The following is a 72089-nucleotide window of genomic DNA, read 5'->3' on the forward strand; positions in this document are numbered from 1 at the left end:
CTCTAGCACAAATATAGCAATCGATGCTTTCCTCTTTGAAGGACCATTCTTTTACCTTTTATGTTGAGTCAGTTCACCTATTTCTCTCCATCTCAAGAAGCAGACACTTGTGTGAACTGTGCATTGATTCCTACATACTTGCATATTGCACTTGTTATATTACTTTACATTGACACTATCCATGAGATATACATGTTATAAGTTGAAAGCAACCGCTGAAACTTAATCTTCCTTTGTGTTGCTTCAATACCTTTACTTTGATTTATTGCTTTATGAGTTAACTCTTATGCAAGACTTATTGATGCTTGTCTTGAAGTACTATTCATGAAAAGTCTTTGCTTTATGATTCATTTGTTTACTCATGACATTACCATTGTTTTGATCGCTGCATTCATTACATATGCTTACAATATTATGATCAAGGTTATGATGGCATGTCACTCCAGAAATTATCTTTGTTATCATTTACCTGCTCGGGACGAGCAGGAACTAAGCTTGGGGATGCTGATATGTCTCCGACGTATCGATAATTTCTTATGTTCCATGCCACATTATTGATGATATCTACATGTTTTATGCATACTTTATGTCGTATTTATGCATTTTCTGGCACTAACCTATTAACGAGATGCCGAAGAGCCAGTTGTTGTTTTCTGCTGTTTTTGGTTTCAGAAATCCTACAAAGGAAATATTCTCGGAATTGGACGAAATCAACGCCCAGGGGCCTATTATTACACGAAGCTACCAGAACACCGGAGGGGAGACGAAGTGGGGCCACGGGGCGCCGCCACACTAGGGCGGCGCGGCCCAAGGGGGGCCCGCGCGGCCCTAGCGTGTGGGGCCCCCGTGACTCTCCCGACTCCGCCCTTCCGCCTACTTAAAGCCTTCGTCGCGAAACCCCCAGTACCGAGAGCCACGATACGGAAAACCTTACTAAGACGCCGCCGCCGCCAATCCCATCTCGGGGGATTCAGGAGATCGCCTCCGGCACCCTGCCGGAGAGAGGGGAATCATCTCCCGAAGGACTCTTCACCGCCACCATGGATAATGGACTCCTCTTTTATGCATAAGCATGTAGCAACAATTAATTTTCTCATATGAGATTGAGGATATATGTCCAAAACTGAAACTTCCACCATGGATCATGGCTTTAGTTAGCGGCCCAATGTTCTTCTCTAACAATATGCATGCTCCAACCATAAGGTGGTAGATCACTCTTACTTCAGACAAGATGAACATGCATAGCAACTCACATGATATTCAACAAAGAGTAGTTGATGGCGTCCCCAGTGAACATGGTTATCGCACAACGAGCAACTTAATAAGAGATAAAGTGCATAAGTACATATTCAATACCACAATAGTTTTTAGGCTATTTGTCCCATGAGCTATATATTGCAAAGGTAGAGGATAGAAATTTAAAGGTAGCACTCAAGCAATTTACTTTGGAATGGCGGAGAAATACCATATAGTAGGTAGGTATGGTGGACACAAATGGCATAGTGGTTGGCTCAAGTATTTTGGATGCATGAGAAGTAATCCCTCTCGATACAAGGTTTAGGCTAGCAAGGCTATTTGAAACAAACACAAGGATGAAGCGGTGCAGCAAAACTCACATAAAATACATATTGAAAACATTATAAGACTCTACACCGTCTTCCTTGTTGTTCAAACTCAATACTAGAAATTATCTAGACTTTAGAGAGACCAAATATGCAAACCAAATTTTAGCATGCTCTATGTATTTCTTCATTAATAGGTGCAAAGTATATGATGCAAGAGCTTAAACATGAGCACAACAATTGCCAAGTATCACATTATCCAAGACATCATACCAATTACTACATGTAGCATTTCCCGTTTCCAACCATATAACAATTAACGAAGCAGTTTCAACCTTCGCCATGAACATTAAAAGCTAAGAACACATGTGTTCATATGAACCAGCGGAGCGTGTCTCTCTCCCACACAAGCATTTATTCAAAAAAAAACAAAAACAAAAACAAACAGACGCTCCAAGTAAAGTACATAAGATGTGATGGAATAAAAATATAGTTTCAGGGGAGGAACCTGATAATGTTGTCGATGAAGAAGGGGATGCCTTGGGCATCCCCAAGCTTAGACGCTTGAGTCTTCTTGATATATGCAGGGGTGAACCACCGGGGCATCCCCAAGCTTAGACTTTTCACTCTTCTTGATCGTAGTATATCATCCTCCTCTCTTGACCCTTGAAAACTTCCTCCACACCAAACTCGAAACAAACTCATTAGAGGGTTAGTGCATAATCAAAAACTCACATGTTCAGAGGTGACACAATCATTCTTAACACTTCTGGACATTGCTCAAAGCTACTGGAAGTCAATGAAACAAAGAAATCCATCCCACATAGCAAAAGAAGCAATGCGAAACAAAAGGCAGAATCTGTCAAAACAGAACAGTCCGTAAAGACGAATTTTATTGAGGCACCAGACTTGCTCAAATGAAAATGCTCAAATTGAATGAAAGTTGCGTACATATCTGAGGATCACTCACGTAAATTGGCATAATTTTCTGAGTTACCTACAGAGAATTTTGCCCAGATTCGTGACAGCAAAGAAATCTGTTTCTGCGCAGTAATCCAAATCTAGTATCAACCTTGCTATCAAAGACTTTACTTGGCACAACAAAACACAAAACTAAGATAAGGAGAGGTTGCTACAGTAGTAAACAACTTCCAAGACACAAATATAAAACAAAGTACTGTAGCAAAATAACACATGGGTTATCTCCCAAGAAGTTCTTTCTTTATAGCCATTAAGATGGGCTCAGCAGTTTTGATGATGCACTCGCAAGAAATAGTATTTGAAGCAAAAGAGAGCATCAAGAGGCAAATTAAAAACAAATTTAAGCCTAACATGCTTCCTATGAAAAGGAATCTTGTACACAAACAAGTTCAAGAAGCATAATGCAACAAGCATAGAAAGATAAAACAAGTGTAGCTTCAAAAATTTCAGCACATAGAGAGGTGTTTTAGTAACATGAAAATTTCTACAACCATATTTTCCTCTCTCATAATAACTTTCAGTAGCAACATGAGCAAATTCAACAATATAACTATCACATAAAACATTCTTATCATGAGTCTCATGCATAAAATTATTACTCCCAACATAAGCATAGTTATTCTTATTAATTGTAGTAGGAGCAAATTCAACAAAGTAGCTATCATCAAATATAGGAGGCATATTGTAATCATAATCAAATTTATCCTCCATAACAGGTGGCAACAAAAGACTACTATCATTATAATCATCATAAATAGGAGGCAAAGTATCATCAAAGTAAATTTTCTCCTCAATGCTTGGGGGACTAAAAAGATCATGCTCATCAAAACCAGCTTCCCCAAGCTTAGAATTTTCCATAGCATTAGCAACAATAGTGTTCAAAGCATTCATATTAATAACATTCCCATTAGCATGCATATAAAGTTCCATGGGTTTTTTAATTCTCTCTTCAAACACATCATGTCCTAATTCAAGATAAAGTTCATAAAGATCTCTCATATTTTTGTTGTTTTCCATTATGCCTAACTAGTGTAAATAAGAAACAAAAAGATGCAATTGCAGGATCTAAAGGAAATAGCTTCGAGCACAAACACAATGGCGCCAGAAAAGTACTTTACCTGGAACCGAAGTATGAGTGCCTTTTACCTTTCCTCCCCGGCAACGGCGCCAGAAAATAGCTTGATGTCTACGCCCTCCTTTTCCTCAGACAGTGTTGGGCCTCCAAGAGCAGAGGTTTGTAGAACAGCAGCAAGTTTTCCCTTAAGTGGATCACCCAAGGTTTATCGAACTCAGGGAGGAAGAGGTCAAAGATATCCCTCTCATGCAACCCTGCAACCACAAAGCAAGAAGTCTCTTGTGTCCCCAACACACCTAATAGGTGCACTAGTTCGGCGAAGAGATAGTGAAATACAGGTGGTATGAATAAATAGTAGCAACGGCACCAGAAAAGTGCTTTGCCCAGGACAGTAAACAAGCAGTAGTAACGCAGCAGTAGTAACGCAAAGAAACAAGAAACAAGCAGCGATAGCAGTATTTAGGAACAAGGCCTAGGGATCATACTTTCACTAGTGGACACTCTCAACATTGATCACATAACAGAATAGATAAATGCATACTCTACACTCTTGTTGGATGATGAACACCATTGCGTAGGATTACACGAACCCTCAATGCCGGAGTTAACAAGCTCCACAATTCAATGTTCATATTTAAATAACCTTAGAGTGCAAGATAGATCAACACAACCAAACCAAGTACTAACATAGCATGCACACCGTAACCTTCACACTATGAAAGGAGGAATAGATCGCATCAATACCATCATAGTAATAGTTAACTTCATAATCTACAAGAGATCACAATCATAGCATAAACCAAGTAATTCATGATGCACACACTGCCAACATTACATCATGGAGGAGGAATAGACTACTTTAATAACATCACTAGAGTAGCACATAGATGAATTGTGATACAAAACTCATATGAATCTCAATCATGTAAGGCAGCTCATGAGATCATTGTATTGAACTACATAGGAGAGAGATTAACCACATAGCTACCGGTACAGCCCCGAGCCTCGATGGAGAACTACTCCCTCCTCATGGGAGACAGCAGCGTTGATGAAGATGGCGGTGGTGTCGATGGAGAAGCCTTCCGGGGGCACTTCCCCGTCCCGGCGGCGTGCCGGAACAGAGACTCCTGTCCCCCAGATCTTGGCTTCGCGATGGCGGCGGCTCTGGATGGTTTCTCGTACCGTGGCTTTTTCGTATCGAGGTTTTAGGTCCAGGGGCTTTATATAGGCGAAGAGGCGGCGTCAGAAGGTCAACGGGGCGACGACACTATAGGGGGGCGCGGGCCCCCCCTTGGCCGCGCCGGCCTAGGGTTTGGTGGGCCTGTGCCCCCTCTCTGGCGGTTCTCGTGTGTTCTGGATGCTTCCGGGCAAAATAGGAACCTGGGCGTTGATTTCGTCCAATTTCGAGAATATTTCTTTACTAGGATTTCTGAAACCAAAAACAGCAGAAAACAAAGAATCGGCACTTCGGCATCTTGTTAATAGGTTAGTTCCAGAAAATGCACGAATATGACATAAAGTGTGCATAAAACATGTAGATATCATCAATAATGTGGCATGGAACATAAGAAATTATCGATACGTCGGAGACGTATCAGCAGTTCACCCCTGGACTATGGGTCCATAGCAGTAGCTAGATGGTCGTCTTCTCCTTATGTGCTTCATTGTCGGATCTTGTGAGCTGCCTAACATGATCAAGATCATCTATCTGTAATGCTATATGTTGTGTTTGTCGGGATCCGATGGATAGAGAATACTATGTTATGTTGATTATCAATCTATTACCTATGTGTTGTTTATGATCTTGCATGCTCTCAATTATTAGTGGAGGCTCTGGCCAAGTTTTTACTCTTAACTCCAAGAGGGAGTATTTATGCTCGATAGTGGGTTCATGCCTCCATTAAATCTGGGAGAGTGACAGAAAGTTCTAAGGTTGTGGATGTGCTGTTGCCACTAGGGATAAAACATTGATGCTATGTTCGAGGATGTAGTTATTGATTACATTACGCACCATACTTAATGCAATTGTCTGTTGTTTGCAACTTAATACTGGAAGGGGTTCGGATGATAACCTGAAGGTGGACTTTTTAGGCATAGATGCATGCTGGATAGCGGTCTATGTACTTTGTCGTAATGCCCAATTAAATCTCACTATACTTATCATATCATGTATGTGCATTGTCATGCTCTCTCTATTTGTCAATTGCCCGACTGTAATTTGTTCACCCAACATGCTATTTATCTTATGGGAGAGACACCTCTAGTGAACTGTGGACCCCGGTCCATTCTTTTACATTAAATACAATCTACTGCAATACTTGTTCTATCAAGTTTTCGCAAACAATCATCATCCACACTATACATCTAATCCTTTGTTACAGCAAGCCGGTGAGATTGACAACCTCACTGTTTCGTTGGGGCAAAGTACTTTGGTTGTGTTGTGCAGGTTCCACGTTGGCGCCGGAATCCCTGGTGTTGCGCCGCACTATACTTCGCCGCCATCAACCTTCAACGTGCTTCTTGGCTCCTCCTGGTTCGATAAACCTTGGTTTCTTTCTGAGGGAAAACTTGCTACTGTCTGCATCACACCTTCCTCTTGGGGTTCCCAACGGACGTGTGTTAATTGCATGCATCACACCCTAGACGTTGGCACGAGGTATTGTCAGAGGCTTTGTGGGCTTATCGCATGTCATGTCATGGATCGATAAAAACCTCGCCATACCATCTGGTCTATGGACAAGAAGCCGTATTGCCCTGGGAAATCACGGCTGAGTCGAGACGTATTACGTTTCAGAATGATTTAACAACTGAAGAATATGCAGTCCTGATGAGTGATAGCATTGAGGGTTTAACGGAGCTTAGACTGTGGTCGCTTGAGAAAATTAAAGAGAACAAAGCCAAGGTAGCTCGCGCATATAATAAGAAGGTGAGACCAAAAGAGTTCCACGTTGGTGATCTGGTATGGGAAGCTGTATTGCCATTGGGGACTAAGGATCCAACGTATGGTAAATGGTCTCCAAATTGGCACGGGCCGTACAGGGTCGACTAAGTCTTAAAGGGTAATGCATACATGCTCGAGGAGCTGAGCGGTGTGAAGTTCCCAGTGGCTGTCAATGGCCAGCATCTCAAGAAATATTTCCCAAGTATGTGGGATGATGGACAGTGAAATATGGGGGCCGATGCATGAAATCGGCCAGTAAAAAAAAATTCACAAGTATGTGGGATGATGGATAGTGAAATATGGGGGCCGATGCATGAAATCGGCCAGTAAAAATATATATATATATACAAAGCACAGCCGATGCACAGACATCGACTTTAGACTAAAAAGCCGATGCGCAGCCATCGACTCTAGAGGTACAAACTGTTACATGGATAGGCTCTATTGAAGGAATGCCTCGCAGGCACGGAGGGCGTCAGCACGAACACGATCCACCTCGGCGATCTCGGCCTTGTCACCTTCGTCCTCGCCCGTCACTAGCCGTTTGTTCAGGGCACAACCAACATCTCGATCGGGGAGGAAAGCAAGGCTTTGAGACACTGGAATTGACATAGGACAGCGCTGGGTCGTGGTTCATCGCATGCCGAGGAGTTTGGGGGGCAACAGGTTCAGGAACTGGCCTTTTCCTGGAAGCCGATTTTGGTGAAATCGGCTGGCTCTGCATCACGACCTTGTTAAAGGGTGGCGAGTTTTTGCAGAAGAGGACCACAGGAGCCGGTGGGGTGAATTCCGGTGGCGTGTTACGGTAAAGACTGATGCGTTGCTATCGGCTCTTTGTGCGTTGACCTACTTTGACAATCAGAAAAATCAAACATGGAAGCCTTCTTCATTGATTAAAAGGGGGTTTTTACAATAAGAGCCGATTGCTCACAAAAGGAGGATCTGCTGCCTAATGCACTACTACTAGCCCTATTCTAGTAGTCCCTAATCTAGGGGCCGTCGCTGCCCTCGTCGTCGCTGTCCTCGCCGCTATCGCCGGTGATGTCTTCGTCGCTGCTGCTGGAGCCGTCGGCAGGGGATTCTTCTTCGTCGTCGTCGTCGTCGTCGTCTTCCGACCCGGTGCGGAAGCGCTTCGCCGGCGGGTAGTCATCGGAGGAGGTGTCGTCCTCCGCTTCATCCTCTCCATCGGAGGAGAGGTCCTCGCCCCAGGAGAAGGCGTCGTCGTCGCTCTCTTCCTCCAACTCCTCATCCACGAGGAACTGGAGGTTATCCTCCCCGTCGGTCAAGGATTCGTCATCCTCTGACCCGACGGCGAAGTTTCAATCCACCTCGTCCCACCACAGTGGGGCGCGGGCCTCATACGCCGCTATCGGGTCGTACTCCGGCGTCGGCTCGCTGGAGGAGGAGGATTGGAAGGAGAGACCCGAAGAGGCAGAGGAGGAGTCCATGGTTGCAGAGGAGGGTTTTTTCGAATGCTAATGCAGAGCAAGAGGATGAAGAGGCAAACTGCTCGGATGCGTTTAAATAAAGGGGATACAGTGGAAGATGATTCAATGCTGTGGCAGTTTCGAGGATGTGGTGCCAAAATTGTCAAATCGTGCAATACGGAGAAGTTGAGGAGGCAAGGCATCATGATGGAAGGGCACTGTAGCGGTTCTGCTCTGCAACGCGTGACCCGATGAAGGAAAACAGAGTGGTTTTGGAATTATTATTGCCAAAACCAGGGGGCATGTGTTATCACCAGATTTTAGCCAAATCAGAAGATGGGCCGTGATTGAGATGGGCTTGGAGGATATGCACATAAAGTGTTTCTGAATCGGCCTCGTGCGAGAATTTGGGCTAGATTGCCCGTATATTTGTACATTATGGTAGATCGCATTTTAGTTTAGAATTAAGAGATAGAGTTTGGCTCGTACACAGTTAGGTTTATTCCAAAGATAGAAAGTCCACGGACTATAAATATGTACCTAGGGTTATTGAGAAAGGAGGACGATCACGTTCACAACAAACACAATCTAGGCGCATCGCCACCCCTTGTTTCGAGGGTTTCTTCCGGGTAAGCGTCATGCTACCTAGATCGCATCTTGCGATCTAGGCAGTATCAGTTTATTCGTTGTTTTGTGTTGCTCGTACTGAAGCCTTGTTGATGGCGAGCAATACCGTTATCATAGATGTTTTTGGGCTAGCATCGATACTTTTCTGGTATGTTTGCTTAGTTATGCGGCCCCTAAATATCTAGCTGCCTTTGCACCTATATTGGGTGTAAGGGCAGCATCTTGCTTGGACTTTATTTAGTAGATCTGATCTGTTATGGTTGTTCCTTGTTCTCCAAGGATTAGTTTGATATCCGCATGGTCAGGCCTTGCAAACGGGTTGAACGATCCAGTAGTGCGTAAGGTATGGTTTGCCGATCCGAGAGGGGTTGTTCCGGGAATCGACTTTGTGTTGGTTTTTAGGCCTCTTCTAGGGTTAGTTTTCTGTTATCGTTCGTATCTGTCAGGCTCAACTACATGTAAGACGTTCCAATTATGTGGTGAAAGCCCTAGACTGTCGTAGATTGATTTAACTTGGTATTGATCAAGCAGGATCCCCATGTTATCGTAGATCCAATACGAACCATGGATGAATCAGCTCTTTGAGCTGATTCACAGGGTAACCTGAGAGCCGATCGAGACTCGGATTTAATGTTTACGTGTCTGCCATGCAGGAAATTAATTGAAGCAATCCATCACCTTCCTGACCAGGTATAGGTCAGGTGGCACGCCCTCGCAACAGCCAGGACGTGTGCCGGAGTTTTGCGGGCCGTCGCCCGAGGGACCAGGACCCACCAGCAGTTCTGGGAGCCTCCCGGCTCTTCGTGTTGCTCGTCGCTGCTCGCCGGTGGGTTTTGGCAGGCAACACATACAACAAGGGATAAGATATGAGTTATCTAGTTTGTGTCTTTACTTAATACTAGTTGCGGAACCAACAACCCCCAAGAATATTTTAGTCTTATCGCAGTCCAAACACAATCTTTAGTCACATTTACATTCTTTAGTTTCTGTTATTTACTCTACAAAAATACCTTGCAAAATCTTTTTATTTAAATCCTTCGCTTGAATTTTGAGACAAATTTAAGTAATTTTAGATAAATAGTAACAAGGGTTATTAAGGTCACTACTAGTAGCTCATCGTGGTTCGATACTCTTATTTTGAAATTAGCTACAACTGATCTGTGTTCTTGCAGTTATCAGTTGTCTTTTAATTGACTCTGATTTAGTGCAAGTTGTACTAAATCAAGGTCAATTAAAATAGAACATAGGTAGTATTATCATCTTAGTCCATTAAAACTGGTTGGAGATCATCAAGTAGGTTGTACTAAATCAGAGTCAATTAAAACGGAATAGATGATAATAGAATTGGTTGGAGATCATCAAGTAGATCTTGTGAATGCCAAAGTGTCCCATCAAGCTATCGTCATGAGATTATTGCACAAGCAACAAACGCACAAACGAATCGGGAATACTGAACTTGTTAGCACTAAAAGTAAAACCCTCCTGAATTTAGTATGTCTCCTAAACTTTTCCATCTTTACATTTTGACACAGGAATAGCAAAAAAAAAACGGATCTAAAGCAGTAAAATCTTTCACACTCTCAAGTCTCAAGAAAATCCACATATAAAAACGGGGCCAAAAGCTTTACCTAATTTAATTAATTACGAAAATGTTTAGACAAGGTAATAGAAACCCGTAGGATCAATCAAAAGGTAAATATACAAAGGCGATTACCCCCGCGGCATAACTTAGCTCAAATTTTGCTCCGGCTGTGCACCACTCAGACAGCCTTGCCAGCCTCCCTTAATGTTGGCGAAATTTGTCGCCGCCATCTTCAAGGTGTTTCGGAAAACTCTGATGTTTCCTTCACCTCAAATCTCCCAAGATAGTAGCTTGATGAACCGAAGCAGTAGATTTTTTACGGGCGCCACTTAGGTTGGTCAAATCAGCCCACCAAGCCTTGACGGAGTTATGAACATCCCAAGATGTTATGCTCTCGAGGTAAGACCTAACCACCTTTGGGGGAGCGCCTAATCCCCGCTTTAAGCGGGAGCGATGGTCCCTCCAGCATGAAGCATGTGTCCATGGGCCGCAACGACGCGGCCCAACAAAAGGTACTGCTTTTTTAGTTTTCTATTTTCTGTTTTCTCCTTTAGAAAAATATTTTCAAAATCTGAAATTTAAACAAATCGTTCGAAAATTGAACATTTTAAATTTAAACATTTTTTGAATTCAAACATTTTTAAAAGGGATTTCTATTTTCGTGCCCTCGGGTCCTTAGTTGTACTCAGTTTTCCCCAGCCCCTTAGTTTTTCCTCAGTTTTACCCTAGCCTTTGTCTGAAGACCCGCAGAAGGAGCTCAGACGGAAGAAATCCGTTTATTTGGACGTTCTGTGCTGACGTGTTGCGCCGCGTCGTCTGTGGGGCCGCGTCGTGTGGGGCTGGTAGAAAGGGACCGCGTGGGACAGTACGAGAAGCGTTTGGTTGCACGTGATCAGGAGCTGGGTTTTGTCTCTCTCGGCCCAAATTGGCATTTTTAAGAGCACATTTTCCCCTCTTTCTCTCTCTGTCTTTTTCACCAAATTAGTATCAAATCTAGAGAAGCTTCTATTTCTGTCTTTCTTCAATATGGCAGCAAATCTAGTAGCAAATCTCTGGGGTTATTTATGCCTTTTGGCCCTCGTTTTTTGCCCAATATGGCAGCAAATCTAGAAGCTAGTATATGATAAATTCACAACAGCATAATCAGAAAACTAAGTATAATACATAAACTGCATACAGCAACCAAAAGCAGCCAATAACGTTGTTAATGTTCACGACAAACTAAGCTGAAAAATATACAAGACGCACGCAATGTATGGACAACAAGAAGATTAGGATACCCCAGGATGAATGAATTTGTTCTTCATTCCTCCTCATATATTTCTCCGTCGCTCCAGCCGTGCATTACCCCAAGGAAATATTCATTGAACTCCTTCCGTCTGCGCATGAGGCCAATACATCCTCCAAACGGTATGGCCTGTGTTCATTTCTCATACCGTAGTTTCCTATTCTATCCACACGTAGTGGCCACTCATCCTGTGCCTTTGTATCATGAGAGTACTCTCCGATATAACCCAAATCCGTGTAGTAGATGCAGCCAGGTCGAAGTGTCGGGTACACTCTGGTGTCGACGGAGATACACCGGTATAATTCACGAAGAAGGCATTATCGCCAATGTTACCGACCGGATGGAGAGAGCGGCTCGAGTGTCCACACGGTACACCAATGGTTTGCCCGCCAATGCCACGCTGACCAACAACACAAGCAGCAGATCACCATCCGACTTCACAAGGTAGAACTTCGATGTCCAAGTTCTGAAAATGAAATTAGTGTCTCCATCTTGACAAGGTTTCGCGCCGCTGCAAATGTACATTGGTGCACACTATTCTTCCGGACTCAAAATTGTCCGCAGCCATCGCATACGCTTCACCATTGAACGGGGTAATACAACGCAGACAATGGTTCTTGATCGAAAATCTTCCTTCTCCCCAATCTTCATATATATCCTTAGTTGGAGTGCTCTCATCGACCCAACCAATTTCTGGCGGGTAATGTGCGGCAACGAAGATCATAGTCGGGGATTTGATTACAATGATCGAATTCAGAAAAACAGATGGCATCTGCGCCTCAAACATAGTGTTCGATTTCTTTGTGAGTGGGTTCGAAGCCGTATCTTGTGCGGCGGGTTCTTCTGCAAGCACGATGACGCCACGGCAAAAGCCGACGAAGTAGTATCTAAAATATATTGATAAAGATAACATTCAGCACTAAGATGTTTAAGATTGAAAATAAAAAGGTAGATATGGAGGAATTTGAACCTTGTATGAACTTCCGATAGATCTATGGTGACGTAGCGTGATGTGCCGAGTTGGAAGAAGGTGAACTCAGCGACGCGTGGAAGGGCGTGGTCTAGCATGATCCATTCGTCCCGTATGCACGTCGGGCTCGTGCAAACCCTGAGCGCCAATTTCTACAGACTTGCCTCATAGCAGTAGTAGGTGTCGGCGTACTCCTCGTTCGCCGCAAGCATTCGCCGATCTTGTGAAGTGGTCCATCAGCCGAGAGAGAGGCCCGGTTCACGGAGGCGCCGCGCTTGGATGCGCCGCCCTCGGCGGCGACGCGCTCGGCGGCGACGGGCTCGGAGGCGACGGGCTCGGAGGCGACGGCCGCCGGCGCATTCTTCTTCTCCATCGCCGGCAGGGTAGCGTGCGTACGGCGATTGGGGTTTTTTCGATTTGGAGAAGTTGATGGGACGTGAGAGGGGTGGTTTCGTGCGTGAGCGAGAATGAGACGACTGTGTGCAGAGGGAGGGAGGGGCTTACGCGTCCTAAATGCGACCGGCATCCTACGCGTCCACTATTTGCATGTCTGCACCGCGACACGCGTCAACAAAGGCACGTCTACCACTTCTGCACCGCAACACGCGTCCTCGGGTCTAACCCTGGAAATTTAGATATACTCAGGTATACCCCCGAGTCATATACTAGCATTTTTCATGTGCTCAGTTTTCGCCTTGAGTGCTAATACTGGCTAGTGTAATATACTCAGTTTTACCCTCAAGTGGCTGGTCAACAGAGAGTCAACAAATGGGATTAACTAGTTAAATGAGTTATTTAATGTGCAAAAAATTCCGAAAAAGAGTGGCACTTACTCATGGAGTCTTTACCACAAATTGCCACTTCTCAAATCATAGATAAATCCTAGATAAATCAAGTTTCACCACAAATTGCCACTTCTCAAATCACCTAGTAGCTATGAAGGTGCATGGTTTTCCATAATAAGCCCTACCCAAAACAGCTTTCCCCAAAACATACTTTGTCTGAATGAGGCCATAATTTTCACACTCGTGTAGATTTGTATTGCAAATAGTTTGAGGTAGGCCAAGATGGGTTTCATTGTACAAAACACGCATTTTTCATTTTTTAAATCTCATATTTGAATCCCTTAGTCTGTTTACTACTCACTTGCCCTTGGTTTCTTGATACTACTCAGTTTTGCCCTCTCCCTTCACAAACTCTCACAGACGCCCAACATTGCCCTGATTGGTCTAGCCCATGTCACGCGGATCGTGCCCGCCGATCGTTGATCGTATGATCTAACGGGCAGGATAACCCCTATCTCTCTCTCTGGTCGGGCCACCACCCTCTCTCTCTCTGTCGTCGGTTAGCTTCACGCAAAGTTTGGTTTTCTGCATTATTTTTCACGAGCTAAATTATAAACTCTTTTTAGGCATTACTTTTCACGCAAAAAATGATAAACCATCACCGATTTGTTGTAGCCATTACTTTTCATGCAAAAAAATGATACACCATCACCCATTTCGTGTACCCATTACTTTTCACGCAAAAAACGATAAACCATCACCGATTTTGTTGTAGCCATTACTTTTCACGCAAAAAATGATACACCATCACCCATTTCTTGTAGCCATTACTTTTCACGCAAAAAACGATAAACCATCACCGATTTTGTTGTAGCCATTACTTTTCACGCAAAAATGATACACCATCACCCATTTCTTGTAGCCATTACTTTTCACGCAAAAAACGATAAACCATCACCGATTTTGTTGTAGCCATTACTTTTCACGCAAAAAAAATGATACACCATCACCCATTTCGTGTACCCATTACTTTTCACGCAAAAAACGATAAACCATCACCGATTTTGTTGTAGCCATTACTTTTCACGCAAAAAATGATACACCATCACCCATTTCTTGTAGCCATTACTTTTCACGCAAAAAACGATAAACCATCACCGATTTTGTTGTAGCCATTACTTTTCACGCAAAAATGATACACCATCACCCATTTCTTGTAGCCATTACTTTTCACGCAAAAAATGATAAACCATCAACGATTTGTTGTAGCCATTACGGTAAATGATAAACTATCACGAATTACCATTTCTTTTAGGCATTACTTTTCACGGTAAAATGATAAACTATATCACGAAGTTCCATTTCCGTCAAGATAGTCCGCATTACTTTTTTGTTGAGATATATACCCCCACAACGGTCATCTCCTCCTTAAATTATTGTGTAAACCCCCACAACGGTCACCTCCTCCTTAATTTATTGTGTAAACCCCTACAACGGTCATCTCTCCCTTATAAACACCCACAACGGCCATCCCTTGTGTCAATAGGTTCTGCCTCTCTCTTCTTCGTTCACATACACTTGATCATCCATTGCCATGGCTTCCACGTCTCGGACGCGGAACGGAAGGGGAAGGGGAAGGGGAAGGGGCGGCCGGGGTAGTGGATCATCATCATTGCCACCACCACCGTCGTCAACACTGCCATTGATCATAGAGGAGTTCTTCATCGTCATCTATGAAGACCCTTTGGTCAAGAAGGTACGTATGCGTTCCCACATATATGATGCATGTGATTAATTATGGGCATGTTCTAAAAAACCTTTAATTTCAAACGATCGGCGCTCGATCTCTTTGCAGGCACTCCCAAAAAAGTTTGCGGACTATCTTGACGGCCAGGAGCCAGCTAAGGTGTATCTGCGAGCAGCTGACTACGGTCCTCGTCTCTGGACCGTGGAGGTCCTATTTGACGGACAAGGCCGGATGTATCTCGACAAGGGCTGGGAGAATTTCGCCATCGCGCACGGTGTGGATTTCGGCTGCTACGTACACTTCAAATATGAAGGCGATGATGTGCTCACAGTGAAGGTGTTCGACGGAACAATGTGCAGGAAGTACTACTACTCAGACGACGAAGATACTGACGATAAAAGTGACGACGACGTGAAGCCATGCATCCATCCCCTTTAGAGATCTAGCTATTTTCTATATATTTAGAGATCTAGCTATTTTCTATATATTATGCACAATGTTTAGCATAAGAGTCACTTTAAATTAAGCTACGAAAATAGTCACCTGCCATGGGCTGAGGCGGCCCCACAGAGCTGCTCTATATTATATTCTCTAAATAAATAGACAACCCCAGCGGTCATTGGCTGCGGAGGCCCCACAGAGCGGCAATATATGATTTTCTATAAATAAATAGACGACCTCACTGGTCATTGGCCGCGGCAGCCCCACAGAGCGGCAAATATATGTCTTTTCCTGAAAAATAGACGACCCCACTGGTCATTGGCTGCGGCAGCCCCTCAGAGCGGCAATATATGACTTTTCCTGAAAAATAGATGACCCCACTGGTCATTGGCTGCGGCAGCCCAATAGAGCGGCCCCATTTGTCAGCACGAGACGGGTCAAAGAGGAACCGCCCTCTGTGCAGCCCCACCCGTCAGATTAACGGTAACGGTAAGGCCTCTGACCTGACGGCAACCCTCCCGTCCGAGCGTCTGCGAGGGGTTTCAAACTAGAGGGAGGGGAAAACTGAGGAAAAACTAACGAGCTGGGGAAAACTGAGCACAACTAAGGACCTGAGGGCACGAAAATAGAAATCCCTTTTTAAAAATGAACATTTTAAAAGTAAACATTTTTAAAGTTTGAAATTTTTTAAAATTCGAACTTTTTTAAAATTTGAATATTTTTAAATTTGAACATTTTTAAATGTCGATCATTTCAAAATTTCAAACATTTTAAATTTCAAACATCTTAAAATTTGTACATTTTTTGAATTTAGAACATTTTAAAATTTGAAAAAAAAAATCAATTTCGAAAATGTACAAAAAAAAAGAAAACAGAAATTACCAGAAAAGCAGAAAAGAAAAATAAAAACAAGTAAAACCCGAAAAACCTGAAGAAACCACTAAGTTAGGAAAACCGGGTTAGAAGCTTCTAGAAACATCCCAAAACCGACAGAATCAACAAGAAAACCAGCTGGCAACCATCTACTGTTGCTGTGGCTAATGGGCTGGCCCACCCGCCGATCGCTTCAGGCGGAGCGAATCGCTCCCGCAATGAGCCTTGAATAGGTTTTGCCCACCTTTGAAGTTTGGACCATACCCCCCATAAGCCAAAGAGAGAAGCGAGCAAGCGGCACCAAAAGAGAACTTGACGGCTGTTTCCGGCTCCCTCTTGCAAATATTGATGCTTTCATACATCGAAATATTGTTTCCCATTGATGATTGTTTTTACGCAAACATACGAGATTGCAGAAATAGTGTATGAGCAACACTTAAGATAACTCCTCTCACAGCTACACTGTCAGCAAACTGAAACGCACGGGTGCAGGCAGCAGCTTCAGCATGTAGAGGATTAGCAAGGTGAACAAGGCTTCCAGCACAGTGGTCCACAACCCTTTCTGTCATCTCGAACGCAAAACGCACCCATCCGCCGTCGCCCGAGGCTTATAAGAAAAGCTCCATATAGGTTGATCTTCAGGAAGTCAGCATCCGGTGGCTCTGGGATGGTTTGCTTCGTCAAGTACTCAGAGAACTCCAGGGCAGATCTTGCAATCTTCTCAGTTAAAGATGCCCGGATCCGGTGATGGAGGGGTAAGGACATCGGAGCGCCTTCGGCTCGCGTCAGTGTTTGTAGTCGTCGCTAGGTGGTCGAAAGACCTACTTGTAATTTTTATTACTTTTCGGTCAGTTTGTACTGCTATTGATGATTATTAATAGATCGGTGGAATTTTCGCAAAAAAAAATGCTGGCTCCTCTGGAGTTGAGTAGATGGAAATGACCAAAACACAGTAATTAAGTTCTATATATAATATATTTAGAAACTAATCAGGTAGCACCAGTGGTCTAGTGGTAGAATAGTACCCTGCCACGGTACAGACCCGGGTTCGATTCCCGGCTGGTGCAAACATTTTTGGACATTGTCAAATTCAGAACGTTGTTTCTGCTTTATGGGAGCTGATGAACCGTCCATCGTCGTCAGTTTCCACCCAGCATCGTGCACTTTTTCTTTTGACATCCCATTATCCAAAATCTAATTAGATCGGTATTTGCAAACGGTGTTTAAGCTCATAATGTAGAATGAGTTGAGGAATTTAGACGAATGTCAATGGCAAACATTGTATCTTTGGCAGCAGGACACTCGACTATCGTATAACGGCAATAGCACATTTGCAGCTTTTGCAAAATTTGAGTACAGTAGTACACCAGAAAAACATGCCGCATATTTCGAACTTGTCAAATTTTTCAATCGTATTACAATGGCACAATGGAATTTCATCAGATAGAAAACACCATGTCAGCCTTGCGGAAACAAGGTAGAGCTAGAGACTTTTAACCCAGAATAACTTTTGCAAAATTTGAGTACAGTAGTACACCAGAAAAACATGCCGCATATTTCAAACTAGTCAATTTTTTCAATGGTATAACAATGGCACATGGAATTTCATCAGAAAGAAAACACAAATGTCAGCCTTGCGGAAACAAGGCAGGTCCAGAGACTTGTAACACAGAATAAGAACATTTTCTTCTCGAAAGCAGAATAAGAATATTTGAGAGGTAGGCATCAGCAACATTTCATGTATGACTCGGCAATTATATAAATATAAATCTAAAAGACTACATGAGAATTAAATTATCAGTGACAAGGAAAAGGAATCAAGTTAACACACACAGAGCACGCAATCTAAGATGGTAAATCATCACTGATATTCTTTCCCCTACCAAACGACCAGCACACAATAGAACAGCATGCCATATAAGACTAAACTGAGCAAAACTATTCCAGACGATCACAACATAATGGTCGACATGTTAACAACGAAGCACGAGTTCTGCAAACACTTTTCTCTTGCACTGTACACCTCGACCTTCGCAGCAGCAAGGGCTGACAGAGATTCAACGATAGATGTTTGCCGTCAGAGTGGATTACCTCCTCTGTCTTTTGGGTTCAGCCTACAGTAAACAAATATACATTACAAAAATGTGTATTTAAATTTTTAATGGAATGCTAAGGGAAGGGTACACAATTTAGTACCTAACTGTCTATAAAAAATCCGAAGTGTTGATAGATTTATAACATTGTATAATTCGGAGAAATAGGCTGATAGTTTAATGACTTGCATATCATGAGTTACTACCTCTATTTTACTGATTCTTTATTAGAGTTAAACATATCTAAAAAAACGTTTTATTGAAGAAACAGGCTAAGCTAAAGGCTTTTTCTACCAGCCATTGATCAACCGCAAATGTGTCCACTATGGCACTATTGGAAACAGAACAGATAAACCAACGACAAAAAAGGAAGGAATTACGGATTTAAAATGAATTATCCTTAAAAGATCCATATTAGGGTGGCAGCAGGAAGAGATCCAGCAATCATCTTAAAAATTGTATAAAAATCCACACAAGATGTCTGTAAATAATTTACAATCAATGATTTAAATGAGCATATGTCTGAGAGAGAGCGAATATTGAGCTGCAAGTTGTTTTCACAGATGGAATCCAAATAAATTGGACCACATAATCTAAAAGACTGTATAATTACGAATGGAAAATAATCACCTTTTTATAATGAATAAAATATGAGCTTACCTTAAGCTCATTTGGTTCATATCCATTTGAAGGTTTCTTTTCATCATTTTCTTCAGCACAGTCTGAGCACATGAAGTGATCTAGTTTTTTGGCCTGCTCAATGGTCATCTCCACACAAGATGGATGAAACCTGCCCACCGCAGGATATGAGTAACATACAAATACAGGACAAAATCACAGCATGCAAAGAACAGAAGAAAACTAAGCTGATTTGTTTCAAAATTTGATATCTCTGTATTTATCTGGAAAGGCCCTCTGTCCTGATATGACCACCATCTAGTGAAAGGATATACGGATATCCTTTTAAGTTTTTTCCTGGGTTGGGGGTGGGGGGTAGCAAGACAAGTGAATACCGTCTCACTTCGTAAGCTCTCTACTTTACTTGCCCGTTAATGGCACCTAGAATTCTAGAGCACTAAAGAAACTGAACATGGTACATGGTGAAACAAAGTGCCAAACGAATACTCTAACAAGGGAACAGGGTATGGCATATGCAAATCAAGATTTGTTTTCAGGGAAAAACCTAAATCTTCTAACTTCATGCCGATAATGCATCTTAGAAAAATGCTGTAATCCTTTGTTATGACTGCAACAGAAGTTTGAATCTTAGATTACGGGTGTGATTGATTTTGCCTAGATGGACTACACGAAGATTTTGGTAGCGTCAAAACATTGGTCTTTTACAGATGCGTATCCTTAGCCAATCACTATTTGGCTAGACAACATTTTAGTTTGAAAAGTAGGGCATAAACCAAAAACACCTTACATCATATATAGTGAATACAAAACAGGACAGCCAAGCCTACTGACGTGCAGTGCAAGTACTAGAGAAATGCCGCAAGAGAACTGGATAATGCTGACGACTGATGAAGCATCCATGGCAACAAGTTCTTTCCTGAAAGCCTCTTAAACCTTTCAGGTCATTCGATCATTGCCCAACAAAAGAATCTAGTGCTCAAGAACATCCTAGGCTCTAGCTCTATAGTGGGCACCTAAGTACTACAGCTCCAGCTTGTTCTGAAAGAGATGAATGCTCAAGAAGTTAATAGTCTGTAGTTTATCAAGTGGCCGAAGAATAGGGACTTTGGCCCCTAGTCATCGACACATACTTGATTTGGATGTAAATAGTAATGTACATGTACAGCAACTAGTAAGGTACACGACCAGTCCACCATGTACAGTCAGAATGGAAAGGCAGCCCACCAGCACCCTCGAGCTGTGCAGCTCACCCACAAACGAAATAGTACAAACCCGCAGAAGAACACCTTAGGGAGCATTAGGGCAACAAGAGCCAGCTCTTGAAAGTGATAGAGTCAGAACAGAGCGGCAGCCAGAAGTGGTGACCCGAATTTCTGGCTCCCATCGACGAGCCGAATTGCTGGTGACTTGAGTAGGGGGCTGGTTTTGACTGATGAGGACCCAGCTAGGAGAGCCAAGAGGACATATTTGCAGCGAACAGCAGTGGAGTAGCAGCGCCTTGTAGGGCGAGCTTAAGTATTGAACATTGCATGATAGTGCATTCGCTTGATTGAATTGAATTGTGTTACACTGAGGCTAGAGGGCATGGACCCACCTAATAAAAAAAAAGCATAGAGATGTATGACAGTTTAGAAATCCTTGCGCCATCTCTCCATGTCCCAAAAGGAAAAGGGGCACATTTCCAAACATACTTGGTGGATCAAAATAGTTACTACATAAATGAGATATGAAACATGTATACAAAACAACTTGAGACACTGGGTTTTGCTTTATTAGACCGGAATATGTAATGATTATTTATGGAGCAGTCATCATAAAAGAAACATTTTTAATTCGCAAAGAAAAGAAACATTTTTATTGAGGGATTATAAAAAAAAGTAACAAGTTTTATCGAGGGAATTACCAGTCCTTGCACGCATCACACTGCACCATGAGATCATCTGGGTTGTAGGGCATCTCGCACTTGCAGTAGCTTCACAATAAGAGGATACACAACGCAACCGTAAGATAAAAAATTGCAATTGCATTGAGGAAATATTATTTATACTGTAAACAAACAAGCAGCATTCAACACAAAGTAGTAGGACGAATGGTGAAAGAGGTGCGTTGCATACACAGCCACACGGTCAGGGGTGAAGGCGCCCGAGGCGGCATTGTAGTCAAAGCGGCAGAAGAAGTCCTCGGCCCCGACATTGTTGAGCTTGGTGTATTCCTTGAATGAGTGGACGACGCACTTGTCCTCGATGGTGTGCGCGCTCTGCGTGTCCTGGTGGTCGGAGCGGAAGAGCTCCTTGGCGCCGTGGAACTGGCGGCGGCCGCCCTTGGACTCCTCGGGGCGGTAGTACCAGCGCACCTTGACCCGCACGCTGCCGCGGCCGTCCGTCTCCATGCCCTCGATCCGCGCCACGTACGGCTGGTTGTCGGTGTCCGACGGCCGCATCAGCACGGTGTCGCCCACTGTTCGAATCGGGGGGACATTGCGGTCAGATTTCTCGGCGGGGCTAGAGGGGAGGGGAGGGGGCGTGGTGAAACGTACCTCGGACGACCTTGGTGGTGCCGCGGATGGTGTAGGAGTCGACGTCCTTCTTCCCTTGCTTGATCTTGGCCATGGCCGCGGTGGAGGTTTTGGGAGGGAAGAAAACCCTAGGCGGAGAGAAATGGGGAGCGAGTTGGGTAGGAAGGAGTACAACAGAGTGAGGGCGAGGGGACAGGGAAGGGGAAATTTGGGCAGGCAGCGATTCAGGGAACGGTTTCCCAACTGAGTACGGCAATCGGCAGTTCAGATCCGACGCCACGGCAGATGCACATCCATCAATCAAAAAGAGAACGAGATCCGGTGCATGTCACCGATGCACAGTAAGGGCATCTCCAACGGGGCGAGGTACATCGGACGTCCAAAAGTAGTCGCGAGCGTCCGTTTGCGTCGCCATCCTGCGCTGTTCCATCTCGGCGTCGACCGCCGCATGGGCCGACCGCTCCTCCTCTGCGTCCTTCTCCGCTTCAGCCAGGGCCTCGGCGTCCCTGACCGGGTCGAGGAGGTCGGTGCTATCGTCGTGGTCGAACTCCTCGTCGGAGCTCGAGACCGGGGGAGGTGGATGTGGAGGCACGGCAGCCTGGTCACGGCCGGCGCTGCTCATGTTGGCTCCGGTGGAGGCTCAACGGTAGCGGCGCTACGGTGGAGGTTGTGCGGCGGCTAGGGTTTTGTGGGGAGGAGATGAGATGCTCGCGCCCCTGTTTATATAGATCGGAGGCAGGGCGACGGTCGCGACACGCGTGGCATCGCCATTACTTCGTGCGCAGAGGTAGGCGACGGACGCGCGCCACGCGAGGCATCGCCATTTACGTGGCCGCAGTCTGCTGAAGCGACGCCTCGGCGCTAGTACTGGCGCCGCTGAGAAGACGCATCGACGCTAGGTCACTGCCAGGCGGGCCACGTCCGCCAGACGCAAGCGAACACTTTGCGCGTCCGCGCAGCGTCCGCAGAGACGCATCCGAGGCGCATATTTGGGCCAGGTATGCGTCGCCGCGGATGGCCCGGTCACTTTGTGTCGCCCGCTAAAGGTGGTACAATATGCATTTTTCGGCCCCGCGGACGCAAACGGTCGCTCAGCATCCGTTTGCGTCGCGCCGCTGGAGATGCCCTAACCGTGACATGCGCCTAGTTTTTGTCGTTGGATCAAAAATCCTTGGACAGATGAACATGAACAGTAGTAGTGTGCTACAGTGCTTGTGCTACAGGATCATCCACAGTGTATATGCTACAGCTTGTGCTACAGGATCGGTGACTCGCTACAGTATTATATATGGTTCGCTCATTTTTGATCCAACGGTCCAGAGTGCATGGCACTGCACTGTTCATCGGGGGAGGTGGGCGAGCTCCAGCGCTCCGGCCTTGACAAGGGCAGGCAGGCACGGAGGCGACGGAACTAGGGGGTCGCGAGTGGCGGCGACATTGCCGGAGAAGAGAGGAGATTTTAGAGATGTGGTGGATCCGAGAATATTTACAGAAAAATCCAACGTTATATTTGATCATCAATGTGTGCCACTTAGACCTGATAGTGGGTCCTACTTGCCAAAAACATCATTAATACTGCTAAAAACACGAATCAATGTGTACTAAACGAATTCTCTCAATACTAGTGATTTTTGCAATTTCACCGAATAGCGGTGGGTTTACGAACTTCTCGCAATAATGTGGTGTTTTTTTTTTTTTTGAATTTACTAGATAAAACAAGGTCAGACTCGGAGGCCACGTGTCTAAAAGAATCCTCTCAAAATATCTGCATCCTCTCAGTTGAACTAATCATAGATTTGGCGCATCAACTAGAGTGGAGAGATATATCATTATTGCACGGAGAGTAAACAAAAGAAAGGAAAAAGTCCAAAACAAACCTTAAACTTGTAGACAAAAGCTAGATCAAACCCTAAAATCGAAATCCCTGAAATCCTCACTCTGAACTCTTGAATCCTGGTCTATTTCAAACCTTGAACCTGTTTGGCGCACCGGGAAAGTTGGAATCCCGTCCAGGATTGTAGTATACCTCACTGTCATATGGTCCCCACTTGTAAGAACATTCTTCCCCAATCTCCAGTTCTCCACTCACATCGTCTGCTCCCGTGGGGATTTGAAGTGGCCGAACAGTGCCAGAGCCCGCCCGCGGCTGCCCCCTACTGACCTCTCCCGTGCCCGCCCCTGGTTGACCTCTCCCGTGCCCACCCCTGGGCGAGCTCGCCGGCGCCAGCCATGTGCTCGCACGTGCCCGCCTCGCGGCCGCTTGCCGGCAACAGCCCCGCGCCGCCCCGTGCTCGTCGGCCCCTGGCTGCCCTCCCTCGTGCCCGCCCCTGGGCGAGGTCGCCGGTGCCATCCCTGTGCTCGCCGGCAACAGGCCCGCCCCGTGCTCGCATGCCCTTGGCCGAGCTCTCCCGTGCTTGCCCATGGGCAAGCTCGCCGGCGCCAGCCCCGTGCGTGCCCCACCCCCGTCTACGGTCTACCGCCCTGTTGTCGCCAGCCATGAATGGTGCCCGCTTGCCATTCACGCTCGCCATCCTCTTCCGGCTGCGTGCCATCCTGGTCGTGAGGGGATTTGGTTCAACTATGGAAAAAAATAGAAAAATAAGGGAAGGAAATAAGGAAGAAAAAAAACCCACTCACAAATTCACAGCCACCTAGTCAACTATTGACATCTCTTTGACTTGCCACGTCAGCAAATCCCAGCCCAAACTGTCGTAGGGTTCATTTTAGACCGGGATCGAAGAGTTCAGAGCGAGGACTTCAGGGATTCCAACTTCAAGGTTCGATTTAGCTTTGACCTACAAGTTCAAGGTTTGTTTTGGACTTTTTCCCAAAAGAAAAAGGTGATCACGCGGACGGACACGCCACAACGAAACCAATATTGAAGATACATCATTTATACTAGCCGGAAACTTATGCTCGTTTTGGGTGTACCCTATAGGATTGTAGGTAGCCTCCCATGTTAGGCAAAAAATATCACAGTTCTGTAGATTTCAATTGAATTTGAGAGAATTCGATATATGAGCCGTCTACTTAGCCAGTTGTATGTTCTCCTAAAAATATTATATCGTCGTGGTAAGATCAATTACATGGAGCCTGTTAGGAGGTTACGATACAATGAAGGCGACGATGACAGTAATATCGTCCATTTTGCCGCCGGTGAAGTTGGTACCTTGTTGTTCCCGGCTGGCGGCACTGAAGGGCGACTCCCTACTGCTCCTAGCCATGTCGTAGGCAAGTCTTCCTATCGCTTGTGCCATCTTACCTGGCGTGAGACTCAAAGCCGTGCATCTCTGCACGATCCCCTCGAGCGCCGCGTCGAACACGTTGTCGAAGAGGCCGTCCGTCCCGGCCACCACAACATCGCCTTCCTCCACCGGGAACTCGCCCAACGCCGCGTCCTTCACCCTGTCGCCGCCGACCGCGCTGAGCTGGAACGGGCAGTTGAAGTAGTGCTGCTGTGGGAGCGCGCGGAGCAGGAGCCTGCCGCGACGGAACACGGCGAAGGTGCTGTCACCGACATAGGCCCACCTGAGGGCCTGGCCGGCCAGCGACAGCACTAGCGCGGTGGACGCCGCCGGCGTGCGCGTGGACGCGACCGTCTTCTGGTACGCCATCTCCAGCAGCGTGTAAGGGCAGACGCCGGAGGAGGACCCTGCAGCTGCAGTCACCGCGTTGTAGGCGTTGACCATGAGCCCGCGCGAGAACTCGGCGGCGTCCACGCCGTCGCCGCGGCATCCCCCGACCCCGTCCGCGACGCCGACGACGCCGGCCCTGGCGTGGCAGAAGTGGGCGTCTTCGTCGTGGTCCGGCAGGTAGGAGAAGTCGCAGTCCATCCTCAGTGCCGTCCGCGCGGGCAGCGGCGCCTCGTCGCAATCCATGGGGTCCCAGCGGTGGCCGTTCTCCTGGCGGACTTCGTCACCGGCGGACGTGGGGATGCCGAACGCCAACCCCATGAGGGCGTCGGGGGTTTGCATGTCGATCTCCATTATTGGACGTCTAGCTTAACTGATTCTATCTCCACTTCTCGTACTAGTACGGATTAACGGATGCGTGCGCGATATGTTATATAGGGTGTTTCTGAACTCGGAGTCGGACCGGACCGAGTTCATTTCTGAATCGAAGACGGACTGGATCGGGAGCGCGCCAACAAGTGCGGCTGCGCTGCTCGTTGACGAAACATGCAACACTGATCCCAAAGCGTGAAACATACTGAATCTAGCGATACAAAGATGCAGGGGATGTCGGGACATATGCATTTCCACTGCTGACACAGTGGTGTTTGTTCCGTGCATGGGCACAGCAGGTTTCATATCATTATGCTTCAGATTTTTGAAACTTGACGAAACATAATGAAACCTAGATCACGGATCTCAAGATGTGAAAAAAGTTTTTTTTCTTTTCGCGGACACGCGAAAGGCGTGCCGAATCTTTATAGAAGGGAGCAGAACAAATTACAAGAAACCAACGGGGGATGCGAACATCTGCCCGCGGCTAACCCACGCACACCACCGATACAAACTACACAACTACTCTCGCAACATGACTCTCCACTCCCCTCCCCTCGCAACTCTCCAGAGGCTGAGCTCCTCAATAACTGTATCTATGATCTGCTCCGTGGAAAGCTGCCTCTCAATGTTCCCGAAACAACGAGCATTCCTTTGTTTCCAAAGTGTCCAGGCAACCAGCAAGACGAGCGTATCGAAATATCTTGTCCTCCCTCCGGGGCCTCTTCCTCGCTTCTGTCCACCATCTCTCTAGATTTGTGTTCTCCTGCGGCTCCTGGAGCTGTGAGCCCACTCTACGTAAGCAACCCAACCATACCATCCTGGCATACGGGCAGTGGGAAAGAATATGATCGACGTTATCCTCCGCCTGCAGGCAAGTAGCGCAGGGATCCGGGTGTTCCTGCAAACCATGCCGAGCCCTCCTATCCGAAGACCAGAGCCTATATCTTAGCGCCAGCCAACCGAAAATTTTGCATTTAAGAGGTGTAAAAGATCTCCAGATCGGTTTGGCCATACTTCATGTGATTCTCCCCTGACAAAGCATGTTATAAGTCGCCCTGGTAGTGTACCTCCTGGACGCTGAACCCTTCCAGGTGATAAGATCCGGTCTGCTGCCATCACGGGGTACCCTCTCTATCTCCTCCCACATGAGGGTGCACTGCATCCAGCCATCAATGGACATCTCCTCCGCAACATCCGACAGTCAGGAATCATCCTGCAGAGCCTGTCGAACCTTCCTAGCATTCTTCCTCCTAGTAGGGACCAAAGCCGCAACCTCAGGGGCAATCTCCTCCGCATTTCTACCATTGATCCACCTGTCCCTCCAAAAAAGAATACCCTCGCCATCTCCTACTTTGAACTCCGCCAAACTCTGGAACACATCCTCGGCTATCTGGTCGTGGAGCGCAGGCAGCCCTAGCCACGGCCTCGAGGGATCTGTGCGGCGCAACCAACACCATCTAACCCTGAGAGCCAGACCTTGCAATCTCAGGTCCTTCACGCCAAGGCCTCCAAACTGAGTCGGCTTGCATATAGCATCCCACGCCACTAAGCATTGCCCTCCATTGACCTCCTTCTTCCCTGCCCAGAAGAAAGCTCTCATCCACTTGACCAGCTCCTCCAACACCCAAGCTGGTGCCTCAGCAACCATCAGCTGATGGATAGGCCGTGCGCTGATCACAGACTTGATGAGGATGAGCCTCCCAGATTTCTGAATTATCCCTTTCTGCCAAGCCGGAACACAGTGTATGACTCGATCAATTAGCGGCTGCCATTCCGCTTTAGTCAAAGGCCTCAAAGCCAGTTGCATGCCAAGATACTTGATGGGAAAGTTCACAACCTCACAGCCCAACATCTCCATAACTCTGTCAGCATCCCCCTCATGCTCTCGTATCATCGTGGCTGAGGTCTTCCTATAGTTCACACATAGCCCGGAAGCCTCACCAAAAACACCCAGGATGGTCTTGACAGCCTCCAACTCAACACCCAGCGGCTTACAAAAGATCACCACATCATCCGCATACACCTAGATTCTCTGGAGCTCCGTAATCCCTGCCAACCTGGAGAAGAGTTGACACTCCGTGGCCTTCCTAATCACCGCAGTCAGGACCTCCATCGCCGCCACAAACAACATGGGTGAAGTGGGACCACCCTGGCGGAGTCCTCTAACATGCACAAATCTGTGTCCAGGCACTCCGTTCACAAGCACTCTGGTATTGGCTGTGTTTAGCAACAAGGAGACCCATTTCGTGAAGCGCTCCCCGAAGCCCATGCGCCTTAGCACCTCGAAAAGGAAGCTCCATGAAATCGAATCAAACGCCCTTGTGAGGTCCAATTTTAGGAGTACTCCTGTCTGTCTATATTGGTTTATCTTCCTGGCCACTTGCCTCACTAGGATGAAGTTATCATGCAGGGACCTCCCTCTGACAAACGCCGACTGGTTTGTACTCACCACATCACCCAGCCTACGCCGGAGTCTGTTGGCCATTAACTTGGAGAAAAGCTTGGCAAAGCTATGCACCAAACTAATGGGGCGATAGTCCTTGATCTCCGAGGCATCTGGTTTCTTAGGGATCAACGTGATGAGGGCTCTATTCAGGCGGGCAAAGCCACGACCATCTCCCACGCTGAGCTTGAGCAGCCCTGCAATAACGTCCCTCTTGATGACTGGCCACGCTGACGTGGGCACTACCCTTCAAGTAACTGACGTTGCCCTATCCTGTATTGACCAACTGGAGGCCCATGAAGACACCCGAAGGCTAGATGGGCCACTAGGTCGGCGCACCAGAAGATTCCTTGACGGGCAAGACAAGGAAGCGAACAAACAAGGAAAGATTGGATCTAAACTACTGTAAATCTAGTCGTATTCGGTTAGACCTCTTGAGACCTGGCCTCCTATATAAAGGGCAGGAGAGGGGCTGCCGAGGGACACGAACAATCTTAGCAATCTTAGCCAGGAAAAGCTTAGAGCTAGGTAACCCTAGCAGCAGCAATCTCGACTAGATCTCAGCCGAACTATTCGGCACCCCATTGTAACCCTTTGTTATCATAATCAAAGAACAGACAGGCAGGACGTAAGGGTTTTACCTCATCGAGGGCCCCGAACCTGGGTAAATCGCTCTCCACGCTTGTCTGTGAACCGATGTCTCGTGTCAGCCTACAGGATTCCATCAACCCTAAGCCCCTATCGGAGGGCATTGGCGAGGAGTACCCTCGACAATTGGCGCCGTCTGTGGGAAGCCTGTCGGCACAAGAACGGACATCGGCTGAACCCGTCATGTCATCAGCAGCTTCATCAGCACCATCATCGCCTCATCTGGGAAGCCCAATCCGTTTCGGCTCCTACGAGTTCACCCCGCACAGCGAATCATCTCGCTCCACCTTCTCTGGTCTGCAAGGCAACATGGACATGGCGTTCGGGAGCGTCCACTACAACGTCAACTCAGAAGGAATCCTCCGGCTATTGGAATCTCCTATCTCCAGATCGACAAGCCCAAGTGCGTCATCGACACCCGACCTTTCGGCTGGCCAGGCAAACCCGTCGAGTCCGTCCGCGCCATCGACTCCTCGCTCGGCATCCTCCATGTCGGTTGGATCTGATGACCCCATGTCCTCGGAGATGACCTCGTACTCATCACAGAATGGCGACACCAGGCATGGACTAGGGTCAAGCGACACGCCATTCATCTGCAACGCCTACTATTCGTCGGGAGAGGACAACATCGATAGCGTCGTCCGGGGAGACACCCGAAGAGTGGCGCCCCTCCAAGTCTACGTCGCTAATAGGGGAGACGGAGAACGCACCCCCCGTTCCAGCAGGCGGGCTAGTTTTGGGGATAGCGCCAGCAATGACAATAGCGACCACACCATTACAGAAGAAGAGTGGGCAGCAGCCAAGGCAGCTGTGCTCAACAACATACCGCTTTCGGCGGGAACCACGGTTGGTACGCTCAACGCTTACCGCTCCATACTGGAGAAAAATTGGGAGCGCCTATCTAAGGAACAAGCCACCCTCGAGAAACGACTATCTGCGGCAGACCGGTCCAGCGAGCGACGAAGGGCCTCGCAGGGGAGTGCCTCCCGAAGTACCCACGGAGGGGGCAAACATCGATCGAGGATGTCCAGGCTTTCGGAAGATGACGCAAGGGAGATAACATCAAACTTGACCAAGTCCTTTATGACCACGGACACCGCGGGCATGGCACGGCCAAAAACCATCGCAGGAGCAACAGCCAATCTTGCAGCGTACCTCATCAACCAGCGTCCCGAAGGATCCATGGCTCAGGCCCACCGTGGTGCTTTGGAGAGTCTTGTGATACTAGGACATAATCTAGTTCCACCGAAAGAGAAGACCCTGCAGGCCAGCGGGTCAAAATATCGCGTAAAAGACGCTCGGGACGAAATCACACAGAGCAGGATCGACAAAGCAAGGCGACGACGCGCCATCAGAGAAGAACTTGACAGTGATTCTTTGGACGAGACCCAGGAGAACGACGGCGAGCTTAGAGGAGCCGATTGTCTGAGCTACAAAATTCGGGAGGCGATGCCACCCAAGAAGTTCAAACCTACACCTACCGACGCTGCCAAATACGATGGGCAGCAGGAGCCAAGATCCTGGATAGAGGACTATCTGCAGACAGTAATTCTGCAAAAAGGGAATCAGATAGCAGCGATGCAATGTCTACAGCTTTACCTAAAGGACTCAGCACGAGCCTGGCTCAGAGGGCTGCCGAAGGGTTCCATCAGGTCATGGGATGACTTAGTAGAAGCTTTTGTCGCTAACTTTCAAGTAACCTACAAAAGGCCCGTCGGGATCGAGGAGTTACGGCACTGCCAACAGAAGCAGAAGGAGTCGATGCGCGCGTACATCGGGAGGTTCACCAAACTCCTAAATGCCGCGGAAGACGTATCTGTCGACAGGGCAATTGACACTTTCAGCGATGGCATCCGACGTGAAAGCTATATAGAAGAGCTTGGGCGCAAGAAGCCGAAGACCATAACCAAGTTAATGGAAATCGCCAACAGCTGGGCCGATGGTGAAGACAACGTCCGAAAACCACGGCAGCGCAGCGACAACGAAGAGGATGACCAGCCGAAGAATGATTCGGGTGGTCGAAGGGATCGGAATAAGAGAAGGAAGAACCGCAGTTATGATGACAATAACTTGGTGGCCGCAGGTTACTCTGATCGACAGGATGATCGGTACGACAACAGGCGAGACGATCGGCAGGACGGTAATCGGAACGACTCTGGGAACCGTGGCAACTATAAACCACGACCTCAGAGAACCCCCAAATTGCCTTACGCTGAACAGATCAACGCCCCTTGCTACCTACATTCTTATACCGATTCTAAGGATGGAAAAGTAAAGTCTAGCCACCTGCTTAGGGATTGTCGGCAGTTCCTCGACATGCATGAACTCATCCAGCAGGCAGGCCAGAAACAGCTACCGCCACCACCACCGCCACCCCCGTCACAGCATCAAGTACAACAAGCTCAACCTCATCAACCCAACGAGGCGTTTCCACCGCCACGTGGGCAAATGAATATGATCCACAGGACAGGTGTTTCAAGGAGAGAGATGAAGAAGCTCACCCGAGAAATCAACCTGGCAGAAAGCGTCATGGCGAACATTCCTAAATATGTCGAATGGTCATCTCAGGAAATCACGTTCAGTCGAATGGACCACCCGATGACAATTCCAAAGCCAGGGCACGCCGCCCTAGTGGTCGAAGCACAGATAGGAGGGTTTAAGATGAGCAAAGTCTTCATGGATGGAGGAAGTGGACTCAACTTGATATTCCTTGATACAATTCAAAGTATGGGGATCACCATGGGAATGTTGGAAAACTCAGATACTCGCTTCCATGGGATACTCCCCACTTCACCAGCGCACTCTCTTGGCAAAGCATACCTAAACGTCGTTTTCGGCAAACCCGACAACTTCAGGAAGGAGAAGATCGAGTTTGAAGTCATGAATTGGGAATCGCAGTATCACGCCATACTCGGGAGACCAGCTTACGCCAAGTTCATGGCCGTACCGCACTATGCATACCTCAAGCTGAAGATGCCAGGAAACAACGGGACAAACATCACAGTCTACGGAAGCTTCTCGCGCTCGGACAATTGTGATCGTGATTTCCAAAGGATTGCTGCAAAGTTTGGGCTACGACAAGGGACTGTCGACCCCCCGCCCAAGTTGACAATACAAGAAATCAAGGAGGAAAAACTCGACAGGGAGATCAAGAAGAAGCCAACTCCTGAAGCACCAGCAGCAAAAGCATCAGCGGAAAAAGTTTCGGCAGTGGCCAAAGCAGAAGAGATAGGAGGCGGCAAGATGCTAACAATCGCTGCCCAAGCATCTGGCGAAATCAACAGCACTGTCGCAACCACCAGCATGACGAAGAAATCGGAAGATGCCTCTGAAGAAGAGAAGAACCCCTTCCTTGATAAAACACTCTCTTAGTTTTTTAATTTTTCCCCTTTACTTTACACAGGGCCTCTTGTTTTCGCCCTCTAGTTTCATATTTACCCTATTAATAAGTACTTAAGTTTCGATTCTTGTTAAAGTATTGCAGTCATCTAACGCATCGATGACCGTGCTGCCGCCAAGTAACGGCATAACTTAACACGCGGCAGAAGATAGCGCCCAGGGCAGAAGCCTCTACGAGCACTGCAAAGAAGAATAAGGACATTAATCCCCCCCTCTGCTTCAGATGCCTCTACGAGTGCCGTACAAAGCAAGAGTTTGGAAAACTTACACACAACCCACGCTCGGTATTTCACTTATGGAAATACCAGAAAGCAACGGGCTCATCGGCAGAATCATTACACCCGAAAAATTCGGGAATGACTGTCGAAATTTACAAACGGTTGAAAGCAAAGTTGCGCATACAACAGGTTTAGCAAAACCTGCAACACGAGCTGATCACTCATAATGATTTGCTAACCAAATAGTACACATGCACTCAACGGGCAATTAAGCTTCGCTCCTATAAATATTTGCCAACGGCATGGTAAAAGTACATATTCATGTATCAACCAGATAAGAAGTTTCGGCTCAAAAATCCGAACACTCGGATGAACTAGCCAATACAATTTACAAAAGTAATTTTACACCTTTCTATCACCCTTGCGGAGTTTCCTTTTCCTCAGGTACCTTTGACATCTCCTCAAGCCTGTCGACAATTATATGGGCAGGTGCTAAAACCTTCGGGTACAGCTCCTCGAAATCACCAGTTGCGTTGGCAATAGACAGCAAGCAAGCTGAAGGATAACAAGCAAGCGCAAGAGCAAGCATGCACTTGGCCCCTGCAAAGACTTGAGATCTTACTAGCTCCCGAACCTTCTTGGCACTTCCAAATTCAGACATCAAAGTCAAGAGAGTAGGGGGAACTGCATTCAGAGGAAACATTGTTTTCCAAACTACCCTCATAGCCTTATAGCACTTGTCGAAGAACTGGTGGATTTGTTGCACTCGATCCTGAAATTTGACGATAGCCAAGGCCTTCGAGTGTTCCCGCCAGAAAATTTCTTCGGATGAGGAAAGCTGAGTCAAAGCATGCACCCGCTCGTGTATCCGCTTGTTCTCTTCCGCATGGTTCAACGCTATGACTGCCAAAAGAATTAGTAAAAGACCCAGGCAAGAAGTTGCTAGCAAACAGGCAAAGGGATCAGGAAACTTACAGTTCAAACTTTCGGTAGCCTTATGCAGCTCGCCAAGAATGTACCGCTCCACGTCGGCTGCAATCTCGCTCTTTTTATTGATGATGGCAGCTAAGGCATAAGTGCTGCGTAAATCCTTTTCCATCTGCGTGATCTGGTCTTTCATGCGTTGGATCCGATCGCTTTCAGGAAGAGCACCCGACGAGTCGTCTGCAAACGAGGGTACTGGGAAGACCTGCAGAAAATACTGGTTATAAAGAGGTGATGGATATGGTACAGCCGAACATCCAAAATAACTCCCATCGGGAGAAGTGCAAGAAAGTGATATCATAACAAAAGTGTGCTAACAACAATGCTAGCACGGAGTTTATTACAAAGCATGAGTTTTGCGGCAGAGCAATGTTTCGCATCAGCTCAAGGCACAAGTTTGTTACAAGAATCAAGGGAGCTGAGTTTGAGTCGATGAACTAGGGCCAGTCGACGATTTTCTCGATGAAACCAGTTCAAGGAGCTGACGGGCACAAGTAAGAGCAGACGCCTTAAAGGTGCTCAAATCAACAAAGCTGTCTGCCTTGCTCTTTCGGAAGCCCCTTGGTCATTTCCTCGATGTCACCCTTAAAGCCGTAACCCATCATAAGCTGGAAGGCAAGGACAGCACCAAAAGTGCGCGATGTACGCTTGAATACCTCGATGACCTCCTTGGTGTCAACCGCGAAGGTATCGATCAGCTGTCCCAGGGTCTTCTCTTGCTTGATCTTGGGGAAGATCATCGCGTGCATCCGCGCTAGAGCACCCTTCCCCCTCACAAGAAGCTCCTGTGTAAGCTGGTGAGAAGCGAGAATCGTTGACACAGCGTTCGCTGGGGAGTTATTTGGAACTCTCTCCAGGGCATCGACAGGGATGTTTGCTGCCTCTGCAGTAGAAAGGAAAAATTCAGTCATTGACAAAAAGTTTAAATCCATAGGAACGTCACTCGACAGAAGTATGTTAGAGATTACCAAGCAAGGCCAAAGAAGATTGACGAAGGACTTCATCCTTTTCGGCTGCTCGAGCCTCAGCCACCAGCCTGGATGCTTCCTCTTCCTTCAGCTTCTTTTTCAGTCTGGCCAGCTCCTCCTTCAGAGAATCAATCTCTTGGCGAGCCGCGGCAGCTATCTTGACTGCGCCATCCAGTTTTGAGGAGGAAGATTCGACTTCCTCTTGCAGCCGAACTTTGTCAGCCTCTAGGGAAGTGAATCGGGAGGCAAAAACCTCCAGAGAAGAGATAACGCCACGCAGGTCCTTAAGAGAGAAAGAAAAACAATTAAACAAGGCATGCTCCAAGAAATCTGTATTGCGATCAGAAGAGGACTTACAGAAAAAGGAGCCGCAGTAGCAGCAGGTGGAGAAATATCCTTCCCTTCGGAAAGGGAAGACGCAGTCGATGCTTGAGCCATGGGGGCAGCCTTAGGAGCCGAAGCTTCGGAAGCCACCACGACCGGCGAAACGGCATCAGACTTGGCCTTTTTAGGAGGAGGCTTGATAAAGCCCTCGTCACTGCAAAAGTAAACAGTCGACTGTGATTATAACAAGGGTATGAAAAGTAAAAAAGGCACAGTATACCTTTCAGAAAAGAACTACTTACATGTCGAAGAGATCATCTTCATCGGCAAAGCCGCCGGTTGATCTCTTCGCAGGAGAAGCTCTGGCCCCTTCCGCAGCTGCATCAACAAAAGTATCACGATCAGTGTCGACATTACGCACTGATCCATCTGCGATACAGGTGTTATCAGCTGAGGAGGGAAGATCAGCGTGGGCAACTTCAAGATTCATCGGACCATTATATTCATCCTCTAGACCTGTTTGATTGGTGGTGTGAAAATCTACGGGGATTGAGGAGCCTCTCCCCTCAGAAGTATCATCTGGTGAATCACGTGTATTTTCAGAAGCCATAGGGATCTGGCAAAGAAAAATAACAAGTAAGAACAAAGATAATCATGTCGACTAAAGCAAGAAGCTATAGTAGAGATGTGAAGAAAGGAAAATACCCCTGGTGGTGGATGATCAACGTCAAGGGGAGCATAAGAAGAGATTAGCGGAATCGAATCTTCCTGGTTGAAGGAAGTAAGACGATGAACTTCATCAAGCAACTCTTTTTCTGATAGATCGGCAGCATTAATCCTGGTCTCATCCTTTGGACCTGAGTACAACCACATCGGGTGAACTCTGGCCATGACTGGCTGGATTCGGCGCTTCAGGAAAACTGTTGCCACCTCCGTACCAATCATAGTTTGGCCGTCAGCCTCTTTGATTCGAAGGAATTTGGCAAACAATTCTTCGGCTGAGGCCCTTTCGTCGGCTGAGAGAATGATCTTCGAAGAGTCCTTGGGCTTGGCTTCAGAAACATCGGCATAGCAGGGGAGTCGATGTTCGGGTGACGAGGAATCTTTGACGTAAAACCATTTCAGCCTCCATCCTTGCACGGACTCTCTCATTGGGAAATTAAAGTAATTAACTTCTGAGCGAGCAACAAAACCTACTCCTCCGGTGACAAAGTACCCATTACTACTGCTGTATCTCTTCACATAGAAGATCTTCTTCCACAGCCCGAAATGAGGTTCAATACCCAAAAACGCCTCGCAAAGGGTGATGAACACAGCAACATGGAGGATTGAGTTGGGGGTAAGTTGCCATAATTGGATTTCGTACGTCCGCAAGAGATGAAGGAGGAATCCATGAGTGGGGAGTGAAAGGCCTCGGTGAAGAAAAGATAAGAACATCACAGAAAATCCAGCAGGAGGATCAGGCCGAGAAATCGCACCTGGAAGGATCACATCTCCCGCGTCGGAGGATATCAATCCTAAGCTTCGGGACCTCTTCTCGTCACGCTTGGTGACGGTTGAAGCTACCCAGTCCCCAGGTTTGACCGTTGAGCTCGACGGCGCTGGCGGCGCCGGAGCTGGGGGAGGGACGCTCGGGGCGCTCCCCTTCGGAAGAGAAGAGGAGGACTTGGCAGCGGCACCTCCGCTGCTGGAGCTAGCGGCGGTGGCGGTATTCTTCTTCTTCACCATCGCGAGATCTGAGGAAGATTGAAACTGTGGCAGCGGCGCGACAATGGCGAAAGAAGGAAGAAGAGGGAGAATGAGGAGATGCTGCGGGAACCGTGGAGAAGATTGAGATTTTTTTGCCCTTTGGAGATTTTAAGGAGAAGTTAAGGGTTAAGTAAGCACGTGGCGCTTGAGGAAGGGGAGGAACTGATGGCCCACTACGCGCACGATTGCGCGAAAATCGAGGAGCCACCTCGGTCGTTGCGCGTATAGTGGTCAAGCCCTAAAAACACTGATTGAACAGAGCTAGGGCTAGCCCGTCATGATGAGACCCGTCAAATCAGCCCGCAGTAGTTACACGTCAGCAATGACGTCATAAATTGGAAGCATTCGAAGGAAACATAAAAAGTTATTAGATGAAGAATTTGAGTCCACGCACGGATTGCAGGCATCCGAACCTGGACTCGGGGGCTACTCCCATCGGGAGCGCTGACGCGCACCCGATAAAAAGAAGATTCGGCGGAATAAGCAGTCGAAGAAAAAAGTTTGAAGTCTGTACCCAGACTCGTTAATTACTCCCATCGGGAGGATGTGATGCACACCCGTTAAAAGTTTTTTGCACTCCAGGATCATGCCCGGGGACTTGATTCTGTGTAGAGTAACGTTATTTTGCCATCGGCAGTTAACCAACAAAAGTTGGGCACGTTACTCATTATCCTTTGCGTAAAGAAAATATATCGGATAACCTATGAAGACTTGCGAAGAACTCGGCAGAGGAAAGTATTCGAGTAGTACAACTTGAGTCTACGCATGGATTGCAAGCATCCATACCTAGACTCGGGGGCTACTCCCATCGGGAGCGCTGATGCGCACCCGATAAAAGAAGGTGAAGCAGAATCAAGATGAATAAAGATAATGAAGGAGAAGAATATCATGAGAAGACATGCGTTAGTCTCTACCCGAATTATCTTCGGCTAGACACTCGGGGGCTACTGACGTGGGCACTACCCTTCAAGTAACTGACGTTGCCCTATCCTGTATTGACCAACTGGAGGCCCATGAAGACACCCGAAGGCTAGATGGGCCACTAGGTCGGCGCACCAGAAGATTCCTTGACGGGCAAGACAAGGAAGCGAACAAACAAGGAAAGATTGGATCTAAACTACTGTAAATCTAGTCGTATTCGGTTAGACCTCTTGAGACCTGGCCTCCTATATAAAGGCCAGCAGAGGGGCTGCCGAGGGACACGAACAATCTTAGCAATCTTAGCCAGGAAAAGCTTAGAGCTAGGTAACCCTAGCAGCAGCAATCTCGACTAGATCTCAGCCGAACTATTCGGCACCCCATTGTAACCCCTTGTTTTCATAATCAAAGAACAGACAGGCAGGACGTAAGGGTTTTACCTCATCGAGGGCCCCGAACCTGGGTAAATCGCTCTCCCCGCTTGTCTGTGAACCGATGTCTCGTGTCAGCCTACAGGATTCCATCAACCCTAAGCCCCTATCGGAGGGCATTGGCGAGGAGTACCCTCGACACACGCCCTCTGGTAAAAGGCACCTGTGAATCCATCAGGTCCCGGTGCCCGATCAGGATGAAGGCCCTTAACCACTCCCCAGATCTCCTCCTCAGTAAACATATCATCAAGCTCCTGTAGGTCAGCCGTGGGTATGTCAAGCACTCCCAAGTCAATAGTGTGCTCTCTGGGCTGTACTCTCCCTAGCAGCTGAAAGTAAGCCTCCGTGAAAGCCTCCACTTTCCTTTCCTGATCCGTAACAATCTCCTCCCCAACCTTGACCGTGGTAATGAAGTTTTTTACTCTTCTTCCATTGGCCACGGCATGGAAGAGTGCCATGTTGGCATCCCCCTCTCTCAACCACCGGATCCTCGACCTCTGACGCGCCATGGTCCTCTCTAGCGAGGCAAGCCCGAGCACAGCTTGCTTAAGCATCTTTCTAAGCCAAATCTCCATGGGGGACAGCCTGCGCCTCTCCTGAGCTACATCCAGGCGAAGGATCAGGGTGTTCGCAATAGCAATGTTAAGCTTGATATTCCCAACTCTCTTCTGCCCCCAAGATTGCAGATGCTCAGCGGCATTCCTGTAGAGTGTATCAAGCCTGCGGAAGGGGTCTACAATTGCGGGATCACAAACCCACGCCGCCTTAATCTCCTCATCGAACCCCTCCAGCTTTAGCCAACAATTCTCGAATCTAAACCTCCTCTTCGGCCTGAAAGCCGCATTTAAAGCGAGATGTAGCGGCGCATGATCTGAAACCGACGATGAGAGACCTTGCAACACAGAATCAAAATGTTGCAAGTCCCAGTCTACAGAGACCAAAACCCTATCAATGCGTGTAAGGGTGGCTCTTTCTCTCTCATTACTCCAAGTATAGATCCGCCCATGCATATACAGGTCCTTGAGCTCATGCTCATGGACGAAAGCTCTGAAGCGCTGCATCATGTTTCTATCAAGGTTCTCATTATTCTTCTCCGCCGCATTAAGAATCATATTAAAATCTCCAGCTACCACCCATGGGCCAGGGCAAAGAGACCTCCTCTCCGACAACTCCTCCAAAAACAGGATCTTCCCCTCCGTCGTCTGGGGCCCATACACGGTGGTAAGCCACCACTTGGAATCATCTCTCAGAGTAACCTCGCCGGTAATGGCGTAAGAGTCATAGCTCACATGGTCGATCTGGACCACTGAGGTGTCCCAAGACATGATCACCCCACCTCTCGTATCAATTCAGAACTGTTGTTCAGAACCAGTTATACATGCTTGTTGTGGTAACTCGTAAGCGAGTATGTTTGAGAGTGTTTCAGATCTCACCCAAAAGCGCAGGTAGGTGAGCGTCCCCCTCAGGTAGGTTGAGCCCGTTGCTGCGGCGGCCCTCGCCGGCGACCCCCTGGTTTCCGGCGTCTCCCTCCCTCCCTCTCCCCTCCTCTCCTGGCTGAACATGGCGTCGTCAGCGTCGCACCCACCTGGGTTCTCGCAGCGCTGGCAGCGGGCGGGGAGCGCTGAGTCGGTGAGCTCGGCGTCGCTGGCCAGGAACGAGCGTGTCTCCGGCTTGGGGCTCTCCTCCGCTTCGTCCGGGAACAGCGTGGGGGCGCCGCGCGCTGAGGTGACGGCGCCGGCTCCGGCGGCGGTCCGGGGTCGCGTTCAAGATCGCTTGGGTTGGGAGCAACCGAGGCCTTCAAAGAAGTCGATGTGGCGGCGTCGCGTGGATGCGCGGGCGGAGGCGGCGTCTGCGCGTGGTGCTGTCACGCCGGAGATGGAAGGTTTGTGCTTCCGCTGCTACGAGCCCGGCCATCGGAAGCGTGACTGCACGAACGATGAAGTTTGCGTCCGCTGCTGGCTCCGGGGGCACCCGGCCAGGGAGTGCAAGAGGCCGCGGAGTCCCTCCTCCGAAGAAGATCTGCGCAACCTGGCCCTGGCCAAGTTGGCGCGTCGCCGTTCGCCGGACAGGGGCGTGCCTGCTGGGGCCCGGAGGGGCCCTGGCAGGGAGCTTGGGCGGCCCGCTGTAGCTGCGCCCGTGCCTCCGCCGCCGCCGCGGCCGGTACCGCCATCTGCTGCGCCGGCCCCACCGCCACCTCCCCCACCGCCCCCGCAGTCGGTCGCCGTCGTTCCCCCCTTACCCTGAGCCTTCCTCCCTTGGGCGCGTGGCCGCCTATCTCTGTGTTTCCGGAGCCAATGTCGGAGGGTGCGCCGGTGCACGAGGTGCCTGCCCTGTGTGTCGTTCGGAGGACCTCTGCCATGTGCGATCTGGAGCGGAGGCTCCGTTTCGCCATGGTTGCTTCTGTCGGAGGACGGAGGCCGGAGGTCACACCGGAGCAGGTGGCGGCGGCGATGAGGTGGAGGGGAGTCCCGGCCACGTCTTTCTCGGTACATTCGTACGCGCCGGAGAATTTCCTGATTGTCCTAGAGTCCGCGGAGCTCCGGCGTCACGTCGCTGCGCTGCCGTCCATCTTGGTCGTGGGCGCGCCGCTCACGTTCCGTCCTTGGAACCGTCAATCTCAGGCTAAGCAGGTGCCGCTGCGTTCCAAGGTTTACATGGTTATCGAAGGTCTTCCCCCACACGCCTGGGACGTCGAGGTGGTGGAGGACATCCTCGGCAAGAGCTGCGTCATCGAGGAGGTTGCGCCGGAGACGAGGTCTAGAGCAGATTTGTCCCTTTTCAAGCTTTCGGCTTGGACTTCGGAGTTGGGTGCCATTCCCGTGGCGCGCAAGCTCCCGGTGCCGGAGCCTTTGAGGGAGGAGTCCAGCGCGCAGCCGCCGGTGAGGGAGCTCCCGGTGGCAGAGGAGTGTGTGGTCGGAGCGTCAGGGCCGTCTCTTGGTGCTGCGGTGATCAAAACGCTGCAGTACCAAGTCCTTATTCACGTGGTGGCTGTTGAGGAGGTTTCGCCTGAGGATGGTGCTGGCTCTGGTCGCCAGGGAGACGGTGGCCAGGGCGGCCATGGCGGCGGCGGTGATGATGGCCGGTCCCGGAGAAGAACGTTCCAGTGGAAGCGTGGTGTCCCTGATCAGCGCACCGGGCCGGGTGGCGTCGTTCCGCAGAGGCGTGGCGGGACAGGTGGCGCTGTGCAGTTGGGAGAGGAGATCGGGTGGGGCCTACCACCGTTGAACAGACCTGCGCCAATCGCGGTCAAAAGTCCTGCGTCTCTGGCGGCGACTGAGAGCGGTCAGGGTCTCTCTGCGCCCGTTGTCGACAAAGGAGGGTCTGGTGTTGGACCAGTGGACCAAGGAGGGGAGCATGCATCCGTTGGATCTGAGACTGCTGCGCGATCGGACGCTGCGGAGGTGGTGCCGTGCATGCTGATTCAAAAAGATGCGGCGCATATTCCTGGAGTGGAGACTGAGGTGGGGCCAACGATGGTGATTGATCATGGGAGGGGAGCTGTCGCCGTGCAGGTTGGCCTGGACTCTTTGCAGGCTGCAGTTGCCGATCCCGAGGTTGATCCGGTTGCTGCGTCAAAGGAGGGTTCCACTCTTTTTGGTGGGGCCCAGGAGGGGCTTGTCTCGGAGCGGTTGTGTGGCCAGGAGAAGGGCTTTTTGCTTGGGCCAGATGCTGTGAGGCCCATTGTGGGGGCTGATGTGGCCGTGGACTCCGTGTTGGGCTCGGATGAGCAGTCCGCTGATTCGGTGCCGCACAGGATGGTGGATACTCCCCCGCGTGACTCGGGCTCGTCCTCGGGCTCGAGCTTCCCAGGAGTTTCAGGCCCGGTTGAGGGGCTGTTGGCCTTTGACAAGAAGGAGGAGTTTTTCCAGGTTTCGGTTTCTGAGGAGGTTTTCGAGAGGGCAGCTTGTGATGCTGTTGGGTATTCGCGCAGAGCTGTGCTCGAGCGACAGGGGAGCCTGGACAGTGTGGATTCCCAGCTGGTGGGGTCCCCTTGCATGTCTTACACGGGACCCAACAGTGCCATGCAGTTGGTCCCACGCACTGTTACCGAGGCTCCAGTGTTGGAGGAGGTCACTCCGGAGGAGCTGGTGGAGGTCACCGCAGCTGAGCGGGAGCTGCAGCAGGAGAGACTCGCGCTTGGCCGTATCAGGACTTTTTGTGCCTCGATTCTCAAGAAGTTGGCACCACCACCGCTCCGTGAGGTGGAGAGTTCGGCTAGGCTGCGGGCGGATGCGCAGCCCTTCACGCCCAGGCGCTTGACTAGGAGCGCTGCGGTTGCGGTTGACACGAGGGGTAAGAAGACGTCCAAGGCCTCAGCAGCTGAGACGGTCCTACTCAAGGCGCTGGGCATTTGCCCCGAGGAGCTGTCCGTGGATGAGGAGCATATGGCCAGCTTCAACGAGATCTTCGACTCGCCTCTTGGTGACAGACAAGTGAGGGTCATGGCGTCCATCTTTGGCAAGATGGTACCCCAGAGTTTCGAGCAGCATGAGGGCTGTAGAGTAGTGCTTGCGGCGCATTAGGCGTCCTGTGGTGTGGAGTGGAGTCTGTATCAGTTTTTTATTGATTGCAATCTAGAGATGTTGTTCTGGAACGTCCGTGGCACAAATGATCCAGCTAAAAGGAGTGCTATCAGGGAGTTTATTGATGGTTTGCATGTGAGCATTGTGTGTATTTCGGAGTCCAAGGTCGCGGATGTCGACGAGTTTTATATTTCGCAGTGTTTGGGCTCGTCTTTTGTGAAAAAAGTGAATCTAACGAAACAAACATGCGGCATGTCACATGCACGGGCGCCGCAGGCTTTGCGACATGAACGGGAAACAACTCTGAACACAAGATTGCTCAAGCACCCATTGCTCAACATCTCTTGGCGGTGCGTAGCTCGTGGTTGACGGGATGAAAAGAGTAGCCAAGAGTCCATGACGGTGAGGACAACCTCTTCTGTAACTTGGAACCGAAATTTCGCTGCAGGGGTAGGTGGATGCAAGTATCATGTTGTAAGTGGGACGACCCCGTGGGTGCTCCGCCTATTTCTGCATGTGCCTGCTAAACTTATGCAGGCTTACACAGACAACCCACATAGACAACATGCATGCTCGCGACGATCGCTTAGTTACCCGCATAAGCTGCTAATTAGGGAAGGAAAACCCTAGCTACAAACAAAAGCACAAAAAGATTACCATGTGCTTTCCCTTCCTGGACCATGGGGAGTCACAGTGGACGTTCTCGGAGCTCTAGCCCTCTGGCCGCGCACTGCAGGAAAGGGATGGGAGACTCGCCAACAGCTCCTTGAGGAATTTTAGGGCCGCCCACGGGAGAAAATAGCCTGGACGACACCCTCTGCCAATCTCTGGTTGCTTCCTCTGTGCCCCATCTGGCAGCTCCCTATGCCCCCATCTGGCGTCCCCCTCTGCCCCTCCAATGGTCTCATGTGACGTCCTCATCTTCCCTCCTCCGACGGCCTGATCTGTCAAACATAACACCCTGGAGCTGGCACCCACGAGGCGGGAGCCCATCTGCAATTTTGGAGGAGGTAGGAGAGTGGAGGGGAGGGGGATCCGCAAGTGGAGGTAGCCGGGAGAGGAGCCACAGACCCTTCTGTGCGAGCCGCCATGGTCATGTGCCTATTCAAGGATATGATGTATACTTGTATGCGGGATTAAGCGGGATATGCAGGTGGCCCGCCAACCTCGCTTATTTTGCCTCCAACACCGCTAGCGCTCGCTAAAGTTGATATGCCGGCTTGGGTTTGCGGCGCCGCAGACGGCCCGCTCCTATTTGGCAGCCTAATGCAACTAGATACTACCTTCTAGGGAAATGCATTTCTGATCTGGGGTGTAGATGCTCCCTATTTCTAGACCAATCACATTGTGTGCCCTTCTTCATATGTCAGTGTATTCAACTATGTATTATCGTTGTACCTCTCTTTTTGAACAGTACATGTGTTCTGTTGCGCAGAGGTAATAAATGCTTGCAGCTCCGCTCCGCCATAAGTGCATGACGAACAAATCTTCTCTGTAAGTACCTTCGTTGCTTGCCGGTCACCATAACTTCTGGCACTCGAGTCAACAGTTGTCGTCGGCGGTCAGTCGTCTCCCTCAAGTCCGACGGCTGAAGAGCATCGCTGCGGCATCTCCGTCGACTTCAGGTTCCCCGTCCCTGACCGTGCGAATCATATTTGCCATCGAGTCCAGCAAACGTAGTGCACGGATTTGAGGTTTCCTCATGTCAGGCGGATGGAGATCATGGATCCGATGTCTGCAATTCCGGCTGCCGGAGCGAACAGGGGAGGCCAGCCGAACTGAAGTGTTTATCCACTCGATTTCAAGTTCCTCAAGTTCTTGTACGATCTAGTAAACGTTGGCTGGCAAGATTAGGTTCGCGTCTCCGTCTCCCCCAGCTTCAGGCGTCGGCGAGGGGATCCACACGGATCTAAAAAAAACTGAACCGACGCATCTCATCTCCCTGTTCTGCTCTGTTCAGTTCTTCCCCACGTACCAATCCTCAAAATCTCTTAGTTTGCAAATCATGGATCCACGTCCAGCGGTGCCTCTCCTGGTGGCTACCCAGGCCAGGCGACCGAGCACATCTACGGCAGCGAGTGCAGTACAGTTGAATGGATGGACGGGTGCAGGCCGTGGCAGAGTGAGTTTGATGTCTTCCGGCCGACCGCCGGCGTACGCATCAGTGGTGGCACGGAGATGGCGCATACGGCGCGCGCAGATCGACGGACGGCGGGCGGACTGCGGTGGGATTCCACGTATATGTACTCTCTTCTTGCGGCCGGCCGGGGGGACTGCAGCAGCCATCGAACGGGGACGTGACCCGGCGATTGAACCACGTCGACCCGCCGTCGTTCTCGACCCTCGATCTGGGATGGATCGACCCCGGGTCGTGGAACGCGGCATCCATCCCGTTTCCGGCTACTATGATCTGGTCATGGTACTCAAGGCCTCAAGGTAGGTGCCGATCCTCCTCTCGCACTGACGGATCCAATCTTCTGCCTAGACGTGCTGCAGCCTGCAACTCCCCCCTCTTTCTTCCACGCCGATTTTCCTCGCCTTGCACACCTCCGTTCACAGGATGGGTTTCTCCGCTGAGAACTAGAGATGGAAGATTATACAGAGGAAGAGATGACATATTTATTACAAGTGGGTCCCACTAATCCGGTGGAGTATTTTAATCTGGGCCGGCAGTACAGACTACATACTGCGATGGTGAAGTTGTTGTGTATCCAACATTTTCTAACGACTCGTATTTGGAAAGAGTAATACACTGGCACAGTTCCCCACGCTACTCACAACCAATCAGCAAACAGGTGTAGATGAGCTCGGGAGCAGAAATGCCCCGTCCCTTCCTTCTACAGCTAGTAAGTCTTATATTCTTTTTGAGAAGTCAAATCATGTGAAACTTGACACAAAAAATTACAAAAAAACATTTACATGTAAAATACAAAATCAATATCATTAAATATATTATAAATATATTTTATATGATACAAATAGAATATTATATTTGTTGTTAGTTTTTTCTAAAAGTTTGGTCGTCAAGGTATAATCATTATGGTTGGTAAACTATAATGTGTTGACAAATAGCAAAAGTGTATTTCATTATTTGTTGTAAAAAAAATAGCCACAAAAGTAGGCAAACCCCTTGCTTCAGGGCCACGTCAATATGAAATTATGTACTATAAACCTAAAATCTTGGTGAAATCTTTTGGTGGCTAATATATGTGTACGGGCATCACCTATATATAAGGTGAACTTTGGCTATAAACTGAGTCTCACGTATCTTATAAAATCCTACACTATGTATAGTGTATTTTAACAATAAGATGGGGCCAACATGTCCTATTGATGTGCCCTCACGCATTAGAGAGGGAGGATAGAAAATTTATTTTTTATTACTTGTGGACAACCCACAAACTTAAGGTCGTCTATAATCCTATGGGTAACTGATTGTTCCACTATGTAAAGCTAGATCATAAACATTGCCACATAGACCTTATGGTGTGGCTTTTCTCACATAGTAGATTGCCATAATTAAGCTTTGATCTTCCGAGTGGGTCAAACTCTTCTGATCTGTAAGAGCACCTCCAGTCGTTTGAGCATCCCAGAGGGCGAATTTCGGACGTAACTACCGCCGGATTGAATGAAAAAATGGCGTGGGGGCACCAGTTTCCCAGTCGCTCCCCCAACATTCTCCCAACTGCGGCGTTAATTTTGAATAATCGTTTTCCCGCTACAGAAAAGCATCACCCAATAGTTTGCGTGATCGGATCGGCCACATACCGACGATCTAAAAGAAACTCGAGGATAATAGGGACATCGGCAGTCCCTTCCCGTAGCTTGTCTTCCGTGGGGTCAGGCGGCGATGCAGCGTTGGCTAGAGTCATTGCGGCGGGAGTGGACATAGGAGGAGAGGAGGAAGCACTCGACGGAGAGGGTCGGAGGATGTCTTGGCGATGGCTGATACGTTGCAAACGTATCTATAATTTTTTATGCACCATGCTTGTTTTACACCAATTTCTATATGTTTTGTCTACACTTCGTGACACTTTTATGCATTTTCCGAAACTAACCTATTGACAAGATGCCGCAGTGCCAGTTCCTGTTTTTTCTTGTTCAGGAAATATTCTCGGAATTGGACGAAACAAAAGCCAAACCTCCTATTTTTCCCGACACATAGACGAGTCCAGAGCATAGACGGAGGAGGGCCAGGGAGAGGTCACACCTGCCCTTAGCGCGCCCCCTGGCCGCGCCTAGGGGTGGTGTGGGGCCTTGGTACGTCTCCAACGTATCTATAATTTCTTATGTTCCATGCTAGTTTTATGACAATACCTATATGTTTTATTCACACTTTCTAATGTTTTTATGCATTTTCGGGGACTAACCTATTAACAAGATGCCACAGTGCCAGTTGCTGTTTTCTGCTGTTTTTTATTTCAGAAAAGTTGGTTTACAAATATTCTCGGAATTGGACGAAACAAAAGCCCACAGCCATATTTTCCACGGAGTGTTCCAGAAGACCGAAGAAGAGTCGAGGAAGGGCAGTAGGGGGCCCACCCCATAGGGCGGCGCGAGGGGACCCACTGCCGCGCCCAGACAAGGGGAGGGAGCCCCCTGGCTCCCCCGATGCTGCCCCTTCGCCTATATATTCCTTCGTCTCCGAAAACCCTAGAGAGATCGACGATTTCTCTAGAAGAGTTCCGTAGCTCCGCCGCCACCAAAAACCCTAATTCGGGGGACAGAAGTCTCTGTTTCGGCACCCTTGATACGTCTCAAACGTATCTATAATTTCTTATGTTCCATGCTAGTTTTATGACAATACTCACATGTTTTATATACACTTTACATCATTTATATGCATTTTCCGGCACTAACCTATTAACAAGATGCCGAAGCGCCAGTTCCTGTTTTGTGCTGTTTTTGGTTTCAGAAATCCTACACAGGAAATATTCTCGGAATTGGACGAAACGAAAGCCCATGGTCTTATTTTTCCACAGAGCTTCCAGAAGACCGAAGGGAATACGAAGTGGGACCACGAGGCGTCGACACCACAAGGCGGCGCGGCCAAGGGGGGGCCCGCGCCGCCCTATGGTGTGGGGCCCCCGTGCCTCCTCCGACTCTGCCCTTCCGCCTACTTATACTCTCTGTCGCGAAAACCCTATTACCGAGAGCCACGATACGAGAAAAGTTCCAGAGACGCCGCCGCCGCCAATCCCATCTCGGGGGATTCAGGAGATCGCCTCCGGCACCCTGCCGGAGAGGGGAATCATCACCCGGAGGACTCTACATCACCATGATCGCCTCCGGACTGATGTGTGAGTAGTTCATCCTTTGATTATGGGTCCATAGCAGTAGCTAGATGGTTGTCTTCTCCTATTGTGCTATCATGTTAGATCTTGTGAGCTGCCTATCATGATCAAGATCGTCTATTTGTAATGCTACATGTTGTGTTTGTTGGGATCCGATTAATATGGAATACTATGTCAAGTTGATTATCAATCTATCATATATGTATTGTTTATGATCTTGCATGCTATCCGTTGCTAGTAGAGGCTCTGGCCAAGTTGATACTTGTGACTCCAAGAGGCAGTATTTATGCTCGATAGTGGGTTCATGCCTCCATTGAATCTGGGACAGTGACAGAAAGTTCTAAGGTTGTGGATGTGTTGTTGCCACTAGGGATAAAACATCGATGCTTTGTCTAAGGATATTTGTTTTGATTACATTATGCACCATACTTAATGCAATTGTATGTTGTTTGCAACTTAATACTGGAAGGGGTGCGGATGCTAACCCGAAGGTGGACTTTTTAGGCATAGATGCATGCTGGATAGCGGTCTATGTTATTTGTCGTAATGCCCTAAGTAAATCTCATATTAGTCATCATGATATGTATGTGCATTGTTATGCCCTCTCTATTTGTCAATTGCCCAACTGTAATTTGTTCACCCAACATGCTATTTCTTATTGGAGAGACACCACTAGTGAACTGTGGACCCCGGTCCATTCTTTTACATCTGAAATACAATCTACTGCAATCATTGTTCTCTACTGTTCTTTGCAAACAAACATCATTTTCCACACCATACATTTAATCCTTTGTTTACAGCAAGCCGGTGAGATTGACAACCTCACTGTTAAGTTGGGGCAAAGTATTTTGATTGTGTTGTGCAGGTTCCACGTTGGCGCCGGAATCCCTGGTGTTGCGCCGCACTACACTCCTTCACCAACAACCTTCACGTGGCCTTCATCTCCTACTGGTTCGATAACCTTGGTTTCTTACTGAGGGAAAACTTGCTGCTGTACGCATCACACCTTCCTCTTGGGGTTCCCAACGGACGTGTGCTTCACGCGTTATCAAACTCTTTTTCTGGCGCCGTTGCCGGGGACCTAAAGAAAAATTACACCACAGAGATTTCTAACTCCCACGTCAACTGCACGCCAGCAACTCTTTTTCTGGCGCCGTTGCCGGGGAGATCAAGACACGCTGCAAGGGGAGTCTCCCACATCCAATCTCTTTACTTTGTTATTGTCTTGTTTTACTTTATTTTATTTTCTGCTTTGTTTGCTCTCTATATTAACAATACAAAAAAATTAGTTACTTGCTTTACTTTATTTACTGTCTTGTTTGTTTTCCTCATATCAAAAACACAAAAAAATTAGTTACTTGCATTTACTTTATTTTATTTCATCATGCTTCCTCCTAAGTTCACTCTAAAAGATATTCCAGTAGGGCATGGGTCTATCATTGGAAGAGATAATATAGAAGAATTTTTCACTCATGTTAGTACAGTTAAAGATTTTGAAGATAGACACTTGGCAGAACTTGCTCCTACTTATGAAATTGCTACTTCCTCTTTAGTACACATGTTGGAAGCTAGATTTGTTAATCTCAACCCTATAATGCAACACATGTTTCTTACACTCTCTGATATGGAAATGGGAGAAAAGAGAGATTTTGTTTTAGAAATCCTTCTTAGAGAATTTGGTGATATAGCTAAGGAAGATAGGAAAGTTTTTATTAAGCATAAGAGGCTTGGCTTTTATACTGATTTTGCAAAGACACTTGAAAAGAAGGAAAAAGAAAGATTAAAGTACACTAATAAAGTCAATTGTGAGGGGGAGATTAAAGTACCGATACCTAGTAAGCTACTAGGAATGCATGAAGCTCTAGAAAATAACTATGCTTGGCTTGTTCCTGAAAATTTGTTTGACAAGGATAGTAATCCTAAGAGTAACGAAAGAGGAGTTCCTTACATAGACAATATACAATGCATAGTTGACAAAACTCCAAACCCCTCTGTTGATGCTTCATCTCTTGATGTTACTTGATTCACACTTTCTGCGCCTAGCTGAAAGGCGTTAAAGAAAAAGCGCTTATGGGAGACAACCCATTATTTTACTACAGCAATTTTTGTTTTATATTTGTGTCTTGGAAGTTGTTACTACTGTAGCAACCTCTCCTTATCTTTACTTTATTGCATTGTTGTGCCAAGTAAAGTCTTTGATAGTAAGGTTGACACTAGATTTGGATTACTGCGCAGAAACAGATTTCTTGCTGTCACGAATTTGAGTAGAATTCTCTGTAGGTAACTCAGAAAAATCTGCCAATTTTCATGCGTGTTCCTCAGATATGTACGCAAATTTCATTCAATTTGAGGTTCTTCATCTGAGCATGTTAAGTGCCTCTAAAAAATTCGTCTTTACGGACTGTTCTATTTTGACAGATTCTGCGTTTTATTTCACATTGCCTCTTTTGCTATGTTGAATGGATTTCTTTGCCCCATTAACTTTCAGTAGCTTTGAGCAATGTCCAGAAGTGTTAAGAATGATTGTGTTACCTCTGAACATGTGAATTTTTGATTATGTACTAACCCTCTAATGAGTTTATTTTGAGTTTGGTGTGGAGGAAGTTTTCAAGGATCAAGAGAGGAGGATGATACAATATGATCAAGAAGAGTGAAAAGTCTAAGCTTGGGGATGCCCCCGTGGTTCATCCCTGCATATTTCAAGAAGACTCAAGCATCTAAGCTTGGGGATGCCCAAGGCATCCCCTTCTTCATCGACAATTTATCAGGTCACCTCTAGTGAAACTATATTTTTATTCCGTCACATCTTATGTGCTTTACTTGGAGCGTCTGTATGTTTTTATTTTTGTTTTTGTTTGAATAAAATCGGATCCTAGAATTCTTTATGTGGGAGAGAGACACGCTCCGCTGTTTCATATGAACACAGGTGTTCTTAGTTTTACTTTTAATGTTCATGGCGAAGGTTGAAAACTGCTTCGTTAATTGCTATTGGTTTGGAAACAGAAAATGCTTCATGTGGTAATTGGTATATCATCTTGAATAATTTGATACTTTGCAATTGTTTTGCTCAAATAGATCATGTTTGAGCTCTTGCATCATGTAGATTGCACCTATTAATGGAGAATTATTGTAGAGTTTGTTGAAATTTGGTTTGCATGATTGGTCTCTCTAAAGTCTTAATATTTTCTGGTGAAGTGTTTGAACAACAAGGAAGACAGTGTAGACTCTTATAATGCTTGCAATATGTTCTTATGTAAGTTTTGTTGTACCGGTTCATACTTGTGTTTGCTTCAAACAACCTTGCTAGCCCAAGCCTTGTACTGAGAGGGAATACTTCTCGTGCATCCAAAACCTTGAGCCAAAACCTATGCCATTTGTGTCCACCATACCTACCTACTATGTGGTATTTCTCTGCCATTCCAAAGTAAATTGCTTGAGTGCTACCTTTAAAACTTCATTCCTTGTCTTTGCAATATATAGCTCATGGGAAAATAGCCTTAAAAACTATTGTGGTAAAGAATATGTAGCTTATGTATCTTATTTCTTATAAGTTGCTCTTTGAGCGGTAACCATGTTTCTGTGGACGCCATCAAATATTACACCTTTGTTGAATATCATGTGAGTTGCTATGTGATACGTCTCAAACGTATCTATAATTTCTTATCTTCCATGCTACTTTTATGATGATACTCACATGTTTTATACACACATTATGTCATTATTATGCATTTTCCGGAACTAACCTATTAACAAGATGCCACAGTGTCAGTTCCTGTTTTCTATTGTTTTTGGTTCCAGAAAGGCTGTTCGGGCAATATTCTCGGAATTCGACGAAACAAAGACCAAATAGCTTATTTCACCGGGAAGGTTCTAGGAGTCTGAAGGAGAGACGAAGACGGGCCAGGGGGGCCCCACACCACACCTGGGCGCGGGCCCAAGCCTGGCCGCGCCACCAGGTGGGGAGGGCGCCCTGGTGCCCTTTCGACTCCGCCTCTTCGCCTATTTAACCCCTCGTGACCTAAAAACTCGACACCAATTGACGAAACCCCAAAAAGACTCCAGGGGCGCCGCCGCCATCGCGAAACTCCCTTTCGGGGGACAGAAGTCTCTGTTCCGGCACGCCGCCGGGACGGGGAATTGCCCCCGGAGTCATCCATCGACTCCACCGCCATCTTCATCGCCGTTGCTGTCTCCTATGATGAGGAGGGAGTAGTTCTCCCCCGAGGCTGAGGGCTCTACCGGTAGCTATGTGGTTCATCTCTCTCTCCCATGGTGTGATCTTTATGTGATCATGAGCTTTGTATCACTATTAATCTATGTGCTACTCTAGTGATGTTATTAAAGTAGTCTATTCCTCCTCCATGATGTAATGTTGACAGTGTGTGCATCATGTAGTACTTGGCGTAGGTTATGATTGTAATCTCTTGTAGATTATGAAGTTAACTATTACTATGATAGTATAGATGCGATCTATTCCCCCTTTCATAGCTATTGTTGACAGTGTGTATGTGATGTCTACGCACACTCCTTTTCCTGTAGACAGTGTTGGGCCTCCAAGAGCAGAGGTTTGTAGAACAACAGCAAGTTTTCCCTTAAGTGGATCACCCAAGGTTTATCGAACTCAGGGAGGAAGAGGTCAAAGATATCCCTCTCATGCAACCCTGCAACCACAAAGCAAGAAGTCTCTTGTGTCCCCAACACACCTAATACACTTGTCAGATGTATAGGTGCACTAGTTCGGCGAAGAGATAGTGAAATACAGGTGGTATGAATGAATATGAGCAGTAGTAACGGCACCAGAAAATAGCTTGCTGCTACAACTGGCGTGTGGTTGATGGTGGTAATATTGCAGGCAGTACAGATGCAGTAGAACAGTAAACAAGCGATGATTGCAATATTTGGGAACAAGGCCTAGGGATTATACTTTCACTAGTGGACACTCTCAACATTGATCACATAACAGAATAAATAAATGCTATACTCTACACTCTCTTGTTGGATGATGAACACCACTAATTGTGTAGGGCTACAAGAACCCTCAATGCCGGAGTTAACAAGCTCCACAATATTCGATATTCATGTTTAAATAACCTTAGAGTGCATGATAGATCAACACAACTATACCAAGTACTAACATAGCATGCACACTGTCACCTTCATACTATGAAAGGAGGAATAGATCACATCAATACCATCATAGTAATAGTTAACTTCATAATCTACAAGAGATCATAATCATAAACTACGCCAAGTACTACATGATGCACACACTGTCACCATTACATCATGAAGGAGGAATAGAGTAATTTAATAACATCACTAGAGTAGCACATAGATGAATAGTGATACAAAACTCATATGAATCTCAATCATGTAAAGCAGCTCATGAGATCATTGTATTGAAGTACACAGGAGAGAGATTAACCACATAGCTACCGGTACAGCCCTTAGCCTCGATGGAGAACTACTCCCTCCTCATGGGAGACAGCAGCGGTGATGAAGATGGTGGTGGTGTCGATGGAGATGCCTTCCGGGGGCACTTCCCCGTCCCGGCTGCATGCCGGAACAGAGACTCCTGTCCCCCAGATCTTGGCTTCGCGATGGCGGCAGCTCTGGAAGGTTTCTCGTACCGTGGCTTTTTCGTATCGAAGATTTAGGTCAGGGACCTTTAAATAGGCGAAGAGGCGGAGTCGGAGGGCTGACGAGGCGATGACACCATAGGGGGGCGCGGCCCCCCCTCTGGCCGCGCCAGGCTGGTGTGTGGGGCCCCCAGGGCTCCCCTCTGGTGGCTCTCGGGTATTCTGGAAGCTTCGTGGGATTTTAAGATGCTGGGCGTTGATTTCGTCCAATTTCGAGAATATTTCCTTACTAGGATTTCTGAAACCAAAAACAGCAGAAAACATGAACTGGCACTTCGGCATCTCGTCAATAGGTTAGTTCCGGAAAACGCATAAAATCATCATAAAGTGTGAACAAAACATGTAGGTATTGTCATAAAACAAGCATGGAACATAAGAAATTATCGATACGTTGGAGACGTATCAGCATCCCCAAGCTTAGTTCCTGCTCGTCCCGAGTAGGTAAACGATAACAAAGATAATTTCTGAAGTGACATGCTATCATAATTTTGATCATACTATTGTAAGCACATGAAATGAATGCAGCGATCCAAAGCAATGTTAATGCAATGAGTAAACAATTGAATCATATAGCAAAGACTTTTCATGAATAGTACTTTCAAGACAAGCATCAATGAGTCTTGCATAAGAGTTAACTCATAAAGCAATAAATTCATAGTAGAGGCATTGAAGCAACACAAAGGAAGATTAAGTTTCAGCGGTTGCTTTCAACTTGTAACATGTATATCTCATGGATATTGTCAACATAAAGTAATATAACAAGTGCAATATGAAAGTATGTAAGAATCAATGCACAGTTCACACAAGTGTTTGCTTCTTGAGATGGAGAGAAATAGGTGAACTGACTCAACATAAAATTAAAAGAAGGGCCCTTCGCAGAGGGAAGCAACGATTGCTATATTTGTGCTAGAGCTTTGATTTTGAAAACATAAAGAGAGCATAAAAGTAAAGTTTTGAGAGGTGTTTGTTGTTGTCAACGAATGGTAGTGGGCACTCTAACCCCCTTGCCAGACAAACCTTCAAAGAGCGGCTCCCATGAAACATTTTTATTTTTGGGTGGCACTTCTTCCAACCTTTGCTTTCACAAACCATGGCTAACCGAATCCTCGGGTGCCTGCCAACAATCTCATACCATGAAGGAGTGCCTTTTTATTTTAGTTTTATTATGATGACAATCCTCCCCACCTTTGCTTTCTCAAGCCATGGCTAACCGAATCCTCGGGTGCCGTCCAACAATCACATACCATGGAGGAGTGTCTATTTTTGTAACATTATGAAGGTTAATTAATTTGGGACTGGGAATCCCATTGCCAGCTCTTTTTGCAAAATTATTGGATAAGCGGATGAAGCCACTAGTCCATTGGTGAAAGTTGCCCAACAAGATTGAAAGATAAACACCACATACTTCCTCATGAGCTATAAAACATTGACACAAATCAGAGGTGATAAATTTTGAATTGTTTAAAGGTAGCACTCAAGCAATTTACTTTGGAATGGCGGAGAAATACCATGTAGTAGGTAGGTATGGTGGAAATGGCATAGTGTTTGGCTCAAGGATTTTGGATGCATGAGAAGTATTCCCTCTCGATACAAGGCTTAGGCTAGCAAGGCTATTTGAAACAAACACAAGTATGAACCGGTACAGCAAAACTCACATAAAAGACATATTGTAAGCATTATAAGACTCTATACCGTCTTCCTTGTTGTTCGACCCTTACTAGAAAATATCTAGACCTTAGAGAGACCAATTATGCAAACCAAATTTTAGCAAGCTCTATGTATTTCTTCATTAATAGGTGCAAAGTATATGATGCAAGAGCTTAAACATGAGCACAACAATTGACAAGTATCAAACTATTCAAGACAATCTACCAATTACCACATGTAGCATTTCCCGTTTCCAACCATATAACAATTTAACGAAGAAGATTCAACCTTCGCCATGAATATTATGAGTAAAACCTAAGGACATATTTGTCCATATGCAACAGCGGAGCATGTCTCTCTCCCACACAATGAATGCTAGGATCCAACTTTATTCAACAAAAACAAAAACAAAAACAAACAGACGCTCCAAGCAAAGTACATAAGATGTGATGGAATAAAAATATAGTTTCACTAGAGGAACCTGATAATGTTGTCGATGAAGAAGGGGATGCCTTGGGCATCCCCAAGCTTAGATGCTTGAGTCTTCTTGAAATATGCAGGGGTGAACCACCGGGGCATCCCCAAACTTAGAGCTTTCACTCTCCTTGATCATATTGTATCATCCTCCTCTTTTGATCCTTGAAAACTTCCTCCACACCAAACTTAAAACAACTCATTAGAGGGTTAGTGCATAATCAAAATTCACATGTTCAGAGGTGACATAATCATTCTTAACACTTCTAGACATTGCACAAAGCTACTGAAAGTTAATGGAATAGAAAAATCCATCAAGCATAGCAAAACAGGCAATGCGAAATAAAAGGCAGAATCTGTCAAAAACAGAACAGTCTGTAAAGACGAATTTCTAAGAGGCACCAGACTTGCTCAAATGAAAATTCTCAAATTGAATGAAAGTTGCGTACATATCTGAGGATCACTCACGTAAATTGGCATAATTTTCTGAGTTACCTACAGAGAATTAGGCCCAGATTCGTGACAGCAAGAAATCTGTTTCTGCGCAGTAATCCAAATCTAGTATGAACCTTACTATCAAAGACTTTACTTGGCACAACAATGCAACAAAACTAAGATAAGGAGAGGTTGCTACAGTAGTAATAACTTCCAAGACTCAAATATAAAATAAAAGTGCAGCAGTAAAATCATGGGTTGTCTCCCATAAGCGCTTTTCTTTAACGCCTTTCAGTTAGGCGCAGAAAGTGTATATCAAGTATTATCAAGAGACAAAGCATCAACATCATAATTTGTTCTAATGATAGAATCAAAGGGTAACTTCATTCTCTTTCTAGGGAAGTGTTCCATACCTTTCTTGAGAGGAAATTGATATTTAATATTACCTTCCTTCATATCAATAGTAGCACCAACAGTTCGAAGAAAAGGTCTTCCCAATATAATGGGACAAGATGCATTGCATTCAATATCCAAGACAACAAAATCAACGGGGACAAGGTTATTGTTAACGGTAATGCGAACATTATCAACTCTCCCCAAAGGTTTCTTAGTGGAGTTATCAGCAAGATTAACATCCAAATAACAATTTTTCAATGGTGGCAAGTCAAGCATATTATAGATTTTTCTAGGCATAACGGAAATACTTGCACCAAGATCACATAAAGCATTACAATCAAAGTCATTGACCTTCATCTTAATGATGGACTCCCAACCATCCTCTAACTTCCTAGGAATAGAAGCTTCACGATTTAATTTCTCTTCTCTAGCTTTTATGAGAGCATTTGTAATATGTTTTCTAAAGGCCAAGTTTATAGCACTAGCATTAGGACTCTTTGCAAGTTTTTGTAAGAACTTTATAACTTCAGAGATGTGACAATCATCAAAGTATAAACCATTATAATCTAAAGCAATGGGATCATTATCCCCAATGTTGGAAAAAATTTCAGCAGTTTTATCACAGGGAGTTTCAGCAGTTTCAGGCAGTTTTTCACGCTTTGCATTGGAAGTGGAAACATTGCCAACACCAATTATTTTACCATTAATAGTAGGAGGTGCAGCAACATGTGGAGCATTAGGATTACTAGTGGTGTTAATAGTCCAAACTTTAGCTATATTATCTTCTTTAGCATTTTCTTCTTTTTCCCACCTAGCACGCAATTCGGCCATCAATCTTATATTCTCATTAATTCTAACTTGAATGGCGTTTGCTGTAGAAAATGACTTAATATCATTATTTTCATTAGGCATGACTTTCGATTTCAAAAGATCAACATCAGCAGCAAGACTATCGACTTTAGAAGCAAGTATATCAATTTTCCCAAGCTTTTCTTCAACAGATTTGTTAAAAGCAGTTTGTGTACTAATAAATTATTTAAGCATGGCTTCAAGTCCAGGGGGTGAATTCCTATTATTGTTGTAAGAATTACCATAGCTGTTGCCATTATTATAAGGATATGGCCTATAGTTGTTACTAGAATTGTTCCGATAAGCATTGTTGTTGAAATTATTATTTTTAATGAAGTTCACGTCAACATGTTCTTCTTGGGCAACCAATGAAGCTAACGGAACATTATTAGGATCAATATTCGTCCTACCATTCACAAGCATAGACATAATAGCATCAATCTTATCACTCAAGGAAGAGGTTTCTTCGACAGAATTTACCTTCTTACCTTGTGGAGCTCTTTCCGTGTGCCATTCAGAGTAATTAATCATCATATTATCAAGAAGCTTTGTTGCGTCGCCTAGAGTGATGGACATAAAAGTACCTCCAGCAGCTGAATCCAATAGGTTCTGTGAAGAAAAATTCAGTTCTGCATAAAAGGTTTGGATGATCATCCAAGTAGTCAGTCCATGGGTTGGGCAATTTTTAACCAAAGATTTCATTCTTTCCCAAGCTTGGGCAACATGCTCAGTATCCAATTGTTTAAAATTCATTATGCTACTTCTCAAAGATATAATTTTAGCAGGAGGATAATATCTACCAATAAAAGCATCCTTGCATTTAGTCCATGAATCAATACTATTCTTAGGCAGAGATAGCAACCAATCTTTAGCTCTTCCTCTTAATGAGAAAGGAAACAATTTTAATTTTATTATGTCACCATCTACATCCTTATAATTTTGCATTTCACATAATTCAACAAAATTATTGAGATGGGTAGCAGCATCATCAGAACTAACACCAGAAAATTGCTCTCGCATAACAAGATTTAGTAAAGCAGGTTTAATTTCAAAGAATTCTGCTGTAGTAGCAGGTGGAGCAATAGGTGTGCATAAGAAATCATTATTATTTGTGGTTGTGAAGTCACACAACTTAGTATTTTTAGGAGTACCCATTTTAGAAACAGTAAATAAAGCAAACTAGATAAAGTAAATGCAAGTAACTAATTTTTTGTGTGTTTTTAATATGGCAAACAAGATAGTAAATAAAGTAAAACTAGCAACTAATTTTTTTGTGTTTTGTTTTAATGCAGCAAACAAAGTACTAAATAAAATAAAGCAAGACAAAAACAAAGTAAAGAGATTGGAAGTGGAGACTCCCCTTGCAGCGTGTCTTGATCTCCCCGGCAACGGCGCCAGAAAACAGCTTGATGTCTACGCACACTCCTTTTCCTGTAGACAGTGTTGGGCCTCCAAGAGCAGAGGTTTGTAGAACAGCAGCAAATTTTCCATTAAGTGGATCACCCAAGGTTTATCGAACTCAGGGAGGAAGAGGTCAAAGATATCCCTCTCATGCAACCCTGCAACCACAAAGCAAGAAGTCTCTTGTGTCCCCAACACACCTAATACACTTGTTAGATGTATAGGTGCACTAGTTCGGCGAAGAGATAGTGAAATACATGTGGTATGAATGAATATGAGCAGTAGTAACGGCACCAGAAAATAGCTTGCTGCTACAACTGGCGTGTGGTTGATGGTGGTAATATTGCAGCAAGATGATGCAGAGAACAAGAAACAAGCGATGATTGCAGTATTTGGGAACAAGGCCTAGGGATTATACTTTCACTAGTGGACACTCTCAACATTGATCACATAACAGAATAAATAAATGCTATACTCTACACTCTCTTGTTGGATGATGAACACCACTAATTGTGTAGGGCTACAAGAACCGTCAATGCCGGAGTTAACAAGCTCCACAATATTCGATATTCATGTTTAAATAACCTTAGAGTGCATGATAGATCAACACAACTATACCAAGTACTAACATAGCATGCACACTGTCACCTTCATACTATGAAAGGAGGAATAGATCACATCAATACCATCATAGTAATAGTTAACTTCATAATCTACAAGAGATCATAATCATAAACTACGCCAAGTACTACATGATGCACACACTGTCACCATTACATCATGAAGGAGGAATAGAGTACTTTAATAACATCACTAGAGTAGCACATAGATGAATAGTGATACAAAACTCATATGAATCTCAATCATGTAAAGCAGCTCATGAGATCATTGTATTGAAGTACATAGGAGAGAGATTAACCACATAGCTACCGGTACAGCCCTTAGCCTCGATGGAGAACTACTCCCTCCTCATGGGAGAGAGCAGCGGTGATGAAGATGGCGGTGGTGTCGATGGAGATGCCTTCCGGGGGCACTTCCCCGTCCCGGTGGCGTGCCGGAACAGAGACTCCTGTCCCCCAGATCTTGGCTTCGCGATGGCGGCGGCTCTGGAAGGTTTCTCGTACCGTGGCTTTTTCGTATCGAAGATTTAGGTCAGGGACCTTTAAATAGGCGAAGAGGCGGAGTTAGAGGGCTGACAAGGCGGTGACACCATAGGGGGGCACAGCCCCCCCTCTGGCCGCGCCAGGCTGGTGTGTGGGGCCCCCAGGGCTCCCCTCTGGTAGCTCTCGGGTGTTCTGGAAGCTTCGTGGGATTTTAAGATGCTGGGCATTGATTTCATCCAATTCCGAGAATATTTCCTTACTAGGATTTCTGAAACCAAAAATAGCAGAAAACAGGAACTGGCACTTCGGCATCTCGGCAATAGGTTAGTTCCGGAAAACGCATAAAATCATCATAAAGTGTGAACAAAACATGTAGGTATTGTCATAAAACAAGCATGGAACATAAGAAATTATCGATACGTTGGAGACGTATCAGTATGCTATGTTAGTACTCGGTCTAAATTGCAACGGTCTATTATGCACTCTAGAGGTTACTTTAATATGAACTCCGGATGTTGTGGAGCTTGTTTACTCCGGCTTGAGGTGTGCTTTTATAGTCCTACACAATGAATGGTGTTTGTTATCCAACAAGAGAGTGTAGAAAGTAGCATTTATTTATTCAGTTATGTGATCAATGTTGAGAGTGTCCACTAGTGAAAGTATGATCCCTAGGCCTTGTTTCTAAGCATTGAAACACCGTTTATTTACTGTTCTAATGCATGTTTACTTGCTGCCATCTTTATTTCAGATTGTTATTACCACTCATATTCATCCATATTACTTGTATTTCACTATCTCTTCGCCGAACTAGTGCACCTCTACATCTGACAAGTGTATTAGGTGTGTTGGGGACACAAGAGACTTCTTGTATCGTAATTGCAGGGTTGCTTGAGAGGGATATCTTTGACCTCTACCCCCCTGAGTTCGATAAACCTTGGGTGATTCACTTAAGGGAAACTTGCTGCTGTTCTACAAACCTCTGCTCTTGGAGGCCCAACACTGTCTACAGGAATAGAAGCGTGCGTAGACATCAAGCTATTTTCTGGCGCCGTTGCCGAGGAGGTAAGGTAAAAGGTATTCACATCCTCCGACTACTAAGCTATTTCCTAGCACTGTTGCCGGTGTGTGAGTGCTCGAAGTTATTTCCTTTAGATCCTGCAATTATATCTTTTTGTTTCTTGTTTTTATTTTCACTAGTTAGGCTTAATGGAAAACAACAAAAAAATTAGAGATCTTTATGAACTTTATATTGAATTAGGACATGATGTGTTTGAAGAGAGAATTAAAAAACCCATGGAACTTTGTTTGCAAAATAGTTGTAGCAATGTTATTAGCATGAACTCTTTGAACACTATTATTGCTAATGCTATGGAAGAATTTAAGCTTGGGGAAGCTGGTTGTGATATTTTTAGTCCCCCAAGTTTTGAGGAGAAAATTTACTTTGATGATACTTTGCCTCCCATTTATGATGATTATAATGATAGTGGTATTTTGGTGCCACCTACTATGGAGGATAAAGTTTATTATGATTACAATATGCCTCCTACATTTGATGATTATGGTGATGAGAATAATAATGATAGCTACTTTGTTGAATTTGCTCCCACTATTACTAATAAAATTGATTATGCTTATGTGGAGAGTAATGATACTTTTATGCATGTGAATAAGAATGCTTTATGTGATAGTTATATTGTTGAGTTTGTTCATGATGCTACTGAAAGTTATTATGAGAGAGGGAAACATGGTTATATGCATCTTAATAATATTAAGTTTCCGCTCTTTATGTTGAGAATCTTGAATTTACTCGTGTTTTATCTTCCTATGCTTGTCACTTTGCTCCTCATGAATTCATTTGTGTACAAAATTCCTTTTCATAGGAAGTGGGTTAGGCTTAAATTTGTTTCATACTTGCTTTTTGATGCTCTCTTTTTGCTTCAACTCTAATCCTTATGTGAGCATCATTAAAATTACTGAGCCCATCTTAATGGCTATAAAGAAAACACTTCTTGGGAGATAACCCATGTTTTTATTTTGCTACTGTTTTGTTGTGTCTTGGAAGTTGTTACTATTGTAGCAACCTCTCCTTATCTATATTTTATTGCATTGTTGTTCCAAGTAAAGTCTTTGATAGTAAGGTTGATACTAGATTTGGATTACTGCGCAGAAACAGATTTCTTGCTGTCACGAATTTGAGTAGGCCTCTCTGTAGGTAACTCAAAAAAATCTGCCAATTTACGTGAGTGATCCTCAGATATGTATGCAACTTTAATTAAATTTGAGCATTTTCATCTGAGCAAGTTAAGTGCCTCTAAAAAAATCGTCTTTACGGACTGTTCTGTTTTGGCAGATTCTGCCTTTTATTTCGCATTGCCTATTTTGCTATGTTTGATGGATTTCTTTGTTCCATTAACTTTCAGTAGCTTTGAGCAATGTCCAGAAGTGTTAAAAATGATTATGTCACCTCTGAACATGTGAATTTTTTATTATGCACTAACCCTCTAATGAGTTTGTTTTGAGTTTGGTGTGGAGGAAGTTTTCAAGGATCAAGAGAGGAGGATGATACAATATGATCAAGAAGAGTGAAAAGTCTAAGCTTGGGGATGCCCCTGTGGTTCATCCCTGCATATTTAAAGAAGACTCAAGCATGTAATCTTGGGGATTCCCAAGGCATCCCCTTCTTCATCGACAACTTATCAGGTCACCTCTAGTGAAACTATATTTTTATTCCGTCACATCTTATGTGCTTTACTTGGAGCGTCTGTATGTTTTTATTTTTGTTTTTGTTTGAATAAAATCGGATCCTAGCATTCTTTGTGTGGGAGAGAGACACGCTCCGCTGTTGCATATGAACACTGGTGTTCTTAGCTTTACTTTTAATGTTCATGGCGAAGGTTGAAAACAGCTTCGTTCATTGCTATTTGGTTGGAAACAGAAAATGCTCCATGTGGTAATTGGTATATTGTCTTGAATAATTTAATACTTGGCAATTGTTTTGCTCAAATAGATTATGTTTAAGCTCTTGCATCATGTACTTTGCACCTATTAATGAAGAACTACCATAGAGCTTGTTGAAATTTGGTTTACATGATTGGTCTCTCTAAAGTCTAGATATTTTCTGGTGAAGTGTTTGAACAACAAGGAAGACGGTGTAGAGTCTTATAATGCTTGCAATATGTTCTTATGTAAGTTTTGCTGTACCGGTTCATACTTGTGTTTGCTTCAAACAACCTTGCTAGCCAAAGCCTTGTACTGAGAGGGAATTCTTCTCGTGCATCCAAATCCTTGAGCCAAAAACTATGCCATTTGTGTCCACCATACCTACCTACTATGTGGTATTTCTCTGCCATTCCAAAGTAAATTGCTTGAGTGCTACCTTTAAAATTTCATTCTTTGTCTTTGCAATATATAACTCATGGGAAAATAGCCTTAAAAACTATTGTGGTAAAGAATATGTAGCTTATGTATCTTATTTCTTATAAGTTGCTTGTTGAGCGGTAACCATGTTTCTGGGGACGCCATCAACATTGCATTACATATGTTTCAACCAAGTGTCACAAAGGGGTACCTCTATGCCACTTGGTTGAAACATATGTAATGCAATGATAATCCATGGAAATCCAAGCTAATTAGGACAAGGTGCGAGCACTATTGGTATTCGATGCATGAGGCTTGCAACTTATAGGATGTCTTATGCATAACACATATGAATTATTACTACCGTTGACAAAATTGTTTCTAAGTTTTCAAAATAAAAGCTCCAGCACAAATCCCTCTGCGAAGGGACTTTCTTTTACTTTATGTTGAGTCAGTTTACCTACTTCTTTCTATCTTAGAAGCAAACACTTGTGTCAATTGTGTGCATTGATTCCTACATACTTGCTTATTTGCATTCATCATATTACTTTGTGTTGACAATTATCCATGAGATAAACATGTTGAAGTTGAAAGCAACCTCTGAAACTTATATCTTCCTTTGTGTTGCTTCAAAGCTTTCTACTAAGAATCTATTGCTTTATGAGTTAACTCCTATGCAAGTCTTATTGATGCTTGTCTTGAAAGTACTATTCATGAAAAGTCTTTGCTATATGATTCAGTTGTTTATTCATTGTCTTTACCATTGCTTCGAATCACTTCATTCATCTCATATGTTTTACAATATTATTGATCAAGATTATGATAGCATGTCACTTTAAAAATTATCTTTGTTATCGTTCACCTACTCGAGGGTGAGTAGGAACTAAGCTTGGGGATGCTTGATACGTCTCAAATGTATCTATAATTTCTTATGTTCCATGCTACTTTTATGATGATACTCACCTGTTTTATACACACTTTCTGTCATTATTATGCATTTTCCGGAACTAACCTATTAAAAAGATGCCACAGTGCCAGTTCCTGTTTTCTGTTGTTTTTGGTTCCAGAAAGGCTGTTCGGGCAATATTCTCGGAATTCGACGAAACAAAGACCAAATAGCTTATTTCTCCGGGAAGGTTCTAGGAGTCCGAAGGAGAGACGAAGACAGGCCAGGGGGCCCCACACCACACCTGGGCGCGGGCCCAAGCCTGGTGATGACCCACAAGTATAGGGGATCGCAGCAGTCTTCGCGGGAAGTAAATCCCAATTTATTGATTCGACACAAGGGGAGACAAAGAATACTTGAAAGCCTTAACAGCGGAGTTGTCAATTCAGCTGCACCTTGAAACAGACTTGCTCGCAAGAGTTTATCAGTAGTAACAGTTTTATAGTGGTAGCAGTAGTGAAATAACAACAGCAGAGTAACAGAGACAGCAGTAGTAATTATAGTAAACAACAGGATTAAAATACTGTAGGCACGGGGACGGATAACGGGCGTTGCATGAATGAGAGAAACTCATGTAACAATCATAGCAGGGCATTTGCAGATAATAATAAAACGGTATCCAAGTACAAAGCAATCAATAGGCATGTGTTCCATATATAGTCGTACGTGCTTGCAATGAGAAACTTGCACAACATCTTTTGTCCTACCAGCCGGTGGCAGCCGGGCCTCAAGGGAATCTACTGGATATTAAGGTACTCCTTTTAATAGAGTACCGGAGCAAAGCATTAACACTCCGTGAACACATGTGATCCTCACATCACCACCATCCCCTCCGGTTGTCCCGATTTCTGTCACTTCGGGGCCATTGGTTCCGGACAGCGACATGTGTATACAACTTGCAGGTAAGATCATAAAACAATGAATATCATGATGAAACAATAACATGTTCAGATCTGAGATCATGGCACTCGGGCCCTAGTGACAAGCATTAAGCATAAAATGTTGCAACAATATCATCAAAGTACCAATTACGGACACTAGGCACTATGCCCTAACAATCTTATGCTATTACATGACCAATCTCATCCAATCCCTACCATCCCCTTCGGCCTACAGCGGGGGAATTACTCACACATGGATGGGGGAAACATGGCTGGTTGATGGGGAGGCATCGGTGGTGATGATGGCGATGATCTCCTCCAATTCCCCGTCCCGGCGGAGTGCCAGAACGGAGACTTCTGGCTCCCGAGACGGAGTTTTGCGATGTGGCGGCGTTCTGGAGGGTTTCTGGCGACTTCGACTTCTTGGTCACGATTTTTAGATCGAAACACCTTAAGTAGTCCAGAGGAGGGCGTCGGAGGCCAGCCGAGGGGGCCAGACGCTAGGGCGGAGCGCCCCCCTCCTGGGCTGCGCCGGCCTAGTGTCTGGGGCCCTCGGGCCTCCACCTGGCTTGCCCTTCTGGCTCCGTGAGTCTTCTGGAAAAATAGGACCTTTCGCATAAATTCCCAGGATTTTCCTGAAAGTTGGATTTCTGCACAAAAACGAGACACCAGAACAGTTCTGCTGAAAACAGCGTTAGTCCGTGTTAGTTGCATCCAAAATACACAAATTAGAGGCAAAACAATAGCAAAAGTGTTCGGGAAAGTAGATACGTTTTGGACGTATCAACTCCCCCCAAGCTTAGCTTATTGCTTGTCCTCAAGCAATTCAGTTAACAACTGATGCGATAAAAGAACTTTCACGAACACATTTGTTCATATGATGTATACATTCTCATGCTATGGCTAACACTTAGGCAGTTCATAATAAGATACATGCAAATAAGATCATCTAGTAGCTATGTCAATCATGGAGAGGTACCAACAATTAATAATAAGCATCATAAATCATGTCTATAAGCAGGATTGCAATGTTCATAAAAGAGTATGATAAAGTGGTATCTCGCTTGCCCATATTTGATCAGCAAAACATAAATGCTCAGGCATCTCTGAAGTTCATAGAAAGACTAGAAGTAGTGATTGTCAAAGATAAAAGCATCAAAGTTATACCACAATCAATCATATTTTGAGACAAGCATATTGTACTAAGAATGACAGTTGTGCTCTCAAGATAGTGCTCAAAGAAAGAATGGAGACACAACATAAAAGTAAAAGATTGACCCTTCGCAGAGGGAAGCAGGGATTAACATGCGCTAGAGCTTTTCATTTTTAAAACAGGAGTAAAATTATTTTGAGAGGTGTTTGTTGTTGTCAACGAATGGTAATGGGTACACCAACTACCTCGCCAACCGGACTTCCAAGAGCGGCTCCCATGAATTATTTCTGTGTTTATGTGGCACTCCTTCCAACCTTTCTTTCACAACCCATGGCTAACCGAATCCTCGGGTGCCTGCCAACAATCTCATACCCTGAAGGAGTGCCTTTTTATTTTAGTTTTATTATGATGACACTCCCCCCAACCTTTTCTTACACAAGCCATGGCTAACCGAATCTTTCGGGTGCCATCCAACAATCACATACCATGGAGGAGTGTCTATTTAGGTTAATTAATTTGGGACTGGGAATCCCATTGCCAGCTCTTTTTGCAAAATTATTGGATAAGCGGATGTGCCACTAGTCCATAATGAAAGTCCGTCAAGAGTAAATGACAAGGTTGAAAGTTAAACACCACATACTTCCTCATGAGCTATGAAACATTAACACAAATTGAGAAGCATATTGAAGGTTTTTAAAGGTAGCGCACGAGAATTTACTTGGAATGGTTTGAAATGCCATGCATAGGTATTTATGGTGGACACTTTGGAACAACTTGGTTTTCAGGTGTTTGGAAGCACGAGCAGCGTTCCCGCTCAGCACAAGTGAAGGCTAGCAATAGACTGGGGAGCGACAAATCAAGAGAGCAGTCACTGTCATAATCATGCTTGGGGCAAAATAAATTAACGGGGGCATAAAAGTGATGCAAGAACTCTGAAGCAATGTAAATCATAGAGGCTTAATTGACTTTTGTTCAGTCATATGCATGCGTGAGCATGTGCCAAGTCGATACGAATGAATTATTCAGAGGAGGATACCACAATGCCATACCTACTTATGAATAAAACAATGCAAGCAAACATCCATGACATGCTACTCATATTAATAAATTGGAGCTAAACATGAGAGATCATGAACTACTAGACTTTCTCAAATGACATATACCTCACATGAACCAACTAAGCATGCTCACATGGATGAGTATATGTACAAAAATGAAAACAAATAGAGTTCATACCAGCCTCTCACCACAATCCAATTGTCGTAGATCGTCATTATTGCCTTTCACTTGTGTAGCTTGGATAATATGAAATGAAAACCACGCTCTAGCCACCAAAGACCATTGAACTCAAGATGAACTTTACAAACCAAAGAAGAACAACAAATATTTTTGGAGTTTTCGAATTGGAAACAAGAACAAAAGGAAACAAGCAAACAAAGCAAAATCTTTTTGGATTTTCTTATAGCAAACCAACGATAGCAAATAAAGCAAAGTAAATGCAAGAAACCAAAACAAACAAATGATAAAGAGAAACAACAGAAATATTTTTGGTCTTTTTGGGTTTTAGGAAAGAAACAAAGCAAAAACAAGAAATGGCAAACTAGAAGAGTCACATAAACACAAAGCAGCAGAAATTCGTCAAACTTGACAGCAGTACAGTACTCGATTTTTAAGAAATTCTTCCACTGCTCAAATAGAAAAGTGTTCAACTAATGAAAGTTAGATAACAACCTGGGGAACATGCACAAAAATAGGCTTCACAAAATACCGTTCTGGCTATTTTTGAGAATTTTTTCGGTAACAGTCCAGAATCTGTTTTCAGGCAGCACTTCCCCAAATATCATCTCCCTCTCATTAGAAAACCACCCAAACAAACTAAACAAGTATATACAAGTATCCAGCAACCATAATATGCAAAGAATGAGTGATGCCGGTATACCTCCCACCAAGCTTAGGCTTTTGGCCTAAGTGGAGTTCAACCCCAGCGAGGGTCGCTGTTCCTTGCCGGTGGATCGTGCATGGCGTAGTCATAGTAAGGTCCCAGTGCAGAAGAAAAGCGCGGAGGTTCCACATGTCCAAAATGTTGATGCGAAGAACTTGCTGCATCGGATGACGAGTCGAGGTGTTCCTCGGCCTCCTCCATATTGTCTCTTGCATGATGGCCTCCTCCCTCTATGTGTGCATTCAGTGCACTTTCTGTGACTGACCAATCCTCCCACCATCCTCTGAGAAACTCCTTCCATGACAAATCATCTCGAAGAGGCTTAGGAGCTCTCGCGGCGATCCCCTTATCTTCTTGCATGATCCCCATTGCGGTACTCTAATTGCTGTACAAAAATCATTGAATGGCAAGTTGACAGTTTTATTATAAATCTTATACTGAACCATGGGGTTAGATTGCGACCAATTGAACTTAAAATCCTGCACAACAGACATAGTCAATTTTGCATATTGGCATGGTTCTCCATCAACAAAATCATTCAACCCTGCACGAGAAATTAGATTCTGAACATCTTCCAATATTCCTGCACTTCTCATGAAATCTGTGCACGGGTAGTAAGAGGGGTATACTCCCTCTTCGCGGTTCACTCTCATGACTTGTTGCACCTCCAATTCTTGTTGGTTTAGTTGATATCTATTCCACTCCATTTTCTGAAATTTTCAACAAACAGTATAAAATTTGATTTGGTGACATATAATTGAGGGGAACTACTATAGGAACTTGCTAGAGTACTAATCATGCATCAAAACTAGTTTATACAACTTAGAACAAGCATGCAAGCTCACTAAACATGTCACCTACAGCAGCAAAATATTCAAGATATAATCAACCAAACAAAATTCTACTTGGATAATTGGAGGAGTCACATACCAGAGAGCAAATGTGCCAAATTTCAGACAGAAATCTGGGCTGAGCAAAGAGATCGAAAAATCCTGAGCTCTTGAGCAAAAACGCGAGTGAGAGAAAGCTGGTGTCGAGTTTTTCGGGAGAGAGAAGAGTCTGGGAGGAAGAGATGCTAAAGTGGGGCAAAGGGGGACCCACACACCAGGGTGGCGCCCCCCTTGCTGGCTGCGCCGGCCTGTGGGGTGCCACCCTGGGGTGCCCCACTGGTCATCCCCAGGTGCTCCCAGGTGCATTTTCGAAAAATAGGACCAACGGTATAATTTTTGTGAATTTTTTAAAACTTTGAAAAATGCACATTTCTGGGTATTAAGTTTATTATTACTGGACAGGAAAAATTTTGAAATCTCTAATTCACTAAGGAACTTTGTAAAACAAAAGTGCTACAGCAAGTAAAACAAGTGGAGGAAGAAAGAAATGTTGTTTACCTCCTCTATGCATATAAAAAGTATTTGTTAACAAGGTTGATCAAGTCTTGCCACCAAATAAATTTTACATAGCATATGGAGAAATAAACCTCAAATTAATCATGTTACCTTGAATTGTATTGATATGGATCCAATCATAAGACTTTGATATCCTTCTTTAGGCTCATATATAGGACAATCGATAGTTCCAACTTTGATAGTTCTCACATTAGAAATAGTATTAACTCCACATACTTTATCAATCCTCTTGGGGAAATAGACGGTATGCTCCTTATCATCAACATTGAAAGTAACCTTTCCTTTATTGCAATCAATAACAGCCCCTGCGGTGTTAAGAAAAGGTCCCCCAAGAATAATAGACATATTATCATCTTCAGGCATTTCCAACACAACAAAATTAGTTAATATCAAGCAGTTATTAGTAACTTGAACAGGAACATCCTCACATATACCAACAGGAATAGCAGTAGATTTATCAGCCATTTGCAAAGATATATCAGTAGGTATCAACTTATCTAAGTAAAGCCTCTTATAAAGAGAAAAAGGCATAACACTAACACCGGCTCCCAAGTCACATAGAGCAGTTTTAACATAATTATTCTTAATAGAACAAGGAATAGTAGGTATACCTGGGTCGCCCAACTTCTTTGGAACTTTGCCATTGAAAGAGTAATTAGCAAGCATAGTGGAAATTTCCTCATTGGGGATTTTCCTTTTGTTAGTAACGATATCTTTCATATACTTTGAATAAGGAGGCAATTTAATAGCATCAGTCAAAGGGATTTGCAAGAATAAAGGTTTCATCCAATCGCAAAATTTATTATAGTGTTCTTCTTCCTTTGATTTTAGTTTCTTAGCAGGAAAAGGCATTTGCTTTTGCACCCAAGGTTCCCTTTCATTACCATGTTTCTTAGCAATAAAATCTTCTTTAGTGTACTTTTTATTTTTAGCTTGCTTTTCAGGTTCATCTTCAACTTCTTCTTTATCAGAAGCATCATTCTTATCATTATCATTATCATTATTATGTTCATTACCACTTTCAGTTTCAGCATCAGATATAGAAATACTATTAGGATCATTAACAGGTTCAGAGGATTCTACAACCTTTTTATGTTTCTTCTTCTTTTTCTTAGAAGGAGTACTAGGTTCAATTCGTTGAGAATCTTGTTCAATTCTTTTGGGATGCCCTTCAGGATATAGAGGATCCTGGGTAGAGACACCACCTCTAGTTGTTACTTCATAAGCATGTTTCTCTTTAGAATTATTTTTTAACAAGTCACTTTGCACTTTAGTGAGTTGATCAATTTGAGTTTGAACCATTTGAAAATATTTAACAAGCATCTTAACATCATTGGAGGTTCTCTCCACAATATCATGCAAATTGCTAATAGCTTGAGAATTTTCCATTAGATGATTCTCTACTCTCATATTAAAATTTTCTTGCTTAACAATATAATTATCAAACTCATCTAAGCATTGAGCAGGAGGTTTCAAATACGGAATATCTTCCCTAGTAAAGCGTTGAAGGGAGTTTACCTCGATCATGGATGAAGGGGGAATTATCTCACATATATCTTCTATGGGAGGTAGATTCTTCACATCTTCGGATTTAATACCTTTCTCCTTGAGAGACTTCTTAGCTTCCCTCATATCTTCATCATTCAATTCAATTAAACCCCTCTTCTTCAATATTGGCGTTGGAGTTGGTTCAGGTGTAGTCCAATCATCATGATTCCGGCCTATTTTAGCCAATAATTCTTCAGCTTCGTCTGGAGTTCTTTTCCTGAAAACACAACCAGCACAACTATCCAAATATGCCCTAGACTCAATGGTTAGTCCACTATAAAATATATCAAGTAGATCATTCTTTTCTAAATCATGTCCAGTTCGAGCTCTGATAAGAGAACAAAATCTTGCCCAAGCCTCAGGCAATTTCTCTTCATCTCCCTGGTCAAATCTATAAATTTTCTGTAAAGCAATATGTTGAGCACTAGCAGGAAAGTACTTTCGAAAGAAAACATCACGCAGATCAGTTGGACTTTTAATAGAACCAGGAGGCAAATTATTATACCAAGTTTTAGCATCATCCTTTAATGAGAAAGGAAAAAATTTAGCGACAAAGTAGGTACGCATCTTGACATCATCAGAAAACAAGCTACTCATAGAAGAAAGTTCAATCATGTGTTCTACAACACTTTCTTTTTCAGTACCACAAAAGGGTGTTTTCTCTACAATAGCTATATGAGATAGATCAAGAGAAAAATCATAATCTTTATCCTTAATGCATATAGGAGATGTGGCAAATTTAGGATCAGGATATAACTTATGTCTAACAGTATATTGTGTGAGAAACTTTTTAATTTTTCTTGCATCAGCAGTAGCATTGCATCTATTAATAAAATCATCATTAAGCTCCACATAATCCTCATCAGGATCATCACTAGAATAATCAAGTTCAGGTGAATTAACAGGTGTAGTAACATTAGGAGTTTCATTATTTTCAATTTGTCTAGACCTAGCAATTGTAGCATCTAGAAAGGATCCCAATGAACCACTATCATCAAGCACATCATAAACATTATCAATATTATGAGAGTTCTCATATTCAGCAGAAGTACCAGCAAGTGAAGCTTGCGGCGGTGAAACAAGTTGACTTATCACAGATGGTGAATCAAGTGTAGCAGAGGTACTCAGAGTTGTACCTTTTCTTGTAGTGGATGGTAATATGGCGACTTTAGGATCGCGAGTTTTACCCATGATGGAGAATTTGCAGCGAACAATATCGATCCAAGTGAACTTCCAAATAAAGCTATGCTCCCCGGCAACGGCGCCAGAAAACAGTCTTGATGACCCACAAGTATAGGGGATCGCAGCAGTCTTCGCGGGAAGTAAATCCCAATTTATTGATTCGACACAAGGGGAGACAAAGAATACTTGAAAGCCTTAACAGCGGAGTTGTCAATTCAGCTGCACCTGGAAACAGACTTGCTCGCAAGAGTTTATCAGTAGTAACAGTTTTATAGCAG

General features: G+C 45.3%; 2 protein-coding genes and 1 non-coding gene across 3 annotated transcripts; 1 reads left to right on the top strand and 2 right to left on the bottom strand.

The window, feature by feature from the left end:
- Positions 1 to 17295: 17295 nt before the first annotated feature.
- TRNAG-GCC (transfer RNA glycine (anticodon GCC)) lies at positions 17296 to 17366 on the top strand. The gene has a single exon. It is a non-coding gene; the product is annotated as a tRNA-Gly (tRNA).
- Positions 17367 to 18024: 658 nt separating this feature from the next.
- On the bottom strand, positions 18025 to 21740 carry LOC127318588 (chromatin remodeling protein EBS). The gene is made up of 5 exons (XM_051349071.2): positions 21568 to 21740; positions 21146 to 21488; positions 20935 to 21003; positions 19053 to 19182; positions 18025 to 18413 (listed from the first exon to the last, which is right to left on the bottom strand). The coding sequence occupies exons 1-5, from the start codon at positions 21638 to 21640 to the stop codon at positions 18387 to 18389; spliced, it is 642 nt and encodes a 213-aa protein (XP_051205031.1). The 5' UTR covers positions 21641 to 21740; the 3' UTR covers positions 18025 to 18386.
- A 2910-nt stretch (positions 21741 to 24650) lies between these two features.
- On the bottom strand, positions 24651 to 25546 carry LOC127318706 (putative protein phosphatase 2C 24). Its single transcript, XM_051349179.1, has one exon. It carries the CDS (start codon positions 25530 to 25532, stop codon positions 24651 to 24653), a length of 882 nt encoding a protein of 293 aa, XP_051205139.1. The 5' UTR covers positions 25533 to 25546.
- Between the last annotated feature and the right edge of the window lie 46543 nt (positions 25547 to 72089).

Source organism: Lolium perenne, chromosome 7 (genome assembly GCF_019359855.2).
Source record: "Lolium perenne isolate Kyuss_39 chromosome 7, Kyuss_2.0, whole genome shotgun sequence".
NCBI classification, from domain to species: Eukaryota; Viridiplantae; Streptophyta; class Magnoliopsida; order Poales; family Poaceae; genus Lolium; species Lolium perenne.

Bases quoted from the DNA above. Each gene is read 5' to 3' on its own strand.
- LOC127318588 (XM_051349071.2), bottom strand. From the start codon at position 21,640: ATGGCCAAGATCAAGCAAGGGAAGAAGGACGTCGACTCCTACACCATC. The intron at 21,004-21,145 runs GTATGCAACGCA...CTTATTGTGAAG, and splicing joins ACCCCTGACCGTGTGGCTGT to CTACTGCAAGTGCGAGATGC. The intron at 18,414-19,052 runs GTAAGCTCATAT...TGTTTACTGTAG, and splicing joins ATGAACCAAATGAGCTTAAG to GCTGAACCCAAAAGACAGAG.
- LOC127318706 (XM_051349179.1), bottom strand. From the start codon at position 25,532: ATGGAGATCGACATGCAAACCCCCGACGCCCTCATGGGGTTGGCGTTC.